The sequence below is a fragment of the Ostrinia furnacalis genome, unplaced genomic scaffold (assembly GCF_004193835.3).
Source record: "Ostrinia furnacalis isolate ACB-3 unplaced genomic scaffold, ASM419383v2 OfSCF0534, whole genome shotgun sequence".
Classification (NCBI taxonomy): domain Eukaryota; kingdom Metazoa; phylum Arthropoda; class Insecta; order Lepidoptera; family Crambidae; genus Ostrinia; species Ostrinia furnacalis.
The window spans coordinates 6,757-78,845 of NW_021130773.1; the positions used below are offsets into that span (position 1 = coordinate 6,757).

At 36.5% G+C, this 72,089-nt stretch overlaps 1 protein-coding gene across 1 annotated transcript; it reads right to left on the minus strand.

Annotated features, from left to right (window-relative positions):
- Window positions 1-3,817: 3,817 nt before the first annotated feature.
- On the minus strand, window positions 3,818-32,562 carry LOC114366096 (alpha-tocopherol transfer protein). The gene is made up of 6 exons (XM_028322884.1): window positions 32,486-32,562; window positions 11,518-11,760; window positions 10,596-10,733; window positions 5,856-5,979; window positions 4,822-5,050; window positions 3,818-4,311 (listed from the first exon to the last, which is right to left on the minus strand). Exons 2-6 carry the CDS (start codon window positions 11,751-11,753, stop codon window positions 4,046-4,048), a joined length of 993 nt encoding a protein of 330 aa, XP_028178685.1. The 5' UTR covers window positions 11,754-11,760; window positions 32,486-32,562; the 3' UTR covers window positions 3,818-4,045.
- Window positions 32,563-72,089: the final 39,527 nt, after the last annotated feature.

A 72,089-nucleotide genomic window follows, 5' to 3' on the forward strand; every position in this document is an offset into this window, starting at 1 on the left:
CTGTGGCGGATTTGTTGGGGCATTTACACTGTACGATTGTGTTAACGAGGATTAACCGCATTATGACTATAGTCATGAATTAAAAAATAACTTGTTTTTATTTGGTTTAAATATTGTAGTAGGTACTCCTTTTAACTTCTTCTTCATCATCACCATTTTCAGCCATAGGACGCCCACTGCTGAACTGAGGCCTCCCCCAATGATTTCCACAATGGCCGGTTGGTGGGCAGCCTGCATCCAGCGCCTTCCTGCTACATTTATGAGGTCGTCGTTAACTTCTTCAGCTTAGCTAAATGCTTGTAGTAGAGTGTGTTGACGGAGTTCTTCTTACAAGCAACCTCTCTAATAGGGAGGGATTGGGGACCTGATTGCCCATCAGGAATCTGATGATAAAATATTTTGTCTATTTTCGCCTCTGTAATCAGGTAGGCTGAGTTGAGGCTGAGAGCATGAGTGGCGACCACGGGCTGGAAGACGTAGCGTGGGCTGGCCTCCTACTAGGCGGACCGACGATCTGGTAAAGGTCGCGGGAAGAGCCTGGATGCGGGCAGCGCAGGATCGTGCATTGTGGAAAACCTTGGAGGAGGCCTTTGTCCAGCAGTGGACGTCATTTGGCTGAAACGAACGAACGAACGAATCAGGTAGGAACTTGAAAAACCACCAAACAATAAAATGTCCAAGATAGAACTGCTTAAAAACGTTACTTCAATGTAGCCTATTCGTTTTTAGAAGCTTAGAAACCGTAATCTTAAACTTATTGAGCCTTTTATGACAGAAAAACTTAGCAGAAATCGTACTGTGTAAATGCCTCTTTGGTTTTGTTTTCTTCGTGCACTTAGCTCTATCCTTTCACTGAGACGAGTGCAATTTGGCGTCTATCTCCTGATGCATCTGACTTGATCTGACTGGCCAGTGTGGCGTGATTATTGATTTAGTGCTTACATTTTATGTAATTTTGTTTTTTGTTTATTGGAAGTTGTAGGGACTTTTTTGGTTTTCAATCATTGGATATAAATTCTACTTTTAAATTAAAATATAGTAGATAGATACACTTTATTGAACACTAACTATTGTAAGAAACACAAAAAGTAAAAACAACTCTAGGTATTTTAGTGAAACTATTGTTGTAAAGAGATACTTTTCAGACGTCTAGGGAAGAGGATAGTTTTTTAATATAGAAAGGTAAAAATAATTAAGCCTTATGTAAGTTAATACAATACTATGCATTAGGTTACTTGTTTGTGCTGAAAAACGCATCTAACTTTGCAGATTCGTAAATACCTAACTGATAACTTCGTAAGCTAGGTATCAGTATTGACACACCATAGCTGTATACAGTGGCGGCGTAGCATGGGTTGGCACCCGGGGCGATCCACCAGGATTTTTGGGGTTACCTCGCGATTCGAAGATTGAAAGACAATCGCACCCCCCACCCCCCTCGTATCATGACATAGACGGCAGATTTGCCATGCAGATGTGCCAGTGAGTACTAATCTGCGCGACTTGTGTGACCCCCTGATGCTTGGCACCCGGGGCGGACCGCCCCCACCGTCCCCCCCCTTACGCCGCTACTGGCTGTATAGAAAAATATCAGAAGAGAGTAATGTAACTGTAATTCTCTAATCAATGTTTGTTTAATTGATTATTTATTTATTTATTTAAATAAATAAATAAATAGATAGATAGATAGATAGATAAAACGTTTATTTGCATAACAGAAACACACATTACAAACAGAAAGTACCAAAAGTAGGACAAAATAGTACCCTAATAAATAATCAATTAAACATCGTACCGTGTAAATACCCGCTACTTATTATGCTCTACGAGCACTTAGCTTCAGCCTTTCACTGTGAGCGCCATTTGGCGTGGGCTCTATCCCGAAATGCATATAACTGCAAATGTGGTTTATATTATTGCATTTTATTGTTCGTTAACTTTTTTTACCAGTCGTCCATGTATAACTGATGTTTATTCAAGATATTGTATGTGGACCTAGATTTTACTACAGACTGGCATTTAATAATAACTCTTAGTTTAATTAAAAGCCCATAGCTATCAGTTACATATGAGCTTTAGATAAGTAACCTTATTGGCACATTACTGCTACAGAAAATAGCTGGCTTGGCTACATACCATTTTAAATCTTATGCGGATTTAAGGATCAAGACCAAAAAAAGCAAGCTGCCAAGTAACCTATTAAGAAAGTAGAATTATTATGGGGTGTTTTTTTTTTACTTTTTTGGTGTCAAATGCCCAATTTAAATTTAAATTAAGTACATCGTGCAGTGTAAATGCGTCGACACGTACGAGTACTAAATCATTTCGTGCTCTCAGAGGCAGACACTCGAAGCCTTTCACTGCTGCATTCGGCCAAATTGCACTGCGATTTTATACTTTATGTCTAGTTAGGTTTGGTGCACGAAATAAGCATAGAAATACACGATTCTGAATAATATTGCATGACTATCGGGTCTATTCCCACCACTGCAAATCTCCTGTGTAGCCAGCTTATCCAGCTTGACCTACATGTTTGTATGGGAGAAAGGAAAAACTCTCATTGGGTTTTTATCAAGCTGTGGACCCTGGCTACACAGGAGTTGCAGCGGTGGGAATTTCATTGAACTCTCAACAAATAATCTTATCTCTATCTTCACAAGAAAGAAAAGTGTAGTGTGACAATTATTTTTTATGGATCCAGCAACTGGGACCGCGGTCCTAGTTAATTGCGGTCCCAGTAGCCGGAAACCTCCGATAACGATACTGATGTCTAAAAATACCTACTTTTATTACTACGGTGAGAAATTAGAAATGAAAATTATTAATTTTTTGTAACTTAATTCAAACAGCAGGCAGACTCTACATATTTAACTAGAAACTAGGTCCTATAAATTGTTGCGACGGTTAATTGCTATTGTTATTCCTCTATGCTTCAAGCTTTATCTGCTGAAAGCCTACTTACGACTATTTATAGGTAAAACCGGCAGACAGTGGTGACTGAGTTTGTTGCGGCGCTTCTTCTCAGCACTTGCCAAATGTTTGTCTCGAAGCGCTGGTAGGGCAAAAAAAGAATGAGACATGTATAGGCTCCTTAAGAGCATTTGACGATTTGCAAGAACTAATTTAATTAGTCTAAACAAATAAAGATAATTTTGATTTTGATTTGATTTGATTTTGATTTTGGTACAGCTCTTTATTTTACTGCTATTTTAAGTATCTGAAGACTTTTGTTTTTGTTATAGAACTATTAGAGACTTGGAAGTGTTTTAAAAAATGGTTAAATAACAAAACTTTAATTTTATGAATAATTTAATTTGTACAATTTGGATGAGATTCTAACAAATACAAAATTAGGTACAGTAGAGGTTATTGTATTATATCAAACAATCTCATAGTCATAAAAAATGGGCACTCTTTATCTTGTCATGGTATTGGCAAGATGGAAAAAGATAAACCAACTGTGCACTTGTATTGTAAAGAAAACTTTCCTCAATATACCAGGCAGTTTCTTTGAAGAACGAAAAAGCATTTTAACAAACACTCCTACGTCTGTACGTTTATATAACACTCACTTTGTTACCAAGATGCTTTTGCTCGTGAAATAATAGAAGGCACTTACTATTATTTTTTTGTCTCAATTGAGTAGGTATTATTGCAAAGCTCTGCATTTAGGATGGCATACTCCATTTCACTTCTTATTTAGGTATCCCATCGCTACAACTGTCTAGAATTTCCTCCAAGGTGTCTGTATTAAGACACTGTCCTTTATCGTCTATTCCAAGACCTTCATAAATATGTCTATAATCTTCCTCACTTATACGTAGCAGGGTGTCTGTTCCAAAATCTGCAAAATATGTGGGCGAGATCATATTGGGTCAGTTACTCGCGCCAAAACACTGCAAAATCCACCTTCTGGTTCTTCCTCATTCATAGATAGAAATCACTATCCAAAGTCCTATGCGCGCCGTACGTCCCATGTCATTGGATCAATCAGTAGGTAGTTCCCGCACAACTCAGCAAAAAACATCTTCTTGTTTTTCCTCACTTATACATAGAAATCACTATCAGAAGACACTTTTAAAGTCCTGTAAGCGCCGTACGTTCCTTCATCAAAGTCATCATGCCTATGTAAAGATCTACACGAGTGCGTGCGTGTGATCATGTCATAAGAACCGTTGCTTGCTCGCAGGCGCACGGCGCTGCGGTGTCGAGACCGAGTGTCTAGTTCTGGTTTCAGTTCTGTGTCGTAGAATTTGCGTTCTTCTGATTCCAGCCACTTTGAGTTGGAGAGGAGCTTCTTTGTCCATTCGTCTGTGAAAGAGATATGGTTTTTGATTTAGAATTATTGGTGAAATTGAGCTAGTTTAGAGCACCAGTCATGAAAATCGCAACAGATACAGAGACGTATGTAGCAATTCTGCTACTTATTTGAGACACACATTTCAGAAGTACAGAACAGTAAACAAGCAGTTGAGAAAACAAACGATATATTTAAATTAATCCACAGTCTTTAAGGTACTATTTCATCACATGTGTTTTATTTTTCAGAAGTAACTAACTAGTCCTTCTTAGAATAAAATAGCTAACTGTTTCTTATTTGCCCCTTTTTATTTTTTCCAGGTGCTTCATTGTATAGGCACAATGACATAACTATAGCTTTTAGCCCCTGTTTTCTCGTGGTGCCAGAATTTTGTCCCAGAATGGAATGGGAACAACGAGAGATAACAATTTCTCGTAAGCTTCTAGCTTTTAGCAGTCAGTTATTTGATGCTATGTCAATGCCATCGTCCACCACCAGAGCTCATCAAAACCAAGACTTACCATTGAGATCCTTCATAGCACCAGCCTTCCCCCCATACTCATGTGGCAGGCTCTCCGGTGGAAAGTAATCAAACCCCATGGCCTGGTTAATCTCCTCAGCCTTGGAGTGGATGTGCAGGACCTTACGCTTCCAGGGATGGAGACCGATGTGTAAAAGCAGGAGAGACATGGTCTTCAAGCGCTGAGTGTTGATGACGTGGATCTCCGTGAAGCGGAGCGGGTATGCTGTCTGGAATGGAAACATGTGGGATTACTGATCAGTATTTGGAACTGACATGCTTTCGATCTGGGAGCTTATCGCCTTTTGACACTAGTTTTCTGCAAAATAAGTTCCCCTTTCCTTGTCTAAGAAATCACAATGAAAAGATAGAATGCCAAAATTGTGCCTGTCCACCTAGTCAAATAACATCTGAGTGTTATGACTGCCATTTTTTGCGATGTGCAAGCAATAACGAGTATGATGTACGATATCAAAACATTTTTCATATTCTTTATTTCTTAGAGTAGGCGCACACCGTTGATTTTTCGTCGGCCGATAGTTTAGTCGGGCAGTTGATCAGTATGGGCATGTATGGGAGTACATGTACGTACGGAGTACGCACACTACGCCGATTCGATTTGGTCGATTCTTCATACAAATTAAAAACGGGCACAACTATCGGGCAACTAAAAATCAACGGTGTGCGCCTACTCTTAGAGGTTTATTTATTTTTCTGAGTTTACCTACATGCACCAATTGGAACTTTTCATAAGCAAGCAGCCATAATTTTTGCTTATGATGAGAAGTGACGCATGAAAATGATTCACTTTTATCACAGGAAAATTACAACTTAAATTGATTGTGACAAATGCGAGAAACGTTAGGAAACTAAGTAAGTTTTCATGGATGATAAATCGATAGTTGAGTATGAAGCAAAGCCGTAGCCCTTCAAGTACCAGCGAATCGAGACACAATCGAAATTAATTGTTACCGCGGACTCATGCGACCACGGATCTTCTATTGAATTGGCTCAGTGAAAGTTATTTTATTTTACCTTCATGCACCAAACGAAGTCCTTCCAATATGTGCCCCTGAAGTGGTTCTTCACATGTGACGGCTGGAGATCGCTAACGTCTATGAACACCACCTCCTCACCAGGAGTTGGATCTTCGCGTAACCTGGAAATAGTAGACACCAATTTATTGATCGTTTCATCCACGAAGACGCGCCCCACCAATTTTTGGTCGAGGGAAGTACGGGGTGCGGACTTTGATCTGAGCAATCCGAGCGTCATTAGTTGATAAGAGCGTAATGACTCATTACCTATTGTAGGGTGCGTGTGCACTCATAGAATAATATTTAGCGTGTACCGATAACACTCAAACATTAGCGAAAGAATGGTAGGGCGCGTCTTCGTGGATGTAACGATCAACGAATAATAACAATAATGTTCGTACTATCGTTATTTAGGGGAAACAATTGAAGTACAAAATCAGATGTCAGGCATTATTTTATTTATTGGTTTGGGCACCATCCACAAATTTTATTAACCCTTGAACAAACACCAAACCATGCAGCATGAAAACTTGATTATTTTAGAGTCGAGCTTGAGTGAGTATTTAATGTGTATTTTTTGTGATTTGATATTAACCCTATACTTGGCAACAACGGTTTTGGTTAATATTTGTGATTTACACTATAAATATTGGATTTATGACGAGTAAAAATCATGTGAAAAATACGAAAAAAAATCTTAGGTATGTACTTTTGGAAATATAGTATGTATCTTTAAGTGCACATTGCCAGCTTTGAAGTAAATTAAAACATGGTTTATTTGTTAGTAGAAATTAGTTATTTAAATGAAAATTACTACAAAACCTTAAGCTAATCCTTATTTGAAAAATAAAAAATAAATATCTTTTACAAAAAACTGAAAACAAAGTAAAAAAAACACTTCAAAGTCTGTAACGCCTTGTAAGTATAGCTGCATTTGGATGCATGAGAACCACTCCATCAGCGTCGTTGGAATACCTCCTGAAACTCAGACCCCTCTTACCATCCAGGAGAAGCAAACGCAGATAGAACACATGAGAATCTTGCAAGACCATTAAAGAAATACGAGGTGTATTGATGCCAACTGGTACCGAACTGTGTTCACGTCTTTGATTGAAGATAATTAGATATCCAACTTACAGTCGAAACGCAAGATAGCTGAAATGGATCTCTGGAACTCTCAGGGAAACTATGCAGCAGTCGAACTGGCTAAAATTCTTCAATCACCAGCTTTATAACCAGAAGCATGCAGCAGCCTGGACAGGCTGCTCGCTTTTTGTGGTGATTTGGGTTGGTTGGAGTAGGAAGATAACCACCCAAGAGAACCAGGAGACTAAGTGCGGCTTCTAATTCATCAGCTGAAGTGTCACCGCTACTGACTTTCGACCTGGTTCGAGATTTTGGAACCATAACCAGAATTTTGCGCGCCTGATTTTGTTGCTGCAGCACTTAGTTGTCCAAAAAACAACAATTCTTTAGTAAATGAATTAAAACTCATATCAGTATATTATAATTTACAGCTTTGAATATTACTAACTTATAACATATCACTTTTTATGCGATAAAATCTATGAAAAAATCATAAAATAAAGTCAACGAGAACCTGGCAATGTGTCTTTAAAGATACATTCAAAATTGAAAGTAAATTATTACGTATCTGACAATGTGCATTTAGAGATACATTCGGACAATCCGCATCGTACAAGAATAATTATACAAGTTTTGGGATGAAAAAAAAGCACTATCATCAAGAAACATTTATTTACTGTCCATATTACTACAAATAATCACCAATATTCTTTAAAAAAAACACCGAAAATAATAAAAATCATCAGCCGGTGCGTAGACGCCTGTCAATGGTCTGACATTTTGCATATTACTGTTAAATCTGTGCAGCCTGTAGCGATTCTATACTGTGTAACACAATCTGTAGTATTTGGGCTAACGTTATTTTAAAAAAACATTTGAAAATAGTCTTTGGTTTCTCCCCCATATTTTTGTTTTGGTCAACGTATCTTTAAATGCACAATGCCAAGAAAAGGGTTAAAATCTGTAAGTCGAGAAAGCCTGGAGAAACCCGATAAAAAAGATATAACATTGAGATCAAGACAGTCTATTTTTAGGAAAGTTTAAATAATGATTTAGTACGAATTTCATAAAGAAAGAAGAATCAAATAAACAGTAAGTAAATTAATACTGATGAACGCGGTGTTTCCAAAGCCCTTTGTCTCCAATTTCTCAGTAAAATTTCGTGTAACTGGATAGAAATGGTCTGCAAATAAGAGACAAAAGATCTATTGTCGCTTTTGTCTGACAAATCTGTTTGTTTCATTGTGACAATTTGATTAGAGGAATTGGATACGTTGTCAAATGATAGTGAGAAAACTATTGTCTTTTGATTCAGATTATTAACATGATTCCCATTAGGTAATAATTTAAACAGGGACTCTATGACCCTTTTTTATGGTCATGACTAGCATAAATAAATGGGACTGAAGGTTTAATTAATGTATCCTCAGAACCAATAAATCCTTATGTTTTCTATAAATCTCTAAGATGCAATAGATTTTGCCATTAATTTGGTTCATTGGTTGAATTGTGGAGACAAAAGAAACTGAAGGGAATCATATCCTGTAAATCTATGACTTACTGTTACCTAATAAAACTAATAATCTTATAGTTCCAAAATACTGGACTGTCCTGTCGATGACATTGACAGTGGGGCGCCACCGTCAATACCGGATCGCTGGTTCAGATTTTTGCCATGTTGGAAACCATATAGATGAACGATGGTAGCGCCCCCCTGTCATTGAGTTTGGCGGGACAGTTCAGCGTGGGTCATCTATAGCATTGGTTGATATTAGTGTCCGACCGAATGTTCGGTTTCGGTTTCGTTTTCGGTTGAGTTTCGTTAAAAACACGAGTTTCGGTTTAGTTTCGTTTTCGGCAGCAAACTTGCCGATACTACGACCGAAACCGAATGTGCATTACGATCATAGTTTATACTTAATTTATAGTATTATACAATGTGTCCGGGCATGTAGTGATCGATATTTAAGGGAGTGATCTATGGTCAATTTTATCGATGAAAATACTTCAAAGGGGCTTGACCCATTTCTCAAAAAATTACAAGGTTTTAAGTTTTTAATTTTTAAAATTCACCTCTTCCTTCAAAAACAAGTGACTGCGTGGGCACCTTAACACTAATGAGCAAATATTTTATGTCATGCGATAGCTAATATAATGATCTATTAGTAAAATAGAAAACAGACACAAGTTTCATACATTTTAAGGGAGTAGGAATGGATTTAAGTAGAAAAAAACATGACTTTTTTCACTTCTTTTTCAGTTATTTTCCAACACAAGAAAAACCAGGTCGTTAAAGTATGTTTAATTTGCATTGTATTATTAGTATTTGAGCTATTCTACAAAACGAATGTAAATTCCAGTTCCATAGCGTAGCTAGTCATGTAGTCGGAGTAGGTTGTGCGATTCTTTCAGGCAGTGCATTTTCGCATTTCTTTATTTTTCCCTCAAAATATGAGCCTTGTAAGGAAGTTTCGGTTTCGGTTTCGGTTTCGGCCGAAATAGACACCGTTGCCGAAATTCGTTTTCGGTTTCGGTTTCGGTCGTAAAACTAGTTTCGGTCGGACACTAATGTAGATATATAGTTGAAATAATTCGATGAACCTATTCCTAACGCATTTATGTACACAGTATGATTTCCTGGAGAAGTGCTTGACTCTTGAGACAAGCTAAATTACACCATATTGTTAATGACATTGAGCATACATTTTTTTAAATACCTTCGCGAAGTAAAACTTCTGTACGTAGTACTTATTATTATTCTGTGGTGTAGGTAAGATCATTCTAAGAATACAAGTTCGCCCATTTGCCCCTAAGTGAGCTACTTTTTTTTAATCGATATTTTTGTTTTAATTTATTTTTTCCGAAATTTGACCTGAAAGCTGCTTAAATTTTTTTGTCACGTGTTTTCAACCAATTTTTTTTATTTGATATTAATATTGAATATGTCTTTAGTTAGATAAAATAAATTTCAGATCCAGATAGAGATTGGATAACTAGTTACGAGCCGCCAAAGTTGAACAAATATTCTACTTAGAATTTGATTAAAAAAAAATGAATGGTGATATCGGATTGCCAATGATCTTGAAAACATTTCTAGCTTCTTTTCTTTCCAATGATATATCACACGTAGTAGTTAGATATTGAAATTCGTCAAAAATTCAAAGTTTAGGGAAGAAAATGGAAAATAATACAGAAATAATAACGTTTTCTTTATTTTTCCCTCAAAATATGAGCCTTGTAAGGAAGTTTCGGTTTCGGTTTCGGCCGAAATAGACACCGTTGCCGAAATTCGTTTTCGGTTTCGGTTTCGGTCGCAAAACTAGTTTCGGTCGGACACTAGTTGATATCACAGATCACAGAAACTAAAGGGAGATGTGAAAAGGGGGCGGGGCCGGTGTCGCAGCAATATGCCCAAAAATAGAACGCATTACTTCGCGAAGTATTGTTTTTATTTTGATCACTTTGTGTGTGTGAATTTCTAACGTGACGTGACACTTGGCTTGGATCTCAGCGCATTAGTTGGCATCTCTCTAGATGTCTATGGTTGGTATACACGTGGAGAGCGAAGGCCAAATATTTCATTTCATTTTGTCTCCGGTAAATAAGAGTCATGCTCCTACAGTGGAGACTAAAAGACCTGATGATGACTTACCGTATATCTAAAATCATAAGCCACCTAGAGAGCAGCGCCTTCGCTGACAGTGGCCTGTCCATGGCCATCGGAGCTGGAAGCCTGACGAGGGTCATCCTCCGTCCTCCTACACTCCTGGCGCGAAGAGGGACGATGTAACTGGAAAAATACGAAAGAAAACATTACGATTTTACAGTTACCACGAATTATCTCTTAATCTATTGATTTTGAACCTAACAGTAAAGAATTAGAGTTCGACATCCATTGGGGCTTGTGGTTGATGGTAAGTACATATGTTGATGTGCTATTGACTGTTTAAACTAGCTAATTAATAATCAATTATGAAGTAACACAATTTGAGTGTTTCGTAAACATTTCCACGTGTTCACGTGTTCAATTAACACACATTAGTTTGGCGTGTGTTGGAACTTTTTACAAACGAATATGCCATAACTTGTGTAGTGTATGTATATCGATTTAGGTACTAACTACGGGAGCTAATTGATAACACGGTGGTCCGCGACTGACTGGTTTATTTAGAAAAGAAACGCAGCGCGTCGACACTCGATACAATATAGATGCGTAGGTATAGCTATAGCATGAATACATCACAACTTGGAAAATTTTCACGACTTTCTGGAAACTGGTGTTGAACATTGATTTGATTTTCTAAGCTACTCACGTTTTTTGTCATCCGTACAAAAAATTGCATTATCTGATATATATCTGATAAACCTACGTTAATCCTATTTATATTTATGTATTTATTAAGTAAGTATTGTCCCCACCAACAAGCTTTCATATTTTCGATGTCCCTAATAATTTCAGTAAACTTGAAACCTTAAGACAATTCGTCTCTGTACCACATCCTTCAGGATTCCCACATCAGACAACTCAGTCCCATAATTACATTAGGTAGTTCTTTAAATCAAAAGATACTTACGCATCCTGGCAACTGGACAAAATATCCTCGTCATCAGGGTATCTCTTATGCCATAGTTCTGTCAGTCCTCCAGGTCCTCTAGCCTTGTAGTATCTCCGGGCTCTCTTGGCAGCTTCAACCTCGTCTCCATCGCAGGTGATGGGAAACAGGTTGAGGACTGTGAGCTCGTCTTCTGTGGGGGGTCTGGTCAAGTTGTCCTGGGCCCATCGTTGCGCGAACGACGCTGCGCGTGACATCTTGGTACTGGAATTCAATACATTGTCATTTTGATGGTTGGAATTTTAGGCTCGGTTTAACTAAAGTGGAGAGGAAAGTAGATTTTCGAGTAGAAGCTGAGTGGAGAGGAGATGTGGAAGTAACGAAATCTGGTCGGTTATTCAAACTTCTTCTCTTCGCTTTCGTGGACACCGAGCCTTACACCCGTGTTCACAAACGATGCTTGAATAAGTGAAGCAGCAAATCAAACGCACAGCGTTGAATGAACTCGCGTTATTGGTTCGTGTGTGACCCTGTGCGTCCACGCGCACTGTAAGACCTCATAGTAATGTTTGTGAATACGGGCGTTCTTCTGGTCCCAAATTAAGTAAAGCTTATTGGCTAGTAAAATAACGAAAAGAAAATAAGTATAACACAGAAAATATTTATTTTAAGATGTTTCAACGAGAATATAAGAAAATTCTTCCTGTAATAGCAAATTGTTTTTAAGTTATGTAAAAAAGTAATTAGTAAAAGGCGAAAATGATTTCTTAGAACACAATTGGCCTTCGTTTTTTGTGTAATAAAAAGTATTGTTGCCTTTCTAAATCTATTTTCAAACTATTACATTATTGCTTTTACTTTATCTAACCTAGAGCGCTTTACTCATTTTAATAGATTTTAAACACGCCATCGAGACGATTATTATCAACTTTATTCAGTTCTAATAAGTGCTATTTTATAATAAAAATATTTTCTGAATAGTATGCAGTGACTGTACAAGCCACACTTAAAACTATTGCATTTAAGTTGACAAAAGTAATTTATTGTTTACAAATAGACTGAGTTGCACCATCTTACTTTAATTTTGACAAACGACAAAAATGTGTCAAACTCCATACAAAAAGCACCGTATAATTTTATTGTTACCGTTAAAAAAAAGGTCTCCTACTCTAAACGTCAAGTTGCAATCAACCTTAGGTTTTAAAAAAACACTAACTCGTCCCAGTACATATATGTTATATGTTAACCCTACTATTGCTTCAGGCGGGATAATAAATAATCCAGTGTCGAAAAAACGCAGCGCGAAAAATCATTGTGATTTTGAAACAAAATGTCATGTAGAGGCGACTGTACTTATATTTTTCCTACTGATTTATGACCCAGCCCATTATCTTATTATGATGTCATGGGGAATATAACACAAATTATATCGTGATGAGCGAATTAAAATGCATTTAATATGTACAGACAAGGTAACAATACAGGTAAAAACTTTAGGAGTTTACGTACTTGTAAATTGGAATTTACGTACCAGTTGTAAATAAGTCCTATTTTTGCAACAACTAGTCTGATTGAAGCCTGTACAATGACGTGATCTTTTGAAGTCTTTTTTTTTTTATTGTGTTAGTTGTGGGTGTGACAACTTAGGTCACGACGTGTCACGAGTCACGACCTTGGTGTCAGATGCTATGTGACATCCGGCTTTTAGAGTAAAATGTCCGGCCAAATGAAGCACAGAGTCCGGCTTTTGTGTTTTTGGGCCTGGCAACCCTAGTCCTAACCAAACTTTGAACAAACACTAGTGACTGACGCCCGTATTCGCAAACATTACTGTGAGGTGCAGTGTGAGGCACATTGCGCGTGGACGCACAGGGTGACAAATTAATCAATCACAGTGCTCTATTCAAGGCTGCGCTGTGCGTTCTATTTGCCGCTTTTATTAAGCATTCTTCGTTTGTAAATACGGGCGTAAGTTTCTTGCGCTGCTTCTTCTTAGCCAGTACTGAGAAGAATGGGCCAGTGCCCATTTATTGCCCCGAAGCAGTGGTAGGGTTAAATACTGGGACGGCTGAAAGCGCTTTTTAAAAGCTTAACTTCTTTAAAGAAAAAGGTATTAATGACTTTTTTATTCTCTGGTCAGTCCCAACTGGGATTCAAACTCAAAACCTCTAAGTTGAAAGGAGCCAACACTCTAACCACTGGACTAAGAAAGGCCTTAGTTGTCTACTAGAGTGAATGAGTCAATGTCCTTTCGCTTTTACACAATATCGGAATACATTGTGAAAATTGCATGTTTCCGTGAATGTGTAACACAGCATTTTGTTATGGATGTATTGAGAAACGCACGATTTCGAGTTCCTTGGTCATAGCTTCTCAAACTATGCGAGCGAGAACGAAAAACTGTTTAAGAGGACGTCATTAAAAATTGAGAAATTCTTGAATCTGAACGCATAAGTATAAAAAGTGATAATAGTATGTATTGGCTTAGTAGTTTCCCCTAGCATGGCCTCAAAAGACCTAAAAAAATCTCATGAGACATACCTAAAAGCGTCTTTCGATCAATTTCAAATGAAACTTAGAAACAAAATAACTACTAGGTAGGTACTTAAAAAATCTGGATTGCACCCTCTTACTCTATAACAGACATCAAGTCTGTCAAACTCCATACAAAAAACACCGGTAGTTATAAAGCTCGCAGATCTTTACGAGTTTCTAAATACTATCTATTTATTTATTTAATCATTTATTTATTTATTTAATTAAAATGCAAGTGAGCTATACCTATACCGCTTCAAGTTAATGTTAAAGTAAGGTATTGCTACTTAGCCTTAATAATTTGTGCGAGCTAGAATGTCACAGATAAACATTCTAAATTAACACCTCTTTTTTCATCAGGCGCCAATAAAAGTTTGGGAATCTTTGCTTTAAATAATGACAGATTGTACACAGTATCAAGTGATGTCCTGGTGTTATGTAATTGCGGTTTGCGGAATGTGCCTTCCCGCTAGAAATTGGAAACCTTTGCGAATCAAATTACCAAAGTATAGGATAAATCAATGGATTTCCTCCAATTGTATACGAGATTTTCCAACTTTAGGTAGATTCACATTGGCGCATCTAGGGTTATTTTTCAGTGCAATTTTATTAGTAGATATTGACTCATGGGTGAGTACTATCAACTTATCATCTTCGAATCGCGTAGCCCAACATCCTGGCGAAATCCATGGATTTTCATCAATTTTATGTCTTTAGATTTTCTGTCTCTACATACCTACTAAATATTAACTGATCATCAAAAGTTTGTAAGGTTAGATAGAGTATAGATGCCCTTTCACGAATATCTACCTACTTGATTGATTCTGATGAGTCTTTACAGCATGAAAGCTTAAACACATGAGCTTAGGACTCGCTTATACTTATAACAGCATTTAAAAGCATTATGAAACTCACGATGAAGAATTAATATGATTTAATTCTCACAAAACACTCATTGAACTTTTGTGAAGTTTAAAATCCTATGTTGTCAACTGTACTTTAGGTACTAATAATCATCAACCAAGTTAACCGTAACTCATTATGGTCAGAAATCGTGTAAAACACGCTTAGTCATTTGTCTTTTCTTGTCATTATTATGTAGATCGGCGATGTCCGGTGTTTCACCGTTAGTGCGTATGACAGAGACGTGAAATGACAGTAAGGTTGAGGTCACTGGCCTTTTGAAAACACGGGGAAAATTGGACGGATTTATGTAAAAGTACGAGAGATACGGTCCGGAGACTTTTCCCGTAAAAGATCAATGGTTTCGTTGCTTGTGTGGCACGTAGCGCCGTCTTGTTGAAAGTAAGGCTACCGAGGACATAGGGCACTAGGGCAGTCAGTTTGCGATTAGTTTTTTTAAATTTCATGAAAAGGATAAATGGTCCTGTAAGCGTGGACGTGGTAGTAATTTGCCTGATTTTATTAACGGCATACCTTCCTCTTTGTAATAAAATAAACAATTAAATTAACATCAGGTGCGATTGTGGTCAAATACCTGCCTTGTTATGCATAAAAAAAAACATCCGATCATTTATATTTAAAAAATGAATTTTTCTTTCAATATCAAAATAACATCTCTTATTGGAAAACCCTGTAGTTGGTCCAATTTTGTAATGTAGGTTTTAGGATAAAAGCGGTAGCTATGTCACCGTAAAATTGTGAACTCTGTCAGTATATAATATAACGCGTTAGATTGTAAACTAACAGTGGGTTAGGTTAGGTTAGATTGTAATTTAACTACGTCAGATTATAATCTGACGGAATTCACAATTTTACGGTGACAGCTACATACCTAGGTATTTCAATATCACCATCTAACCCGCCCACTCTAATCTAAATATTCATGCCAAATCTGCACAAATTCAAACAGGATCTGCTAAACAATGCCTCGTCAAATACCATCGTATCCTATCACGAGTTGCCTTGACATTACACGTTGTATTCTCCACTTTCAATGGGCACAAAGGTTGGATGTTGGGTAATATTAAGTAGACATCTATAGATCTATTTGTACATAAAATACTTTTTGGGATTCCAAACGCGACTATCTAGCGCTTAAACTGTCACTGCCTGAGGTATGCGAGTGGCACTGGATGCTGTTTTTGTGACCTTCAAATGTCAGCTAGACTTCAAATCTCCTAGATGTATACTCTGTCATTCCATAATACTCATGTCAATGTACTTCCCGTGCCGCCCCCTTACCTCAGGCACTGACTTAGTTAAGCCATATACCTACAATCCGCAAGCTTTTTTACCCGATTATGCCAGAAGGAGTGTTTTTATGTATAAAGTTATTAGTAAAAGACCAGCAACCTCGCTAGACCTGAAGGATATTGTTCTTGTCAATCATTTAACTTTAGACCAAGATCAGCAAGCTAAGTTGACGCAGATTTTCCATAGTTGTGTGTGGAAACTATACAAACAAATTTCTTTCTCCACAGGACAGGCAATGCCTAGTGTGGAGGTGTTTCCTTTTTTTGTTTCTGTACCAATTGATCTGGCACTTTTTTTTTTCATTTTCATTATCAAATGCTATGGGAAACTGCGTAAGCTATGTGAGCTAAGCTAAACTAAATCAAGTTACACTGTGGCATTTAATATTAGTATGGGGTACAAATACTTTATTTATAGCCTGATAAGAACTGTCGACAACAATAGAATCATACATTTTTATTGCAAAATAATCTACGAATAATCATATTAATGGGACACTGACTGAATGTGACTTTGCGATATCAATCAATTAGTTTCATAGAATTCGGAAAGTTGTTTCATTTCTTAATAGTTTTATATTAAGTATTTTTGGCTCCATGATTTTAATTACTCGTAGGTAGATAAATATAGCATCAACTTTAATGATAATGGGCAGGCGTATGACTAAACAGCACAATATACCAGTTTGTTCAAAAAAGAGATAATTTAAATACAAATAAACAAGGCATTTTTACCGTTTCATGTTTTGTATAAATCATTGTACAGTCAGTGTCAAAAAGTTCGTAACACCCAAAGTGGCCAAAAAGTTGACAACAACCGTATCCCAATAATTGTAAAAAAGAAGTGTTGCGAACTTATTGGCTTTCTTTGGTGTCACAAACGAATTAACGCTGACTATGTACTGCCTACCCTAGAACAATACCATAACAATACTAACGCACTTCACTGCTAATAATATAACTGACATTAAGTAGTTACATTGTCCTGACACTACAATCCGAGCAACAAAGTGACCGGTTGCAAGTGGATGGAAGCTGATCAGTATTAAGTGGGATTAAACTGTTAGTTTAAGTGGGTTAAGTGTTGCATCAGACAGGTCAACGGGATGCTCATCAGCATGGTAATTCTTATTGTTATAAAAATGAGGTCTAATTCTTGTGGTTCCTTTTTAGGTTTTGTTATTCAATAGCCATGTTAAGAGTGTCATCCATCATCAGGTAATTTAATCTCTATTGCAGGAGCAAATTACTTTCTTTAGCAGCAGCCCATAGATGATTTTGCTCAGACTTTCCATGCTGACAAGACGGGATGGGGAACGATCTTTTAAGAGTTTAAATTAAAATTAAATCATTTGTTTTATAAACGTCGTGGGTTGTGTTGACTCATCATAACCGAGTAAAGATGCGAAGATATTTTAATATAAAATATCATAATACGGAACTATTCTCACCTCTCGTTCCCACCGCTACAACTGCTGTGTAGCCAGGATCTACAGCTTGACCGCCAATAAAACCCAACCTGTGAAGGTCAAGTTTATCCCGGGGGAAAGTTAAACTGTCATTGGACCCGCAACGAAATTAATCAGAAGAACATAGGAGGAGTTCGAAGTGAAGGTTCTAATGCGTAGTATTAAAACGCTTAGTGTGACTAATACTATGTCAAATAGGTAGGTACTTACTTACTCCCACGGCTTGTATCAAAACCCACAAAAACTCAACACCTTGAGAAATCACGACCATTAGGAAAAACTAACAACACTAAGCGGAAAGTTTTTGTGTTATCTTTAAATGATATGATCTTATTCTCATTGTAATGATCGCTTTTTACATGTTCATTGATATGAATTGAAGGCAAAAACGATGTATAAAACCGATATTATGAATTGTTCGATGAATCAACTAAGTATAACTACTTTTTGTAGAGGGCCTACGTTTCAATCTTAAAAACTTCCACATGGTATATTAATTATCTTGCTTTTAGATCAAATCATTTTGACCATAATATTTCATAGGTAAAGTTTGTGTGTTTGTATATTTGTTAAATTGTAAGGGGTAATTTCGGGATCTACTGAACCGATTTTAAAAATTGTTTCACCAATAGAAAGCCACATTATTGCTGAGGGTCATAGGTAACTATATAAAAACCTAAAAATTCCACGCGGGCGAAGCCCCGGGCGGCCGCTAGTCTATAATATAAAAATTTATCGCAAAATGTGTTGGTAAGCGCATAACTCAACAACGCCTGGACCAATTTTACCAATTATTTTTTTAATGTTCGTTGAAGTCCAAGGATGGTTTTTACGGCAAGAAAAATTCGAATAATTTCCGGGAAAACCTCTGGCGAAGCTGCGGNTAAAGAATTCTGTGCGCTGCCCTGTCAAGGTTTAAAAATATACAAATTAAGCAACAGTATAAACCAATAGTCATCATTATAGCTTGCAATTTTTTTTGTCATAAAACCGATTTTGAAATTCGCAACCTTGGTGATTTTGAGCCTAAAACGTCCCAGTACCTATATGCTTTAATTCTACTATTGCTTCGGACGGCATATTTTGATCCAGGGTCGAAAAAAAGCAGCGCAAAAAAATCATTGTGATTTTGACGCATTCACAAAGTACAAACGATGCTTGCTTAAGTGAAGCAGTAAATCGAACGCACAGCGTTGAATAGAGCGCTGTGATTGGTTTGTGTGTCACCCTATGCGCCCACGCGCACTGTGAGACCTCATAGTAAAGTTTTTGAATATGGGCATGAAACAAAATGAGACGTAAAGACGACTGTACATATTTTTTCCTGACTGATTTATGACCCAGCCCATATTATCTTAATGATGTCATGGGGAATATAACACATAATTATCTACTCTTGATGAGCGAATTAAAATGCATTTAATATGTACAGACAAGGTAACAATAAAGGTAACAAACTTTGCGATTTTACGTAGTTGTAAATAAGTCCTAATTTTGCAGCAAAAAATTATAATCTGTAGACTGTACCATGGCGTGATCTTTTGAATTCTAGTTTTTTTTTGTATTGTGTTAGTTGTGGGTGTGACAACTTAGGTCACGACGTGTCACGAGTCACCTTGGTGTCAGATGCAATGTGACATCACAGACGTCTGACAAGCCTCGATTGAGCCTTTAAACTGCTCTTCACGTTACCAAACTGGGTTTTTTTTTTATACATTACATAGTAGACAACCGGTCTGGCTGGCCAGCGTGTGGGGTGTATGCCAAATCTTGCATTTGCCTGTGGTAAATTAGAGGGTCGTGCTTATTCTGCAGTGGATACTAAATGACCTGATGATTAAACATAGTATATAGCTTGTTATTGAAATGATTGTATAATTCAGCCTGAAAAGTCCTAACCAAACTGAACGAACACCACTGAGTTTCTTGCGCTGCTTTTTCTCAGCACCGGCTCATTTATTGTCCCGAAGCAGTGGTAGGGTTAAATACTGGGACGTGTAAAAGCGCTTTAAAAGTCTACTTTAAAAAAAAGAGGTTTTAATGACTTTTTTATTCTCTGGTCTGTCCCAACTGGGACTTAAACTCAAAACCTCTGAGTTGCAAGGAGACAACACTCTAACAACTGGACTAAGAAAGGCCTTAGTTGTCTACTAGAGTGAATGAGTCAATGTCCTTTCGCTTTTACACAATATCGGAATACATTGTGAATGTGTAACACAGCATTTTGTTATGGATGCATTGAGAAACGCACGATTTCGAGTTCCTTGGTCATAGCTTCTCAAACTATGCGAGCGAGAACAAAAAACTGTTTAAGAGGGCGTCATTAAAAATTGAGAAATCCTTGCATCTGTGTGCTTACCATGAGTTTACGTTAGGTGAGCTCGCTAGCGAATACGTCAAAAAATTCTATGAAGATTTTATTTTTTGAAAGTAGCCGCTAGAGGCGCTGCACAATATGTCATACATTTAAATGTCATTTTTTTACGCAGTCGCTAGCGAGCACACCTAACGTAAACTCATGGTAAGCACACTGAACGCATAAGTATAAAAAGTGATAATAGTATGTATTGGCTTAGTAGTTTCCTCAAGCATGGCCTCAAAAGACCTAAAAAAAATCCCCTGAGTGACCCAAAAGCGTCTCTCGATCAATTTCAAATGTGACTTAGAAACAAAATAACTACTTCTTAAAAAGTCTCGATTGCACCCTCTTACTCTATAACAGACGTCTAGTCTGACAAAATTCATACAAAAAACACCGGTGGTTATAAAGCTCGTAGATCTTTACGGGTTTCTATTTAGAGAGTATTTACTCTCTATTTATTTATTTACCTAATTAAAATGCAAGTGAGCTATACCTATACCGCTTCAAGTCAATGTTAAAGTAAGGTATTGCTACTTAGCCTTAATAATTTGTGCGAGCTAGAATGTCACAGATAAACATTCTAAATTAACACCTCTTTTTTCATCAGGCGCCAATAAAAGTTTGGGAATCTCTGCTTTAAATAATGACTGATTGTACACAGTATCAAGTGATGTCCTGCTGTTATGTAATTGCGGTTTGCGGAATGTTTCTTCCCGCTAGAAACAGGAAACCTTTGCGAATCAAATTACTTGTGTAGGAAAATCAATGGATTTCCTTCAATTGTATACGAGTATCTTTAAATTCACACACTCATTGAACTTTTGTGAATTAGGGAATAAAGTTTAAAATCCTATGTTGTCAACTGTACTTTAGGTACTAATAATCATCTACCAAGTTAACCGTAACTCATTATGGTCAGAAATCGTGTAAAACACGCTTAGTCATTTGTCTTTTCTTGTCATTATTATGTAGATCGGCGATGTCCGGTGTTTAACCGTTAGTGCGTATGACAGAAACGTAAATGACAGTAAGGTTGAGGTCACTGGCCTTTAGAAAACACGGGGAAAATCGGACGGATATGTAAAAGTCAAGTGACCTTATTAAGATTATGGGACTATTCCCACCTCTCGTTCCCACCACTGCAACTCCTGTGTAGCCAGGATCTACAGCTTATCAAGATTAGCATTTTACTGACTAAGAGAAAATAGTGTCTTTAAAATTGGAGAAATGGACAAAGTTCACATTAATTCTGCAACATTATGACTCGACGAGTGTTTCATTTGCAAGTATGTACCTAATATAGAGTGCTAGTAAATAGTTCGTGACACCCAAAGTGCCCAAAAAGTAGACAACACAACCTTATTCCAACAAAGACCTGTTGCGAACTTTTTGGCAACATCAGTTGTCACGAATTATTGGACGATGACGTTCTTAGTAATTTTCGTAGTACGTAAATCATCATCATTTCAGCCATAGGGCGTCCACTGCTGAACATAGGCCTCCCCCAATGCTTTCCATGTTGATCGATTGGTAGCGGTTGCGTCCAGCGCTTCCCTGCTACCTTTATGATGTCGTCGGGTAATTCGTAAATACTGGGGATTGAACTCGCAACCTCTCATCTGGCTTTAGTGGCTACCAAAACATTACGCCACATTTATTATTCTTACTAAAATATGCCGTATTTATTGGTTTTTCCTGACTAGCTACCTACTAAAAGTGCCTATTTCAATACATATCGTAATCTAACCCGCCCACTCTAATCTAAATATTCATGCCAATCTGCACAAATTCAACCAGGATCTGCTAAACAATGCCTCGACAAATACCATCGTATCCTATCACGAGTTGCCTTGGCATTACACGTTGTATTCTCCACTTTCAATAGGCACAAAGGTTGGATGTTGGGTAATATTAAGTAGACATAGATCTATTTGTACATAAAATACTTTTTGGGATTCCAAACGCGACTATCTAGCGCTTAAACTGAGTCACTGCCTGAGGTATGCGAGTGGCACTGGAGGATGTTTTTGTGACGGTCAAATGCTCAAAATGTCAGCGAGACTTCAGATTTGTATGCTCTGCTACGTCATAATATGTCAATGTCATCCCTCCCGTGCCGCCCCCTTACCTCAGGCGTTAAGCCCTATGCCTACAATCCACAAGCTTTTTTACCCGATTGCGCCAGAAGGAGGGTTATTATGTATAGAGTTATTTGTAAAAAAACCAGCAACCTCACTAGACCTGAAGGACATTGTTCTTGTCAATCATTTAACTTTAGACCAAGATTGTTCTTGTCAATCATTTAACTTTAGACCAAGATCAGCAAGCTAAGTTGACGCAGTTTTTCCATAGTTGTGTGTGGAAACTATACAAACAAATTTATTCCTCCACAGGACAGGCAATGCCTAGTGTGGAGGTCTTTCTTTTTTTTTGTTTTTGTACTAGTTGATCTGGCAATAAATAGGTATTTTTTTATTTTCATTTTCAAATGCTATGGGAAACTACGTAAGCTATGTGAGCTAAGCTAAACCACAGAATAATAATAAGTACTGCTAAACTAACTTATGCAAGTTACATTGTGGCATTTAATGTAGTATGGGAACAAATATTTTATTTATATGAGTAGTTGATAAGAACTGTCGACAACAATAGAATCATACATTTTTATTGCAAAATAATCTACAAATAATTTTAATGGGACACTGACTGAATGTGACTTTGCGATATTAATCAATTAGTTTGATTGAATTTTGAATGTTGATACATTTCTTAATAGTATTTTTGGCTTCGTCCATGATCTTAATTAGGTAGATAAATATAGCATCAACTTTAATGATAATGGGCAGGCGTATGACTAAACAGCACAATATACCAGTTTGTTCAAAAAAGAGATAATTTAAATACAAATAAACAAGGCATTTTTACCGTTTCATGTTTTGTACAAATCATTGTACAGTCAGTGTCAAAAAGTTCGTAACACCCAAAATGGCCAAAAAGTTGATCAACAACTGTATTCCAATTGTAACAAAGAAGTGTTGCGAACTTATTGGCTTCTTTGGGTGTCACGTGTCACGAACGAATCAACGCTGACTATCTACTGCCTACCCTAGAACCTAGAACATTTTTTTATCGTCAGGAAAATACATTAATTTGTATACCCACCAGCCGCGGGGGCAGCTAGTGGGTTATGTGGGGTTCTCCCTGCCAGAAGGGCAGGGCCTACCCACTAAAAACCTGACGTTGCCCTCGATAGCCATATGAGTCGGGAACGCGGGACATCACTATCGGCGTTTTGCCTCAAGCATTCGTCCGCGTTCCCTGCTCGGCATTCGGCTCGCTTAGTGCGCAGCTCCAAAACAAGGAAGGTGTCTTTACGCCTTCAACCTCCTGCCAGCGGCACGCAGGACACGTGCTGCGCCGTACCCTAGAACCTAGAACAATACTAACGCATTTCACTGCTAATACAAACTGACATTAAGTAGTTACATTGTCCTGACACCAGCAACAAAGTGACCGGTTGCAAGTGGATGGAAGCTGATCAGTATTAAGTGGGATTAAACTGTTAGTTTAAGTGGGTTAAGTGTTGCATCAGACAGGTCAACGGGATGCCTGCATCAGCATTGTAATTCTTAGTGTTATAAAATTAAGGTTTAATTTTTGTGGTTCCTTTTTAGGCTTTTGTTATTCAATAGCCATGTTAAGAGTGTCATCCATCATCAGGTAATTTGTTTAGACTTCCCATGCTGACCAGACGGGATGGGGAACGGTTGGTTAGGAGTTTAAATTAAATCATTTATTTTATTAACGTCTTGGGTTGGTTGACTCATCATGACCGAGAAATGATGCGAAGATATTTTAATATAAAATATCATAATACGGAACTATTCCCACCTCTCGTTCCCACCGCTACAACTCCTGTGTAGCCAGGATCTACAGCTTGACCGCCAATAAAACCCAACCTGTGAAGGTCAAGTTTATCCCGGGGGAAAGTTAAACTGTCATTGGACCCGCAACTAAATTAATCAGAAGAACATAGGAGGAGTTCGAAGTAAAGGTTCTAATGCGTAGTATTAAAACGCTTAGTGTGACTAATACTATGTCAAATAGGTAGGTACTTACTAACTCCCACGGCTTGTATCAAAACCCACAAAAACTCAACACCTTGAGAAATCACGACCATCAGTAAAAACTAACAACACTAAGCGGAAAGTTTTTGTGTTATCTTTAAATGATATGATCTTATTCTCATTGTAATGATCGCTTTTTACATGTTCATTGATATGAATTGAAGGCAAAAACGGTGTATAAAAACCGAATATATTATGAATTGTTCGATGTATCAACTAGGTACGTACAATAACTTTTTGTAGAGGCTCTACGTTGAAAACTTCCACATAGCACATTTATTCTTGTGTTTAGATCAAATCATTTTGACCATAATATTTTATAGTTCCGGCAAAGAAGAATATGATCAGTCCTACTCTTTCCAATGTTCCAATAATTAATATCAGTATACTTAACTAACGTAAACTACGTTAGTTGTGCTCGCTAGCGAGTGCATCAAAAATATCTATTAGTATGAAGATTTTAGTTCTTGAAAGTAGCCGCTGGAGGTGATGTACAATCTGTCATATATTTTTAATGTATTTTTATTTACGTTATGTAAACTTATCTAATGTAAACTCATGGTAAGCTCTCTGGCCTCTCTTTGGCCTCCGCAACACAAGGACTTTCCAAAATTCATCTCCTAAGCAAATGAAACGGGTGCAACGTTTAACGAAGCTGCGGGAAAAGTTAGTACATAATATATGAGAAGAAGTGATGACATAGGTACAACGATAGCAGCCCGACGCGAAGTACCGTATTTGTGGTGACAAGCCCTAGAAGGGGGAGAATTGACTATGAGAAGGGACATGGATCAGATAAATTTGTAGGGAGTCAAGCAAAGCGCCCGGGGAAAAGAGCCCAGAGCAAGTACCCGCGCGCTCTCCCGAGATTCGGTTCGTACGCCGTGAGGCAGGAAGAACCATGGGTGGTGGTGGGTTTGAGTACATAATCTATACTAATATTATAAAGAGGTAAAGTTTGTGTGTTTGTATATTTGTTAAATTGTAAGGGGTAATTTCGGGATCTACTGAACCGATTTTAAAATTCTTTCACCAATAGAAAGCCACATTATTGCTGATTGTCATAGGACCGAAAAATTCCACACGGGCGAAGCCGCGGGCGGAAAAATAGTCTATATTATAAAAATGAATTGCAAAATGTGTTGGTAAGCGCATAACTCAACAACGCCTGGACCAATTTTACCAATTATTTTTTTAATGTTCCTTGAAGTCCAAGGATGGTTTTTACGGCAAGAAAAATTCGAATAATTTCCGGGAAAACCTCGGGCGAAGCTGCGGGCGGAAAGCTAGTATATAATACAAATAAATAAGTCGTAGCATTGTTTATTTAAATTCGCGATAGCATCGGCACCATTTGAATACGACCTCCGAGTTCAGACGAGGTGAGCTGTATGTTGTATGTTATTGATTGTATGTGATTGTACGAGTTCCGCGTTCATTGACTGATATACATATACTATTTTTATTAATGTTTATAATAGACAATGGGTTGCATATTCTAGGCATGTCGTAACGAGGAAATAAGAGATGTGCCAATCCAAGGATTCGTCTACGAATCATTCAGTCAAGATAAATACTGTTGTCTTTGGTGTGAAATGAATTAAGTCTGGTTTGGAGTCTTAATTGATCTATAAAAAACATCTACCTACTTGGAATTAACTTGCTAATCTCATCTCGACACACAATAACATAATGTGGCGCCCAATAACTATGTCAAAATAACACGATTGTGCTTGCTTGTGGCATTCATTCCACGCATTACAATATTAATACCTACTTGAATGAATGGACACTTGCGAGTATCACGCATGCGGGACAAACCGTGATAAAATCCGCATAATTAAAAACATCCTTATAATAGTGTAAAATTGTTCAACATTTCATGTACACAAAGGGCTACTTTTCTGCTAATTCAATTAGCAGTCAAATTTTGTCACTGTGAGTTACCTTTAAACAATCGAATAATTTTATACACGAATCGTTTTAATTAGTCAGGGGCAAGACCGCCAAATATAGACCAATATTGTGTACTACATTATGAAGATTTAACTTTAACTTCATCAACATCAAACTGATCTAAATTCCAAAATACATGCATCTAACAGCGTCTATTTCCTTCTCAATTATCCGCCATAAGATTTACAAATCCCGCGATTTGTTTACAAAATTCTATCGCACATATCCACATATCCATCACAAATCGGATCATTATCCAATAATCATAGAATATTGCAAGCTTATTAATAAACTATAAACACCCAACTGCATTTCAAAAGCAGCTACTATAGTCAGAGAAGGCCGAACCAAGGTTACTTCCCGCATCAGGCGTAGTGATGTGCGGGCATCGATTAAAATGTATCGATAACGTGGTAGCAGTTGTTTTGCGCGTGGGCTGACGTTGGTAGAGGTCAGAGGCGAGACATTTCCTTAAGTAATACGTAGTGAACTTATTTCTTCGATAAACTTAGTGATGCGCTTGTTATTGTGTTATAGAGGTGACCTGCACTATTATGACACGTTTTAGAGTAATCGGGGATTTGTCATCATTATGAGCCGCGCCAATAAAAACTCCTAATCTTGCAAACAAGTAAAGCTGAATTAGATTGGCACCGAGCTGTATAATTATGACTCTAATGATTTAAGAAAACTTTTATTTTATTTTACGACATTGAGCGATTCCAACTCTTGTTTTAAAGTAATTAGGTGACAAAATTACCGGATTCAATCGGTGGTAAGATTGTTGATAAATTCCATCTATTGTTATAAGAAAACATTATGAAACGGTAGTACTTAAGCCTGTAAATTGAATATTTTTTTAGAAAATATTCTTGACTGTTAAAAAAAAATAGGTAAATTCTTAGAACTAGGTAGGTACATATTATTTATCTTCGAATGGATTTATTTGCTTTACGAAGAAAATTAAGTTTGTAGTTTTGTGAAAAGTAAGCACAGAAACAGATAAGGTATCCATCAAGAATGCGGCTTATATGGCTTATACTGAGCAGATGCCATTTTGGTGCATGTACTTTAGTGTTTGGTTTTGTTATATCTATTTGTTATTTTATTTTGTACTAGCATCGAATAAATACTTTTCTTTCTTTCTTTCTTTTCTTTCTTTCAAAGTAATTTCTCCGAATCATCTTCAATTAAAGGCGATCTGAATGGGGTTAATTAAGCCAAAAAGCTCTTTATTAATGATCCTGGTCATCTTGAAAACTGTTGCCAATCCAGTTTTATATAAGGACAAGGTCCGACCCATCGTGACCTATAAAACTGTTTTGACCATAGCAGTCTACCCTGAGGATAAAATTGGGCTTTGCTTACAATTTATAGTACAGTCAGCCTCAAATAGTTCGTGACACCCAAAGTAGCCAAAAAGTTCTCAACGCGTCTTTGTTACAGTCAGGTTAAGTAGTTCGTGACACCCAAAGTAGCCAAAAAGTTCGCAACACGTCTTTGTTATTTGGAATATGGTTGTGTTGTCCACTTTTTGGCCACTTTGGGTGTCACGAACTATTTGATGCTGACTGTACTAAGTATGATATTGTTTGTATAATTTTCTTCCATATAGTTTTGTGATTGCCATTATCCTATTTTACCCGACTGCGCCAGAAGGCGGGTTATGTTTTCTCCGGTATTATTTTAGATACAGTGGCACTTACACGTGACAACCTATTAGACATTATTTTTTACACTAAATACAACACCAAGGGCTTTCAAAACCACTGAGTAAAGTTCTGAGTGAGTAATTACTTCCTGATTAACGCCCGTATTCACAAACATTACTATAAGGCCTCACAGTACGCGTGGACGCAATTTTACGTTGCTACTCGTGACTTTAACCTTTAACTGGTGACATGGTTTTTGTGTAACGTAACTGGTGACGTGCGGTCTGAGAGGCCGCTACCGTATCAAGACTGTAGCATAGAAAGTAGGTAAGGTAAGCATACCTAAATCTTTAAAAACAGATTATTAGCATATAGAACAATTAAATTAAAATAAATTAACAAACTCTAGATATCATTTTTAATGCAGAACTTGCTATTAAATTATATGTAGTAATAAAAATCAAAAAACTAGAGATGAGATCGATAATCGCAAAAAAAGAAATTTGAATGAACAAATTATAACAAAAATAGTATTTTTTATTATAGTTAAAATATTAATCAATTTAAAAAAAACCTATCACACGTAGGTAACCTATAATTTTAGAAAACTGGCAGTGGTTAAACTTTTGTTTTTTTTTTTATTGGCTGTCAGGGCATTCATTGTTCGGCATAAAGGTGGACCGTCATTTTCACTTTCTGACTGATTTTCATCAATTGGTCCTTCATCTTCAAAAACACTTTCTTTGGCTTTCTAATCATGGTCACTTTGCTCCAGAACGATGTTTTCAGGAACATAAATTCAGCTTCCGACCCACTTGAGTCTTCCTTTTCCAGATATTTTTCAACTGGCAAATTTTCAAGTCGTTTCATGAAGTATGGCACTATATTCCCAACAAATGATCTTACGCTTCTTTTTTGGAGTTATTTAAATATCAATTGCAAGTAAAAACTGTAAAAATACCAAAAAATTGTATGAAAAAAATGTTACGTAACTGGTGACATGCGGTCTGAGAGACCGCTGCTGAACTTTACATCGATGTAACTTGCCGATTTGGAGCTAAATTATGCAAATATCCTTATCTACGGCGTAGACACAACTAAACTTGAAGCTACTGAAGCGGTGAAATATAGGAAGAACGGGGAAGGGGGTGAAACGATGTTTCACTGATGCCGCCCGGCCTGTGAGACCGCTTGTCACCAGTTAAAGGTTAAGCAACAAGTACAGCAGCGTCAAATAGTTCGTGACACCCAAAGTGGCCAAAAAGATGACAACACAACCTTATTCCAATTTTATTGTAACAAAGACGGCTTGCGAACTTTTTGGCCACTTTGGGTGTCACGAACTATTTTATGCTGACTGTACCTTGCCCGTTTGACTCTTTACTCGGAGAATGAGATGGTGAACGAGGCCCCAAGTGTTAAAAAAAAAAATACTCACTTATAAACAATCAGAGTAGGCGCACACCGTTGATTTTTCGTCGGCCGATAGTTTAGTCGGGCAGTTGATCAAATCCCACCACCACCCATGGCCATACCAACCTCGCGGTTATTGTGGCCGAATCTTGAGAGATGCGCGCGGAATTGCGGCTGCCTACGGCAGATTGCACTCCACCGGGCGCAATTCTTGACTCTCTACAAGTTCTTTAATCTTTGTCCATTTGTCCCTTGCCACTCTCCCCCTTCTGGGGCATGGACTCCACTATCACGTTGGCACCATCCGGTGCCTGGCCGCTAGGCGTCTGTCCGTTCCGCCTTCTGTGCCACGCGTGCGCGAAACCTCGCAGCCGCGCGAAGTTCGCCTCCGAGCTGACTAGATCGGGGTACCACGCAGGACCGTAGCCCTCCGAGAGCGCTATCCCACTCAGCATCTCACACCGCAGGTCTTCATACAGGGGACAGTACCACAGAACGTGGTGCCTGTCCTCCTCACTCTCGCCGCACTCACACATACTCCCCTCTCGCAGTTTCATGTCGGGCAGTTGATCAGTATGGACATGTATGGGAGTGCGCACACTACGCCGATTCGATTTGGCCGATTCTTCATACAAATTAAAATCGGGCACAACTATCGGCCAACTAACAATTAACTTTTTAAAAAAATAAAACCGACTTCAAATGCGTGAACACGAAAAAAAACTAAAAATTAAAAATATTGCGTATAAAAAAGTTCATCCCCAATTTTCCACCCTTGGGGGTGAAATATTTTCTTCAAATTCGCATGAAACCACCTTTTTGATAATACCTATTCAACAAAAAAATAATCGTTCAAATTGATTTATAATCGGCGGAGATATTGAGTATAAAAAAGTTCATCCCCAATTTTCCACCCTTGGGGGTTATTTTTTCTATTATTAAATTTAAATGGGACCACCCTTGAGGTATTACCTATACGCCGAAAAAAGATTTGTTCAAATCGGTTCATAATTGGCGGAGTTATCGCGTAACAAACATAGAAAAAAAAAACATACGGGTCGAATTGAGAACCTCCTCCTTTTTTGAAGTCGGTTGAAAAAAAATCAATGGTGTGCGCCTACTCTTATAAACAATCAATCGTCAATTTTGGCATCAAACAGAAACAAAAGAAAATCTGAAGCCCATGAAAACAAACGAACATCAATGCTGTTTAAAATGTTACACGAGTCGTATGGTCGGTCAAGTTGATAGTATTGTTTATATTTTTCTAGATTTTACGTTAGATACCTTCTAATTAAAAGCTAGATCTGATTCAGACGTTTATCAAAAAGGTAAAATGAAAGAACAAAAGATTAATTAGATAGTGGCTAACTAAGTAATTAGATAATTTGTAGTTTAGTGCATTATCACAAAAAAAATCAAAATAATGCATTCTGTGGGAAACCTCACCGCGGGTCAAGTTAAGAGTGGGCCCATTCGACGTAAGAGTCTGATTTTCACAGTTATTTTTTTTTATAGGAGTGTCAGCATACCAAGTGCAATCATCATCATCATCATCTCAGCCATAGGACGTCAACTGCTGAACATAGTAGGCCTTCCCCAATGCTTTCCATGTTACCCGGTTGGTAGCGGCCTGCCTTTAGCGCTTTCCTGCTACTTTTATGATCTCGTCGGTCCACTGAGTGTAATGATTTGGTGCAATTTTCGGCATAACACGGCGTTATCTATCTCTACATCAGATACCAAGATATAAGACGCCTCACAGCTATGGTAAACAAACAACGAATACTCATTATGAACCAGATCCAAATAAAGCAAAGGTTGGCTCGCTGGTGATTAGGTACACAATTCACACGTTTTTGGTCTTCTTTTGTACGGTCTCAGGGTCTCTAGACAATGTAATATTTGTAATCGATTTCGATTCTGATGCATCTACCATTTAGGGACGTAGCGAAGCGATTGATCGATTCAGAAAGATACAAAGATACTTATGCCCGTTTTCACCATCAATCCCTATTTTTTTAGTGACCCGTATGGTAACACATAACATTAATTTTGTTTTCATAGGGGTCACTTAAAAATTAGGGATTGATGGTGAAAACGGGCATTAGTCCCATGCAAAATGGGAACCGCCATTAGAAAATTGTTGTTTACTGATTGTGTCTTATTTAATTTTATGAATCGAAGCCCAACTACAGCGTAGAAAATGCATGGGAACAACCTAATGAAAAATTAAGTAATCAAACTTTTATTTAAACAAATAATAATTCGAGAGTTGAACTAAAAATATTATTTCAATTTGAAAATGTTAATACTTAAGAACAATATGATTTTTCTGTCTAAAAGTGTCCAACCAAAACATTATTTTATCCATGACCATAATTATACGCCGTCCATTTGTATATCTACGCATTTGGTGTTCCATACAAGGCGCTACTTAATAAACTAAACAGTTGTAAAACTGGTGCTTCCAAGATATTAATAATTATGTAGAAACCACTTCAAATAAAATACCATAATTTATACCATACCACTACCGTATTGGAATATTATACGGTTAAATATCACAATCTAGAATGCTTAAGGAAGTTATTTTTCTTGATATAGGTACATAAGTATGTAACTTAGGTGAAAACATATTATTTATTGACCTTGAAGACAAGAAAATAACAATTTATCCTTTAATTGAACAACGGTGTAGATTGACTCAAGTGTTTTTACAATTTATAACTGTAAATAAGTATTTCTTCAGTCAAACGCATGTAGGTACTCAGTTGATCACATAATTAAATGTAACATTACAATACTGTAGGGTGTAGGTATCACATATTAAAACTTTTTAATATGTTAGTTTAAAAACTACAATATCACAAAACAAAAATGAACCGATCAATAAATAATCCACATAAATTAGAACATTATAAACAGAGCGAAAGGGATGGGCATGGCCCTTCTGTACATTTCCAAAAAGTTATTTTCTGATGGTAGAAAAAATGATGGGTATCACTTAAAAAAAACAATGTAACTCCGACCGAAAGCTCTGACCAAAAAAATTTAATATGAGGAAAAACTTTACGCATTGTTGAACACTTGAGCTTTTAAAATTTGTCATAACACGAAAAAAACTATCGATATTAAAAACAAAAACTTCACCAAAACACATCAAAAAACTCAAACACAGTCAAATACTTAGCATTTTTTAACTTAAACATACTTTTAATACGATCGATAATCGAAAGAAATAAGGAAGTTTTCATACCCGCACCCGCGTGGCGTAGAGCCGTGTGTCTGCGCCTAACTGACTCACGAGAGGCGCGCGCGCAGCGATCTGTCTCGGGCTCGTGGCCACAACTAATTTGTGATGCAGTAAGCTCTATCATCATGAAGATTGGCCTCTAGATTGATTACTAACCCTATACAGGGTGTTAGGTAAATGGGTATATGAGCCGACACTAGCCCATGTTAGCATGGGCATATAAATGGTATGGTGAAGTCAGAAAATTGATATCTTCATTTTAATTATTTGAATTTCCATACAAATCGGAATTTATAAAATTTATTTTGTATGAAAATAAAAAAATAATAAAATGATGATATCAAATTTCTGACTTCACCATACCATTATGCCCATGTTAACATGGGCTAGTGTCGGCTCATATACCCATTTACCTAACACCCTGTATAGGCTAAATATCCATACGGGACTTATCGCATCATACTTTCCCACCACTGCAACTCCTGTATGCCCAGGATATACAGCTTAGCCTCCAACGAAACCCAACCAGTGAAGGTCTGGCTATCCAAAGTAGTAGGTTGTCGTTAAAAAGTTGTATCTTTTAGTCATGTTTCAGACTAGGTATTGATATTTAATGAAGGTTTTCGCGATTGAAAAATCCGCCAGATTGCGGGACGCGGACGTGGGGTCCGACCGCTGCGTGATTGGTGGATTTTGACATATCTGTCAATGTCATGTCAAAAATAACCAATCACGCAGCATCTGGACCCCGCGTCCACGTATCGCCATCTGGCGGATCCTTCAATCGCGAAAACCCTCATTGTAATAGACTACGACTCTACCCAAAAAAGTGGTTACTTAAAGTTCCAAAAATTATTGTTTATCCATAACGGAGAAGCTCTTGGCTTACATCTTAAGGACGGAAAATTATAGGCCACTTTTTTGTGTAAGCAATAATTCAATGTAGATTCCCTTTTTTCTGTTTTTCCAAACACTCACTACTTGAAAGTTTCAAGTGTAAAGTTAGTCCTACATCATATTTATTAGTCTAACAAGCTTCCCCTGAAATATATCAGCTAGAACAAAATAATTTTTCAATTTGAGCGCCATTCAGGACTTGCAAATCACTAGACTAGAGGTATCGCGTAGAGTATATTTTTTCTTTTTTTTATCCACAACGAGGAAGCTCTTGGCTTGTATCTCACCTCATGGTAAGTGTAAGTTCCCATTATTCAAACAGAGCGAGCATTCTCCATCTCCTTGTCTTACGACGAGCGAATTGTCTTGGGCTTCGCCTTGACCTTTCCGGGGTTAGGACAGCCCAGTTTTTGTGCGAATGGGTTTCGGTACTTGACTGTACACTGTTTTACATTTTACGCAGGTAATATGACAAATTGTGTTGTCTTAAATTCATTCTAAGCGGATGTCATGAGGCGACTAAGGGACGTGCGAACTTCAGGCCTCCACCACCCGTCTAACCAGTAAAGAATGTAGGCCAGATTTTTTTTTTCATTTCAACTTCAGGACGTCCACTACTTAACATAAGCCTTCCCAAATGGTTTCCATGTTGACCTTATAAACCAACCAGTAATTTATTATGGAAATTCTGCATAGTCTGTGTTAAATTAAAGTGTCGATCTTCTTCTTCTTGTCGTGTCGACAATAAACCTATACAGTGTCAGCCCAAAACTCCGCTACAAAAGTGGCGTTGTCAGTAGCATTCATTAAATCTTCCTACGTGCCGTTGATTGGGCAGGTAAACGTTGTTAAGGTATCGTTTTTGCAGATTGATTGACTATACTTTGTTATGAGTGTCGTGCTTGATGTTCGTCAAAACATTGCTCGAGTTTTTTATCATGTTGAAAAATGATCGTTTCTTAGTTTGGTTGCAAATGTCGGATTTATTCTAAGATTGAGATTTTATTATAAGATTCTGGGCATCAAGTATGTCTGTCACGAACCTCTCATACAAGTCAGCCTGTGCCATTCTGGCTATGATCCATAANCTCGTGCGTTGTGGTCATAGTTCTAACCTAACCTAAACCAATAATTATGAATAGGACCGATTCGATTCTGGAACTTGACTGAATGACTGGAGCGGGACTCTGGCTTCGCTCGCTCGGCTCGTGCGTTGTGGTCACAGTTCTAACCTAACCTTAACCAATAATTATGAATAGGACCGATTCATTTCTGGAACTTAACTGAATGACTGGAGCGGGACACAAGTATACGTGCTAAAGCCAACAAACTTGAACTTTAATATATCGTCAAAGAAAGAAATCTAAACAAAAAAGATATGACTTTGAATAATAGTGTAAAATATAGTTATGTTTAGAAAATCTAGGAGAACAAATAAAAGTATACTAGATGTTTATTGCTAATGACATTATGAAGTTGAATGATTCGGAATTATGAACATTAGAGACAGAGTAGTTAGGAATTGTGATTGTTAGGATGAAAAATTTTAGGAAGAACATTTTCGGACTTCCAATTTTCGGAGTTGAAAATTTAGCTGACTACCTAAAATTCCAAACTTTCTTTGTCCATAACGGAAAAGTTGTTAGCTTACATCTCAAGGATGGAACATTATAGTTAAACTCTGTTACAGGCCACTTTTTTGTGTAAGCAATAATTCAATGTAGAGTAGATTGCCAATTTCCTGACTGTTTTTCCAAAAACTCTCTACTTGAAAGTTTCAAGTGTAAAAGTTAGTCCTCCATCATAATTTACCTAGTAGTGCTTCTTGCCCGCCCTGGAATAAAACAGCTAGTTTCAAAAAGTAATTTTTCAATTTGTGTCCCATTCAGAAATTGTACCTTGAACATGCAGATCATTAGAGGCATCGTGTAGAGTGAGCATTCTCCATCTCCTTGTCTTACGACGAGCGAATTGTCTTGGGCTTCGCCTTGACCTTTCCGGGGTTAGGACAGCCCAGTTTTTGTGCGAATGGGTTTCGGTACTTGACTGTACACTGTTTTACATTTTACGCAGGTAATATGACAAATTGTATTGTAGATTCATTCTTATGCGGATGTCGTGAAGCGATTAAAAGACGTGTGAACGTCGGACCTCCACCACCCGTCTGGTCAGTAGGGAGTGTAGGCCAGATTCTGTTTTTTTTTTCATTTTAACTTCAGGACCCCACTCCTGAATAAGGCAAAAATGTCCATCAAATTGATCTCATAAAGACAGTAGGAAGGTACTAGATACACGCCGCATCGAACTGGCCAATATGGAAATTCTGTATTTGTCTAGTAAATCAAAGTGTCGTTCTTCTTCTTGTCGTGTCGACAATAAACCTTATACAGTGTCAGCCCAAAACTCCGATACAATAGTGGCGTAACATTTATTAAATCTTCCTGCGTGCCGTTGTTTGGGCAGGTAAACGTTGTTGAGGTATCGTTATTGCAGATTGATTGACTATGAATGATTAATTCATAGCATACTTTGTTATGAGTGTCGTGCTTGATGTTCGTCAAAACATTGCTCGAGTTTTTCATCATGTTGAAAAATGATGGTTTCTTAGTTTGGTTGCAAATGTCGGATTTATTCTAAGATTGAGATTTTATTATAAGATTCTGGGCATCAAGTATGTCTGTCACGATCGTCTCATACAAGTCAGCCTGTGCCATTCTGGCTATGATCCATAACTGAGTAGGTACAACCTTAATAGGCCGGTAAAGTCGTGAGGCATTTGCAAATACCTAGTTAGTAGTTATTATTCTTCTGCCATGTGGATTGATTTTTTTCACTAGTACCATCTCACAACAAGGAAGCTCTTGGCCTGCATTGCACCTAATGGAAAATGATAATGAAGGTGGAAGCAAGCTTCTCCCGGAGTCCTCGACCACAGAGGAATTAGCTGTCTTTTTTCCTACTCCTGAAACACAGGAATGCTGTTGACATTGTTGATATGGCGACAGATTCAGGTAAAATGGTGGTAGAGTCAGGAATAGTCCAGAAAAAATTACCCCCAATGGAAATCGAACCCTGGGTTTCTGGTCTGATATATGGACTACTAGACCACAGAAACTACTTGGTCACAACTACAACTTCGCGGGTTTGATCCCGCGATCTCTAGCATTAGTAGTCTGTATGTGAAACAGAAGACCAGACCACCGTCTATGGTTTTAAATGTTTTTACCAGATGTAAATTCCAAAAAGTCTATAGGTATACGAGTAAAGTTTAATAGTAGTAAAGAGTAAAGTAATTCATCATTTGTTTTAGTAGATGCCTCTTTTAAGAAAGCAGTTAGTAAAAATGACAGCACAATACGACATAATGACCATCGTTATCTATGTATAACTGTTTACTGTAGTAGAGCAAAGACCTCCATTATTGGAATTACCCATCTCATACAAGATGTCTGCCGAATGCGGGCGTGTATGGGCCCATACAAACGAGAGTTTTAGGAAAATCGTCACGAATTTCAACTTAATCACCTAGGTCGTAAAATATAACGAGCGTTTTATGGTGTCAGAGTTGATCAAATAAGCCTAAGCGCAGACCAGCGACTTTTAGTTGGCCGATAGTTGGGTCGGGCTGTTAATCAGTATGGAGATGTATGAAAGTGCGCACATTACACCGATTTCGTATCGGCCGATTCTTCAAACAAATTAAAATCGGGCCCAACTATCGGCCAACTAAAAGGCGATGGTCTGCGCCTAGGCTAATATTGTTACTTGTAATATCTATGTCCATCCCAATAAAATTTGCCTGTGAAGGCACAGTCGACAACAAATTAATTTTTTGTCTTACAAAAGTATACTCTACGATCAAGATAAAAACCTTTTTCATCATCATCATCATCATTTCAGCCATAGGACCACCACTGCTGAACATAAGCCTCCCCTAATGATTTCCACAATGACCCGGTGGTTGCTGCCTGCATCTAGCGCTTTCCTGCTTTACGACCTTTATGAGATCGTCGGTCTACCTTGTAGGTGGATGAAAACCTTTTTACATCAACTTATAAGTTGCATTATACCGGTATCGAAACCACAGAACTGCGTTGTAGCATATGAAAATGAATAATATAATGATGTACCGTTACCATTTTACGTTCGAACGGATTTATGGAATGTTTTCTAGTTCTCACTCAGCGGTCGCGGGTTCAAATCCCGCAAGGTGCAATTGATGCAAATGTCTTTGTTATGAACACTGACTGTGCTGAGTCATGGTCACTCAGAAATCAGAAATCAGAAATATTTATTTGCTTTTACATGGTTTTACAAGATAAGTTAGTTCTATTACCTATTATATTAGTTTCCAGGTTCGATTCTTAACTATTTCAAACCAACGCGACAACTGTGGGAGATTTACATGGCCAGTAAATTGTAATGCCTCATAAATACTTTATAGTAAACAATGAGGTAATTATACCTCAAATTAATAACTTACTTCATATTAGATTTATGTCTGAAGACCCGTATTATCAAACTGAACTAACATTTTTCAAAAAAATATTTCTATAGGCCATTACTTTAACTTTGTAGGTATTTGACAAGGAAATAAATGAAATTATATGTTTTAATTAGCTCATTAGCATCATTGATTTATGTTTACATTGATGACTCGTATTTATTATTGTCCGAGATTTTTATATTCTAACTTTATTGTTTTAACAAAATAAGTAATTCCAAAAACAGCAAGTTTTTAAGGCATCATTGACACAAGCTTAATTAGTTATAGACCTTTTAGTATAGAATTTAAAGCTACTGTGCTTTCACGGTAATAAAAATCATTCTTACCTAAGTAGGTCTCATACATATTCTGATGCCTCTCGTGGATCCCTCAAGGCTGATTGATGATCCTCAAGAGAGTACGAGCCCAAGGTTAGAAAACATTGTCTTAAATAAAAACCAAGACAGAGTAATGTTTAGTAATACAGGCCTCGTGTTTGAAAAGCTTTTCGTACAGTGACAGCACATAAAGGTAAACATAGTGGCATCTTATACCGTTGTAATAAAGACGGTTTTTCAATAAATATGTACAGTCTGGTGTGATAGCGTATATCAGATAAGGGCTTTAAATCTCCAGGGTCTATTCTTGTTTGTACGGGATAATCTTGATATGGATTTGTTAACGATTAAAGTGAGCACACTTTGGACTGTATTATGAAGTCATCGTAGTACGTCTGCTGGATAAAGATTTCGGATCTGGGGGCACGGCAGTGCCCCCGCCAAGTCGAGCGCGAAGCAAACACTGCCGTACCATCTTTACTGGAACCATTTCGCCGCATTTTCAGGCCTCTATTTGAGAACCTCTGGATAAGACCAGAACGCAGAAATTTTTGTCATCTAGTAAGCTATAATCACATACTTAAAATCCAAAATTTCAAGTTTGTAGGTCATTTAGTTCCGAAGTTAAGCAAAAGCAAAGTTTCGCATTTACGACACTCACTCACTCACTCACTGATGATCATCAAAATAGAACTAGTACTTCCCATTAACTCAGAGAGCTGAAATTTGGTACAGAGTTAGGNCTGTATTATGAAGTCATCGTAGTACGTCTGCTGGTCATAAAGATTTCGGATTCATATTTACAAGTAGGTAGAGTTATCGTGTAAGTACTTTCAGTCAGCGTCAACTAGTTCGTGACACCCAATATTGTCAAAAAGTTGAACAACCTTATTCCAATTTTATTGTAACAAACTTTTCTGATGAGAACTTTTTGATTGCCTTTTTGCTTGCGACTGTACCTGATTATGATAAAAATGTACCTTTACTTACGAAAATATTTGTGGAAATTGAAGTGGAACTTAGGTCCATAATTAATTTGTCAGGTCTCAAGTAGGTAATGAGCTCTGGTCAATTTTTTAATATTTTTTGTGAGAAGCAGCGCAAGACGATTGTGTACATCTTTTGAGATTTAACAGTAATAAATATTTTGACTGATGCAAACTATACATCACTTATAACTTATACTATTACTTTATAATCGGCCTTTTCCAGTAAAGTACTTTTATTAGAGTTATGTGATTTTATAATCAGCAGGTCTTTAATAAGTTTGTGATCTTTGGACATGCAATAAAACCGTCTTATTAAGATGTCTGTGCTGTGACCGTATCTAATACTTGCTTAAAATTATTATCTCTTGCACGTACAACGTTTTATGTCATTATTCTGTTGTTAGCTTATTATACGATTTTTTGTGCCTTCCTAACATCACTTAGTTCTTAGAAATGATTTTGAGAAATTCAAAATTTAGGACTGGAACAAGGAAAATTATTGCGATGTATGTACTTAATTTAAATACATCATATTCTACTAACATTATAAACTAGCAGGCGCCCGCGACTTCGGACGCGTGGATCCCGTTTTACAGCCTCTTGGGTGGAGTTTCGTAAAATCCGTTCTTAATGAGCACCTATGTTCTAAAAGGAATCCCCATGCAAAATTTGAGACCCCTAGCACGTATAGTTTCTGAGATTTCGTGATGAGTGAGTTAGTCAGTGACCTATCGCTTTTATATACAGAGTGTTAGGTAAATGGGTATATTATTATGAGCCGACACTAGCCCTTGTTAACATGTGCAAATTTTCATACAAAATAAAATTTATAAAATCAGATTTGTATGAAAATTTAAATAATTAAAATGATGATATCAATTTTCTGACTTCACCATACCATTTATATGTATAATATGTTAACATGGGCTAGTGTCCGCTCATATACCATTTACCTAACACCCTGTAGATAGAAGATGTAAATATTTATGAGGATGAATGGATGGATGTTACTTTCACGTTTAAGCCACTGAACCAATTCAGATGAGGTATACTTATGTAGAGACAGTTTGAGATCCAGGAATATCATGGGATAGTTTTTATCTCGGATTTTGGAAGGGGACCGGATACCTACGCACGCGTCAAAGAATTTCTGTGACAGAAAGGAATAACTTCTCATGGGGAAAAAGCTTGAGTTTTTCAACACTACGAGTATAAAGTATTAGTTAAAATTTTAAATAGGTTTTGAAGCAAATTACTGCCTCTAAAATCTTAAATTAGTCTGATTAAAATGTAAATCGATTGTCTAGCGTGTACACTCATCCATCTAGTCCCTAAATAAACCAAATCAAACCATTCTAAACCATGAACATCCTAAACACACAATAAAGGTTTCCCCATTTGCCTAAAAGATCCATTATTATTTATTTCTGTCCTATTTTGGCCCAGCCGATCTGTAATATAGCTCCCATTTGAGTCCGATCAATAGAACACTGACAAAAGTATCAACTGGCGCGAACTGGGCATTTTTTGGCGCATGCGTGAGCTGTGTTGCCAAGTTGGAGCGCTGAAAATGTTACAGGGAGTGTAATTTTGTGAGTGAATGGAAAAAGGACTTGTTTTTAAAAGACGATTTTTTTTATTTGGGGCTTTATTAGTTACTGAGGTAAAACAGTGCAGGCTGAATTCAAAACGTGATCTTGCTTTATTCTTTTTTTATTAAAGTAATGTAATTTCTTTATTAAAAATCTACTTTTGTTTCATGTGTATTTAGTTCTGCATATAATGTACACTATGTTTATTTTAAAACCAATTGCTTGCTATTAAGGAGGTTCGTTCGAGCGATACAGATATTTTTCAACTAAATAAAAAAAAAACTTAAAACTTACATACAACATTGCTTATTTACTTAAATATACTTCGACGTTTAATTTAATACGTTTAAGGTATAGTGTATTTAAAAAATCTAAATAATCAACAAGTTACAAATACAGTCCAATTTCAAAATCAAATGCTGACAACATTCAGTCGAAACGTCAAAACCATGAATCTGGAGCGAATATTCCGCGTAAATAATCGAATTTCCTTAAAATTATGAATGAAACCCTCAAAATTAAATGGAAAATAACATCTTAAATAATAGTTCTATGATCGTTCCAGATAAAACATCAGCTTTAGTCATGTTAACGTGTTGGATTATGAAAAAATAATGTGTTCTGCACACTCGTTTAGCAAAGTAAAAATACATGTGTTTTATGAAATACTGATTTTGATATTGTTGTATTAGGTGTTAGATTGTTACTGAATTTAGTCTTCCTTGTAGTTTCACATATCGTTGGCTAGTTGTTTTTATCAAATAGTTGTGTAAAGGTTGTGCTATATAAAATTGAAGAAATAACATTTACGTTGAAAGGTATGTTGTAGTTGATAAAGTTGTAAATATCGAACATTAAAATAATTGTTAATATGCATGCATTTTCACTATACGATTACAAAAATCACAAACAACCGGACTCTAAAATTCACTTTATAATTTTAGTATTTAAGTTTTGTGGGGCTTCATACATTGGGAAATGTAGCTTCATTTCAATAATTTGCTATCAAACAGTGAGAATAAAATATTAATTTAAAACATCCTGGAAAATCTTAAAACGAAATACAAGTCGATAAGGCCGCGAGCACGTTAGCTTTTAAAATAAAAATATCCAAAATTTTGTAGTAGTAAACAAACAAGCAGGTATTTCATCATCATCATTTCAGCCATAGAACGTCCACTTCTAAACAAAGCCCTACCTCAAGAAAACGTTAAAACTTCTCAAATATTCAAAGCTCTATAAATAGGGTATCAAATTGGAAACTTAAGCCCTCTAACAACCCTTCCAAACTTTGTTATTTCAGCCGTTTTCAGGCAAGCTTCTTTAATTACTTAGTTAAACCTTAAAATATTAAATTGATCTGCAATTTCAGAATACCCATTTCAGTTCATTAATTTTGAGAAAGCCCAAGTTTCAGAATCTGGCGAATTTTTAATACCTTCTTCACTAACGCGGGTAGACGGAGGCCTTCGTTTCCATGGCAACACTTAGTTATTATCCTTTGAAATACGGCACCAATTATTTTGGGACATAAAATACGATACGCATATCCAAGGACACGTTAAGATTGTATGTTTATAGCGTGGCCGTGGGGTCACGTTTTAGATCTGGAATATTTGGCGTACATATTCCAAGTCGAATACGAAATTGAGCGTAAACATATTTCTTAAAAATAATTTATTCTCAGAGAGTTGGCAAAGAGGTCTATAGGTCCCAACATTTCCTTTTTAGTATCACTCTACCAATGCTTCAAAACAATAATGTAGCGCAATGCTGTGGTGAAGCAGCGCAAGAAACTGACACTGATAAGCTTATTTTTTTTAAAATACACGAAAAGTGTACATCAAGATAGTCAATCCTTGATAGCCTTTGTCCAGCATTGGACGTCATTTAGCCGCAATTACGAACGAACTAGGGGCTTAGTGTGAGTTTACATCAAATGTCTTCTCTAGCGACTGCGTAAAAAAAAATTAAATGTAGGTATGATTGTACAAATGTACAGCGTCCCTAGCGGATACTTTTAAGAACTAAAATCTTCATAGATTTTTTTGACGCACTCGCTAGCGACGATGTTCAATGCAAACTCGCACTAAGCACACTGATAGGCCCCAAAAATACCAACCGAGTAAAGGTTCATAAAGGCTACCTTTTGGCTAGTCTGGACAGCGCGACCTAGGTAGTGGGTGTTAGTATTAATTATTTAGCTAATAATTACAAGTAATCAGTAGGTATGTAAATAATTAAGATTTTATGCAGAGCAAATAGTAGTATTAGAGGTGGAGGGTTGGCAACCTGAGATACAGAATCTTTCCTAGTTCAGGTGTCAACCCGCCATAATCGGTAAAATGTTCCTTTTAATCAGTCTTATGTAGGTACCTTATTTGTAAGATTATGGTGAGAATAAAGATATTAACTATTTATTTTTTTATTTGATCTTCATTGCCTTGATAAATTAGAGAGGATCGAAGAGAACTAAGTGACCTGATGATGATTATTGTTTATTTTAAATGTTTTTGTTACAGAATACATAATGAGGTACAAGAGACGCACCTCCCAAGCGACGAGGGGATCACGGCACTCCGACAAGAAGTACACCATCCGTAAGTTTACAAGTTTTATTTTTTGTGTTATAAGTTCTAAAATTAATGTTACAAATACATTTGCTCTATATACCTATACTACTGTGTCGGTAATACTTTTAACCCAACATAAATTCGAAGGTGCAACTTAACTTTTAAAGCTCTACAATCTGTTTTCTTTTCAATCAACTGTATAACACTGAAATTTTAAATTGTTTGCAAATTAAATGTAGTTAATCGAAGGTTCCATTACGATAGAAAATCTGTTTGAGAAAGTGTTTTAACAGCACATCAGATCCCATTTAAAGATAAGTTTATTACTATGAACTATACAGGGTGTTTGGTAAATGAGTATATGAGCCGACACTAGCCCATGTTAACATGGGCATATAAATGGTATGGTGAAGTCAGAAAATTGATATCTTAAATTTAATTATTTTAATTTTCATACAAATCGGATTTTATAAAATTTATTTTGTATGAAAATTTTNAAAATATTTTGACTGATGCAAGCTATACAATCACTTTATAACTTATACTATTATTTTATAATCGCCCTTTTTCAGTAAAATACTTTTAAGGCACTTTTGTGATTTTATAATAAAGGTCTGCAATAAGTTTGTGATCTTTGGACAAGCAATAAAACCTTCTTATTAAAAGATGTCTGTGACCGTATCTAATAAACTTGCTTAACCCTTAACCACTGACGTACGTACGTGGTACGTCGGTCAAACGGTTTTTCGTTCAAAACTTCATTTTGTGCGGGAATTTTTGCGTGTCCTTTTTGGTAGTTTCCTAGTGGCCAGAGATGCGTGTGCGACGGGAAAAAATAGATGGGTAGCACGTCCCTAAGTAGGAGAGCTAGACCACCCGATGTATGTGGTACGTAACGTCAGTGTTAGTGTAACTTTTTCAACATTGCTTTTGTATGTTGGTCCATAGATAAAATTAATTGTTAGCAGTCTCAGTTATTTACTTGGCCGTCTATATATAAAAAAACCTTATTTACGTCAAAAATTATTACAAATGACGAAGAAATTAGCAAAAAATCCGGTGGATGAAAATTTTTATACTAGTTGCGGTTTTGGAAGACAATCATCATGATGGTGAAGGAGCTTTAGTTCGTGGCTTTGGATTTGACTACTTCTGAAGATCGTATACCATATTCTCAAATTTCCTAGCTAGTTTGAAGCACGGCAAACTGGTGACCAGGTCATCAAACAAAGAAAGACTATAGAAAATAGCCTTCCTAAATGAACTGTATTAAAAAGTGACTTAATTTGTGAATTATTGCTATTGTGATTTTTTCCTGATTAAAACTGTTATTAATCTTTAATATGGCCAAAATAGAAGTTCCTAGTGTTATCGAATATTTTTGTGTTGATTTTTAAAAAATGCCTGTCTAACTTTTATTACATCTGGAGGATTTCACCAATATCATACTATTCTATTAATGTTACTATATTTTTTTTTTCTATCTCTGTTTAATATAAATATGAGTAAATAATTTAAATTCAAATTTCACCAAAGTTACTCTCTTTTGATACATCAGGAGGTCTTCAAGTTCCGTACGTATGCCGTACGTAAGTACGTCAGTGTTAGTGTAACAAAATGACACGTCAGTGGTTAAGGGTTAAAATTATTATTTCTTGCACGTACAACGTTATATGTCATTATTCTGTTGTTAGCTTATTATACGATTTTTTGTGCCTCCCTAACATCACTTAGTTCTTAGAAACGCTGGGTTTTGAGAAATTCAAAATTTTGGACTGACACAAGGAAAATATTGCGGTGTACCTACTTAATTTAAACTTTTAAATACTTACATCCTATTCCACTAATATTAAAAATGTGAATTGAAGTAATGAAGATGAATGGATGAATGTTACTCTCACGCTTAAACACTGAACCAATTTAGTTAAAATTTGATTTAAAGATACTTAGTTTGAGATCCAGGAATATCATGGGATAGTGTTTATCCCGGTTTTTGGAAGGAAAGGAACTCTGACAAAAGCGTCAAAGAATTTCTGTGACAGAAAGAAATTCTCACGGTGTTGAGCTTGTGTTTTCAGCACATGAAATTTGGTATAGAGACAGTTTGAGACCCAGGAATACTGTGATGTGATGTGAATGGGATAGTTTTTATCCCAGTTTTTGGAATGGGGACACGCACGTGATAAAGAATTTCTGTGGCATAAAGAAATTCTCACGGGGAAAAAGCTTGTGTTTTCAACACTAAAACTAAGTATTAGTAAAAAAATTTCGGTTTCGAAGCAAATTACTGCCTCCAAAATCTTTAATTAGTTTGATTAAAATACATACAAATCGATTGTCTAGCGTTTACACTCATCCATCTAGTCCCTAAATAAACCATTCTAAACCATGAACATCCTAAACACACAATAAAGGTTTCCCCATTTGCCTAAAAGATCCGTTATTATTTATTGCTGTCCTATTTTGGCCCAGCCGATCTGTAATAGGTAATATAGCTCCCATTTGAGTCCGATCAATAGAACACTGACAAAAGTATCAACTGGCGCGAACTGGGCATTTTTTGGCGCATGCGTGAGCTGTGTTGCCATGTTGGAGCGTTGAAAATGTTACAGGGAGTGTAGTTTTGTAAGAGAATGGAAAAAGGACTTGTTTTTGAAAAGACATTTTTTTATTTGGGGCTTATTAGTTACTGAAGTAAAACAGTGCAGGCTGAATTCAAAACGTGATCTTGCTTTATTCTTTTGTTATTAAAGTAATGTAATTTCTTTATTAAAAATCTACTTTTGTTTCATGTGTATTTAGTTCTGCATATAATGTACACTATGTTTATTTTAAAACCAATTGCTTGCTATTAAGGAGGTTCGTTCGAGCGATACAGATATTTTTCAACTAAATAAAAAAAAAACTTAAAACTTACATACAACATTGCTTATTTACTTAAATATACTTCGACGTTTAATTTAATACGTTTAAGGTAAAGTGTATTTAAAAAATCTAAATAATCAACAAGTTACTAATACAGTCCAATTTCGAAACCAAATGCTGACAACATTCAGTCGAAACGTCAAAACCATGAATCTGGAGCGAATATTCCGCGTAAATAATCGAATTTCCTTAAAATTATGAATGAAACCCTCAAAATTAAATGGAAAATAACATCTTAAATAATAGTTCTATGATCGTTCCAGAAAAAACATCAGCTTTAGTCATGTTAACGTGTTAGATTATGAAAAAATAATGTGTTCTGCACACTCGTTTAGCAAAATAAAAATACATGTGTTTTATGAAATACTGATTTTGATATTGTTGTATTAGGTGTTAGATTGTTACTGACTTTAGTCTTCCGTGTAGTTTCACATATCGTTGGCTAGTTGTCTTATCAAATAGTTGTGTAAAGGTTGTGGTATATAAAATTGAAGAATTAACACTTACGTTAAAAGGTATGTGGTAGTTGATAAAGTTGTAAATATCGAACATTAAAATAATTACTAATATGCATGCATTTTTACTATACGATGACACAAAACCGGGCTCTACATTTTTAAACTACAAAAATTACATTATTTATGTAACACTTTAAAATACTAATCTGTAATTAATCAAAAGTATCAAAACTTATTTTATAATTTTGGGATACAAGTTTATTATTGGGCTTCATACTGCTAAATGTATCTTCATTTCAATAATTTGCTATCAAACAGTGAGAATAAAATATTAATTTAAAACATCCTGGAAAATCTTAAAACGAAATACAAGTCGATAAGGCCGCGAGCACGTTAGCTTTTAAAATAAAAATATCCAAAATGTTTGTAGTAGTAAACAAACAAGCAGGTATTTCATCATCATCATTTCAGCCATAGAACGTCCACTTCTAAACAAAGCCCTACCTCAAGAAAACGTTAAAACTTCTCAAATATTCAAAGCTCTATAAATAGGGTATCAAATTGGAAACTTAAGCCCTCTAACAACCCTTCCAAACTTTGTTATTTCAGCCGTTTTCAGGCAAGCTTCTTTAATTACTTAGTTAAAGCTTGAAATATTAAATTGATCTGCAATTTCAGAATACCCATTTCAGTTCATTAATTTTGAGAAAGCCCAAGTTTCAGAATCTGGCGAATTTTTAATACCTTCTTCACTAACGAGGGTAGACGGAGGCCTTCGTTGCCATGGCAACACTTAGTTATTATCCTTTGAAATACGGCACCAATTATTTTGGGACATAAAATACGATACGCATATCCAAGGACACGTTAAGATTGTATGTTTATAGCGTGGCCCGTGGGGTCACATTTTAGATCTGGAATATTTGGCGTACAAATTTCAAGTCGAATACGAAATTGCACGTAAAAATATTTCATAAAATAATTTATTCTCAGAGAGTTGGCAAAGAGGCCTATAGGTCCCAACATTTCTTTTTTAGCATCACTCTACCAATGCTTCAAAACAATAATGTAGCGCAACGCTGAAGTGAAGCAGCGCAAGAAACTGACACTGATAAGCTTATTTTTTTTAAATACACGAAAAACGTACACCAAAGCAATCCTTGATAGCCTTTGTCCAGCGGTGGACGTCATTTAGCTGAAATGAACGAACTGATATGCCCTAAAAGATATAACGATACGTGTAAAAAGCCAGCCTGCCAGGGGCTACCTTTTTTGGCTGGTCTGGACAGCGCGACCTCGAGAACGTAGGCCAAATCCTCCTTCATCATTAAATCAATCCTAACTATTGCCGTTTTTGTTGTAAAAATCATGCAGCGCTACTGGCGGAGATTATTGGAAAGAAAACGCTATGTAGGCTCTATGATACTGAAGCCGCTTAATCATCATCAAGGCCGGTTGGCGGCCTCATTGCCTCTGGTAAATTAGAGAGGGTCGAAGAGAACAATAGTCAATAGTCCAAGAACTAAGTGATCTGGTGATTATTATTTATTTTAAATGTTTTTGTTACAGAATACATCATGAGGTACAAGAGACGCACCTCCCAAGCGACGAGGGGATCACGGCACTCCGACAAGAAGTACACCATCCGTAAGTCTACAAGTTTTTGACTTTTTAATTAAACAACTTGAAAAAATCGAACTGCCTAAGGCGGAAATTGACCCTACGACCTTTCGCTTGTCGGGCGACTGCTCTTCCGAGCTACTTGGATAAACCGTCGAAATTTTTCAAGTGTAATATGCCGCTGTTACGGCCTGTAATGTTTTATTTTTTGTTTAAAATTACTGCCATAATGTAACTGCGATAAAGATGACTTTGAAAAATCTCCTGAAAATGGTTATGGTTTCTCCATAATTGGTATTTACCTGCAAACTTCTTTTGTTTACTAAGCTTACCTACTATCTAAACATTTATATCGTTAACTTAACATTTGAAAGTGCACTTTCTCTAGTTTAAGTTGATTGAAAAGAAAACGAATTGTAGAGATTCGTTTTCTGTATTAATGAATAATTTTAAAATTCCATTGCGATAGAAAATCCTGTAAAATAGGTCCTACCTGTACCATTTAAAGACAAGTTTATTACTATGAACTATTTAATGCTTTATATTGAAGTAAATCGAATTACTTTATCCCTTCTAAACAACCTTATTTGTGTACGACATTGCTTAAGTCACCAAGTTGGAATATTACATTTCTGTGTGGGCTGCTAAGTTAGTTCATAGCTGTGCCAAATTGAAATTGGTTCAGCCTTTGCGATTCCCGACAAACACAATTTGAATTAATAGCATTAGTTGTAGTTCCAGACTAGTTAGGCATGATAGAGGCAACAGAATCTAGCTCGAAATTTATTAAAATTCACAGTGATTTACTTAAAACTTAATTGATTTAAAATTGTTGTGAATTTTCATATTTTATGTGAATAGAACGCGCGCGGCTTAGACAATGTCAATACGATAAGCCCATCTAATAATAGTAAAGTCCTCTGTAACCTCTACAAACTACACTCTAAAGTTTAAATAAATTCATGAAGGATTAGGAGACAGCCTATTTTTGCTTTCTATTAGTAAGTATAGACAATATCATCACGTTTTTTTTTCGTTTTTTAATTTTATTGTTATGGTGTTTTTTGTTTGCTTACTCTTTTATGTTTACCTTGTTTTTCTTCTTCTCTTCCTGTAACATTGCACCCCCCTGCTGACAACAGAGGGCCCCCGCTGAAAATCAGTTTCGAGACAAGCCCTGGCGCGGTCTTGATGTATGCTGAGCGGGTGCCTTTTTGTCAGAGGGGCACAAGCAGCTATCTTTCCATTTGTGTATCTCTTTCATTATGTATCTATGTCTTGCCTGCTTGTATGTCTTTCTTTCAAATAAAAACTATTTTATTCTATTCTATTAACGTGATCGCGAAACTAAATTATACCTACTAACACTCAGGTTATGTAATATGAACTATAATATTGCCAAATAAATAATTTAATCATCCACGAGTAGTTCCAATTTAATAGAGACTTGAGTCAGAAACCTTAAGTAGTTATTATTGATATTGTATGTAAGATTATACTCCGTATTACGATTTCTCTCATCAAATATCAATATTGGTAATATAATAATCATTCAGCTATGTATACTTAATCTACAACAATAGAGTTTGGCAACCAATAAGGCAGATTATCATCAAAGCCATAATTTTTATCTTAGTAATTTGATTTATTACTAGCGGCCGCCCGCGACTTCGTACGCGTGGATCCCGTTTTAACCCCTTTATCTATCTTACGCGGTTTAGACTTTTTCATACAAATTTTTTTTCCCGCTAACTCCCGTTCCCGTGGGAATTTTGCAATATCCTGTTGTAACTAAGCTTTAAGTTTACTAAGGTACCTGCATGCCAAATTTCAAGCGTCTAACTTAAGCGGTCTAGATTTTTCATACAAAAGGATTTTCTCGCTAATTCCCGTTCCCGCAGGTTATCAAATTCATAGTCAAAGCCATAATTTTTACCTTATTAATTTGATTTAGGATAATTCGCGGTTTTTGTAGATATTGTTTTGGATCTGGCCACGAGACTTGTCCCAGAAGAATAGAAAACAGTTTTAATACCACACAAAATTTGACAATCATAATATTTTATGAGGTTACAACAGTTGGAAATCCGATCCAAGATCATTATCTATACTAATCTATACCTACTTAATATTATAAAGCTGAAGAGTTTGTTTGTTTGTTTACTTGAACGCGCTAATCTCCGGAACTACTAGTCAGATTTGAAAAATTCATTCAGTGTTAGATAGCCCATTTATCAAGGAAGGCTATAGGCTATACAACATCACGCTACGATCAATAGGAGCACAGCAACAATGAAAAATATTGCGAAAACGGGTTTTCACGCATACGAAGTCGCGGGCACAGCTAGTTCATTATAAAAACCATTTATAACCATAAGATCTTGAAGCCACAAGTGAACAGGCATCTCCTAGGTAAGCTTGCTCCACCATAGATCGCATCTGCACCACCCAGGGTGAGATTGTAATAAAAAGCATAGCATGGGCATGCCCATGCATCAAAAAAATTGTAATTTACAGATCGTCTCACTTCCTGGCCAAATGTTTGTATGCCCAAGATCCCTGGCAAACTTTAAGACATCTGGGCCATGTGCCAAACCCTTTATAGCGTCTATGGGATTAAGTAGTCTATGGTTTGCAATAAACAACATTTATGTTCAAAAGCATGGCGTCGGAATGGCGGGAGGACACTGGACGGTGAGCGGTCAAGCAGAAATCATGGGCCATATAACTTGATGGTGTCTTTGTGTTGCCATTGGCGGGCTGTTATTTTTAAAAGCATACTAGTAGTATTTCTTTAAAAAGGTTGAATTTATGTAGCGGTAGGCTCAAAATACTGATTTGATGCTGAAATTTTAAAAGTTGCTGGCACGATGGACTTCATACCGTCTATATGCAGAAATAATGTACAATTTTTGTAGGGTTGAGTTTCTCGGCTGACAAGCGGGGTGAAGGGCTCCAAATAACAACACCGCGTTGATGCAAAAATGGGAACTTTTATTGCAAAGTACTGGTAGTAGGTACAAAAATGGAGATGCGGGCGTCTCCCGTCCGTTGTAGTTTTGAAGATAATTTCTAAACGACATGCATAGACGTATAGGTACTGCGATCACTGATCTAACTTCTTGATTTGTATATTTCGACGTTACACAGTGCACTCTGTCTTCCGCGATCACTGATCTAACTTGTTTTATAATTCTTCTACTGCTAATTTATTCTAATTAATTATTTGTCACTTTTCTTATTACAATCCTCAATCCATAAATAATTTCTTCTTTCTACCCTGTTCGTACTACTGTCCTCGTAAAATCATCGTAACCGATTGTTGTAATCGGATTACATGAACATCACTCGACCATGTATGTCCATTTGGACATATCGGAATGGCACGCTTTGACGAGCAACTTGCTGTATCTACTCTAATCCATATCTGTGTTGTTACAAAATTCCAATGGTGAAAGAATTTTTACAATTGGTCCAGTAGTTACAGTGCGCGTGGACGCACAGAGTGACATACTAACTAATCACAGAGCTCTATTCAACGCAGTGCGTTCGATTTGCTACTTCAATTAAGCAAGCATCGTTTGTGAATATGGGCGTTTTACTTGGCATAATGCCAACACTAGAATGAAGTGGGCATTTGTTATTATTATTATTACGGATTGGCAAAATACCTAGGCGTTTTACAAGCACTTAAAGTAAACCACAACTAATTTATTACCTATTTCAGTCACTAAAGCCCTTGTCACAAAAACCACCACCTTATTGTTATAGTTTAAAATAATGTAACTCATAAACTCATAATTTACATGGAAATATCTACGTAATTATTACCTAATATGTATGTTTTGTGTGATAGGTATGTATTCAATGCATAGGTACAATACAACGTTACTAAAAATGCACCGAACTTTACCTACTTACAAATTACAATCCACGAGCAGATTCTGTGCCCATATTTCATTGAATTCAAAGAATTAGGTTTGTATTTCCTTCAGCCGTAACGTACTGTGTTATAATAACCCTCAAGCTTCAACCAAACCAACGCATGTAAATCGCAATCGCCGACGCGATCAGTACCTCTAGTACGAAAAACTTTCGAGTTCGTTTCGTTGCGTATTCAAAGTGTCATCGAAAAATTTTGTATGAAAAATTAAACAGCGCCCCCTAGGGCGGCTATAATATAGGGGGCGCTGTTTAATTTTTCATACAAAATTTTTCGATGACACTTTGAATACGCAACGAAACGAACTCGAAAGTTTTTCCTACTAGAGGTACAGGCGACAGGACGCGCGATCAATGACAGGTCGCCTACATTGGCCTATGATCGCGTCGGCGATGGCGATCTGCACACATTGGTTTGGTTGAAGCTTTATGTTTAAAAAGACTAATTATTTCAGGAGAGTAGATAAAATTCGGCCGTTTGGTGTAGTNCATACATACATACATACATACATACATACATAGCCTGTCAAAATCATAACCCTCCTTTGGCTTTGTTTGGCTTTGCCGTAGTCGGGTAAAAACGGAAATGGATAGTTAATACTATGGCCGTGTGTACTTATTTCACTAACTTATTTTTTACTTGTTTAACATCTCTTTAAAAAATTACATAATTTTACCCCGAAAATGGGGGTGTCACACGGCGCTAGTAACACTAAAGGGGGTAGAGGGGCGCGGGAGGGGAAGTATTTTGGACACAAGTTGCCGCGTAGAAATGTTATCGAACACTCCTTCTGGTTTGTTCTGTATTCTGAGGATAGGACCTTTACTTGTTTACAAAAGTAACGTTCCAAAACTTGGAAGTTATTTATCGTCACGACACAGATTTTCACGCCGAGAACTTTTAATTTAGAAGAAAGCTTTGTGCTTGTTACTCGAAACTTTGTTCATCTGAACTTTATGATTTTGACGAAAACAATTTTTATCAAATAACACGCTATTTTTTCCTAATAATCTTATATTTAGGACTAAAGATTTAGGGAGATTTCCCTTCGCGAAGAAAACCTTCTGTACGTGTAGTACTTATTATTATTCTGTGGTTCTACTATCATCCCCCACGAACTGTATAAAGTACTAAACAGCAACTAAAAGTATAGGTACAATACTATCAATCAAACAATAATGAACAATACAATCAACTATCAACAATACTAAATGAATTCCCTTACATAAAAAGTTACACACTCGTTGAAAACACTTCCTTACTAAACGTCACTTTAAAGTTAAACTAGTGTGTTCAACGAGCGTGTAACTTTTATCAGTAAACGGGGTTACAATAATATTTATGTGAGGTTTTGATCCGTTAACTTGGCTTCAAAGGATTGAAGAAGCAGCAATTAAGAAGAATACCGCGTTAAATCTTACAATTTTAAAGCAAAATACCTCGGCATTAAACTGGGATGTAAAAGGTAGCCCATTTGTTTTCCGGATTAGTAGAAGCTTTTCCCTGAGACCTTTAAGTCCATAATGCATTATAAAATATACGACTATTACTAACTTGTGAACAAAACAAAGGAGTTTTACTGCTGTTTATAATGTTTGTTTTTTCTCTTTTTAGGAAGTTCGCTATTTCGCTTGCTTCGCTATAATCCGAGAAAAAATACTTTTTGTAACATATTCTTTGTGTGTATGAAATGAAGTTAGCACGTAGTAATCTATACTTATTTATTGTAGTATCCATTTAGTTTTTCAAATAATTCAAATTCAAATAATTTATTTGTGAAACACAGGTAGGTACCTAAGGAGTATGATGTTACAAACAAAAGATGTGTTCAAGCCGTGATCAGCCTTGTCGGCATACAAATTAATGTTAAAGCGTGATTAAAAGTATATTATGTTAAAAGAAAAGTAATATAATGAGCAAATTAAATGTCAAAATCATAAATGTCAGTTAAATAAATTGTAAGATCAATTTAAATTAATGCAGGGCAGTCAATCGGATATTAGAGTCAATATTAGATTAAATCAAAGTAGTGTAGAACATATTAAACATGCTAGGATTGTAAAGTTACCTACACCAAATTCATTTCAGTTCACAAAACTAAACCCTTTAACCTCTGCAAAACCGCTAGCGGCGCACAAAATGCCAAACATTCGGTTCATTCGATCTATTCGACCTTTGTAAATGTACTTTTACAACGACACTCCGTGATATCTGGATTGGATCGGATCCAAATATTTCCAGTCTGCACGGCGCCTGGGGATGTGAAATGGCAATAACGCGGGAGTTTGTTAGTCACTCTGCGTTTTTGCAGGCGTTCTGCTGTGTTGACTATTTTTAAACTTGTGCAAATAACTGGTAACGATATTTAATAACGATTATCGACTTTAGTTTGCTTTTACTCACGTAGTTGTGCCAGATTTTAAGAGTTTTTTTTTTTGCAAACATATTATTTGGATAACTTTGTAGACTGCGTGGCGCCTGGGAACATGTCATAGCAATGACATTGAAGTATGTTAGTCACTTTAGGTTTTTGTGTAAGTTTTGCTGCATGGAAAGTTTGTGCCAACAACGAATATTGCGATAAATATTGACACTTTTATGTTGGAAAACTCAAAATTATTACCTTCTTATTTATACCACTAAATGATAACTTTTTATACCACTTTTTTGTACTTAAACTAAAAGCATTGACTTAAGAGATTAAGGACTTTTACTAAAATTATGATAATAGACAGAAAATAATTTGTCTTCAAAAAATAATATTGAAATCCTATCGTCAAAATTCCAAAAATCAACACGAATTACTTAATTAAGTATCTACCTTACTCTTTTCTTCCCAAGTCAGGCAGACTTAGGCCATTATTGGAAACGACTTCAAGTTTAAGACGATGTCGCGGTGCTATATTGCTATCTTAACGGTTAAGCGATATAAATGCGCCGTCTAAGAAGCGCCTACAGACATGACAAGGCAACATCATTGAAGCGACATTGCTATTATAATTTTGTAGTTAGGCACTCTTACGTTGAAGTGCTGTTTCGTGTTTTGGGAAACGAATTCGTTCGTGAAACTCTTGTTTTACATTTACGAGATATTATTATCTACACTTAATACCAATACATTCTGAATTTTTATGTATTACCATAGTCATATAATTAGACTATGTAACTTTCTATAGATTTAGTAGTTGTAGAGTTACTTGAGTCACATTAAACTAATGTATAACATTAGAGTAGATTTTTGAGGAACTAACAAATTTTATTCTTGATAACAGCTTTGTTACAAATAATACTATTACTCGTACATAAACCTTTCATATTTGTAAAACCAATAATTCTACGAAAGCAGTATTAGGTATTAAGAGGTAGTTTTAGCAAATAAATCGACTAGTAACTAGGCAGTATTTCTCACGAATCTTATAAATAGGTACTTAAAACCTCTTTAGAGTGGTAGAATTTCATATTTCTATAGCAAAACATCAAAGAGGAACATATCAAAGTAGGGTAGTTAATATAAAAATCTCTTCAAGATAAGGAATAAGGAAAATGTCAAAAGATATACTTTTGAACATACTGATCTATACAAATACCTTATAGCAAAATCATTTCTGTTTCTGTCTGTTTCGTTTCCACGCCTCAATCACTGAATGAAATATTTAATGAAGTTTGGTAGAGAAATACATAATCTTCTTGGTAAATCTTTAAATAATTAATGAATCTTTAAGAACCTAGCTACGTTTAAAAAACACGTTTTCTTTGTGGCTTCGCACGCTTTCAGTTTGGTCTATTTAGGATAAATAACTCATAATTACATAAATAAGAACGGAACAATTAAGGCGGTCTAATCTAAATAATATTTGAGAAAGCTAAAAATGATAACTAATACTTATTCGCTTTAAAGAAAAAAAGTCAAAAAAAGACTTGCAATGCTGAATCTCTTCAGTAAGCTCAATTTTTTAGTAATTGTGCAGGCATTACTTAATAAATTATCGTTTTCTTTTTTAATGCAAGAACAAGGCAGGTGTTTGAGCACAATCACACCTGATTTTATGTGAGATGCATTGGATGTCCTTATTTTTTATGTTTTCCTGTATTAATCTGTCTGTCAAGTAATTTTATTCAAAGAATTTTCCGTATCACGGTACGTAATCGCTATCTCACTCTGCAGAGATTGTTTTCTCTAATACAAAACAGTTTTCTAAGAAAACACGGCCCATTTGCTGTACTTTGTATTAAAACTTCCCCTGCCTACGGCGAGCAACTTAAAATACAAGTAGAGTTTGTTATTTTTCACTCGATTAAGTATCCTTTTTCTTTTAACTTGAAAGAGGGCTCAAGAAACTGGGGTCTGACAGAATAAAGGGTGTAAGTAATGCATTACAAAGCCTGAACACATCAACGGAGTTAGCGTGGGAAGAATACAGGGTGTAAAACTTATAAAACTTGAAACTATATTTTATACAACGGAGTTGAGTGGGAAAATCACTAATTAGACAAACAGTGGTGACAGAGTTTTTGATTTTGCTTAAAAACGCTTTAAAACAGTGTTCTGATTCAGTTCAATAATGAATTTAATTGGGGAATTAATGCCCGTTTTCACCATCAATCTCTAATTTTTAAGTGATAACACATAAAAGGCATTTTGTTTTCATAGGCGTCACTTAACAATTAGGGATTGATGGTTAAAACGGGCATTTGGGATTTATTTTCTTGGGGCTCTATCCTGACCGTATAGACCGTAATGTAAATAATGCCTTTCAACCATGTTCCGCTTCCAAGCATTAGAATAAAGGGCCTTATTTTCTTAGGAGTAAGGTCTACTTAACTGCATATCCTGAATTCCTGAGAAATGTAGACAATGCCTCCAACCACAGCTCCTCGTCCATGCAATATGTTTCCAAGTGCTTCCTTGTGCCTACAAATTCCTAAAATATGAAAATATCTACCCTGTTTGAGCATAATGCGAAATCCTATTCCAAGCAAGAATGTGTACAGACAACAGCATAAGTTGTTTCTTATGTAGTTGCAAATAGGGGATATTTTACATTAAAACGTATACTGGTATACTGTACCACAGAAAGCCAAAAGCAATTTCGGAAAGTGCGCACCGATTCTCGCTCAAAATTGAAATTTCTTGCGGGCATTTAGAGCCAAAGCTCACGATGCGTTGCAGCGCCGCGCCGCAATGATTTCGCCGTATCGCGTTGACGTCGCACCGCTCTTGTGCCCGCTACAGATATTTATATGTAAGACCACAGAATAATAATAAGTACTACGTACAGAAGTTTTACTTCGTGAAGGTATTTAAAAAAATGTATGCTCAATGTCATTAACAATATGGTGTAATTTAGCCTGTCTCAAGAGTCAAGCACCATTTTGTTGACAAACGTCGGTGATCGGCACTGCGCCGAAGCTATAGGGCTGACTTCGGTAAAATGATGTGACGTGAGGTGCCAAACTGCGGGAAATGGCGGAGGAAATACATAATTTAACATGAATTATGATGAATAATATTAACTACTTATTTACCTCTCAGTGTCTTGAGGCAACTTAAAAAGTACATTCTGTGTTTTTATTATTATTTAGGCAGTTAAATACTGCACAGTATTTAGTACACCATTTTCTTTATTTTCTTCCATTATACACAAGAATACGCATGCGTGAGCCAATGTTCGCTCGTATGTGAGGCCTTGTCGAATAGTATCCTGTAGGTGGGCCATCGTACGTGTTTTGTTTTCGATGTAAACTCGCGGAGATGAACAGGCCTGGTAAGACGATGACGACGCAGCTACGCCGCTCCGGCGTCGCACCGTCGAAACGCATCGTGTGCTTTGGCCTTTATTTGGCACGAAAAATTCTTTTTTTTCACGAAACAACTGTTTTCCCGTTAGCCATTTCACGAGCATAACTGCTTTTGATGTTTGTGAAAGAAAATCTCGAAAATTCTCTGTGGAACAAGTTTAGCACGGCTCTGTTTTATACGAATTTAATTACGGAAAAGTCAGAGAGCATGCACGACGGCACATTTTGGTAAATATTTTGGCATCGTGATTATGCTTCAAAAATACAAAAAATCTAATATGATGCTACAATAGAATAGAACCAGTAGCCCTCTTGTGGATGTCTTAAGAAGGCGACTACAAATATTATGCGATCAGGCATTCCTAATCCGTCTGGCCAGTGTGGGTAGTGTAGACCAAATCCTTCATTTGCTTCTGGTAAATTAGAGAGGGTGTGTTCCTGTAGTAGAGACCAAATGAACTGAATTCATATGGCATTAAAAATTAAATAAATAAATTATGAATGAGCTGGCACTTAGCAACTATTAATAAGAGACATAGGTAGTACGCTGATGTACTGATAGAGCTGACGTAATGTTGACTGTCTTAGGACTACGCTCTACGGGACTACGTCTCGTTCCCACCACTGCAACTCCTGTGTAGCCAGGATCTACTCTGACTCGTTTGACTTCGGTCAAGTTTGTCCCGGGGGAAAGTTAAACTGTCATTGGACCTGCAACGAAATTAATCAGAAGAACATAGGAGGAGTTCGAAATTAAGGTTCGACTACGCTCTACTGGCTACTTCGACGAAATGTAAATTTCTTACAAGGAGGCTTACCTCATTATTATACAGGGTGTTAGGTAAATGGGTATATGAGCCGACACTAGCCCATGTTAACATGGGCATATAAATGGTATGGTGAAGTCAGAAATTTGATATCATCATTTAATTTTTTTTAATTTTCATACAAAATAAATTTTATAAAATCCGATTTGTATAAAAAATAAAATAATTAAAATGAAGATATCAATTTTCTGATTTCACCATACTATTTATACAGTGTGAGTCACGTTAAAGTGTACATATGAAAATAGATGAAACTAGACCTATTTTTATCGACAAAAAAGAGGTCAAAAATTTTTTGAGATTTTTTTTAATTTTTTTATAGAAATTTTTTTCTTCAAATTACTTATTGTAAAGAAAACGTAATAACTTTTAAACTAAGCGGTATATCCTGATAAAATAAAAACAGTAATAATGCTAAATAACAGGCAATACTAAAAAAATACATAAAATACACAAAAAATTCCAACAAATAATAAAAAAATATACTTTTTGAAAAAAATCTGCTTATAAATTCGTATTTTTTTTGTTATTTGATAAATTTCTCCAAAAAATGCCCCTACAACAGGTAGTTTTTATTACTTTGTATTATTCTCTATCGTATTATCTTTGTAAAACCAAAAATCGCATGTCTCTATCCCTATCACAACATTTGCTATGATCGTTTGAACAAAGGCCTGCCACAACATTATTCTCCGCTACAGGTAGAGACAATTTTAATTTTAACTAAAATGCTTATTTTACTTCGAAATTTTTTGTTTTTATTTGAAATCTAACTTGTCTTTATCAAAATTACAAATCTAGAGCCATTTTCAGTTTCTTTGTTAACGAAGCGTTGGATGGCGCGCACGGAGAGGCTTCGTTCAAATGATCATTGCAAACGTTGTGATAGGGATAGAGACATGCGATTTTTGGTTTTACGGAGGTAATACGATAGAGAATAATAAAAAGTAATAAAAACTACCGGTTATAGGGGCATTTTTTGGAGAAATTTATCAAATAACCAAAAAAACACGAATTTAAAAGCAGATTTTTTTCGAAAAGTAACATTTTTTATTATTTGTTGGCCTTTTTTGTGTATTTCATGTATCTTATTAGTATCGCCTGTTATTTAGCATTATTACTGTTTTTATTTTATCAGGATATACCGCTTAGTTTAAAAGTTATTACGTTTTCTTTACAATAAGTAATTTGAAGAAAAAAAATTCCATAAAAAATTAAAAAAAAATCTCAAAAATTTTTTGACCTCTTTTTTGTCGATAAAAATCGGTCTAGTTTCATCTATTTTCATATGTACACTTTAACGTGACTCACACTGTATTACTATGTTAACATAGGCTAGTGTCGGCTCATATACCCATTTACCTAACACCCTGTAGAGTTATCATTCATGCAAAACAAAACAAAGATCGGTCTTGTTAAAAGGCTACATTCTCTGAAAACGCTGAAATCTTTGAAGTTATAATTTGATGTATTTAAATTTTGCTTGACACAACTTAATATTGTCACTAACTTGATATTCCTGGAACTTCCAGAAGTTGCTACTTTAAACAAAAGCATTTGTCGGGCGCCCTCTGGCGACATTGGTAGAGTTACTCGTTCATTAAAAGTTGGTTCAATGAACTCGCCCTTACCACGGCAAAAATTAGCTGGTTTTTATTCAAATTCAAATTCAAATAATTTATTTGTGATACACAGGTAAGGAGTATGATGTACAAACAAAATATGTGTTCAAGCCGTGATCAGCCTTGTCGGCATACAAATGTTAAAGTGTGATTTTAAGTATAATATTATGTTAAAAGAAAAGTAATAAATTAAATGTTAAAATTATAAATGTCACTTAAATAAATTGCAAGATTAAAATAAATTAATGCAGGACAGTCAATCGGATATTAGAGTCAATTCAAGTCAACAAGTTTAAGAAATAGAGAAAGAAAAAAGTTAGACTCAAAAAATAAAAAAATTATAAAAGAAGATCGAACTTGACACATGACACTTAGCGAGCTATGGAATGGTCGACCCTGGGTTAGGGTTTGCCGATACCCCGTCCTTTTCAGGGCGTCGGGAGTCCCACACACCACCCTGTCCCCCTGCAGTGGTAACGGTGCGCAAAGCATTTCTTCCGCGACAAAAAAAACACAAAGTTCAAGAAATAAAGAGAACTCCAAATTAGTGAAAGTAGTCCCAAACTGTAGCAATCTACTTTGGTACCTAGTGAATAGTTCATATTATCTAACTTATCACAGAAAGGTGAAGATAAGTTGACCGGTTCAGGAGAGAAGACCATGTCTTAACTATCGTACTGTAGGACGATCTCTAATTGATGGACCTATAAGAAGATAGTTGACACAATCTGGATCAATCAGCAGGCTCGTAGGTGGTGTACCCTCGTATGTTCAGAAGCAATTAAAATGTAGAATACCATGGACATAAAGATAATAGACAAGATTATACTCGTACATCCTAACAATTGTTTTTAACTGTTTGACTGAAATACTGACTGAAATAGGTACTTCGTCACACCCAAAGTGTCCAAAAAGTTAACAACACCTTTATATTCCAATTGTCAAAGACGTGGTGTAAACGTCTTGGCTACTATGGGTGTCACGAACTACTTATTTGAAGCTGATTGCACTATCGGTCTCTGAAACGTGCCGATTTATCGACCACCGCTAATTTATTAAACGCGTGGTAGAGGCAGCGCGATATTTCGCCCGCCATTGCTTGTTATCGAAATTTCGAACTTGCCACTCGCCATTTTGCAAAGTTGCAAAAGTGACAAGAACCACTTTTAATAACTTCGTAGGGGCAACTTTGTAAACAATCGGGTATAAGTATACAAGTATACATTTTGTGAAAGCAAAAGTTGGTTTTTGTTGAAGTCTGAACGCTTTGTTCGTCCATAGTTGAAACTTGAGACGTGTCTGATTTGGAAGAGTGGTTTTATTAATTTTACAGTCAAAAACTTTGAAGAGTTTGAACGATGTTAGTTGCTTAGAAAATACGATCAATTAATAGTATTCTCTTTAGTTTTTTTGTGATCAACCTCAGGCAATGTTCAGCGGTTAGGTATGTATTTTCAATAAAAAAAAACCAAATAAATGGTAATAGTGACGGAGTTTTTTTTAAGCTGTGTACTTCTCTATCTAAATAGTTACTCGTAAGTCGTAAAAAACATCAAAATATTTTCATAAAGTTAGCGATTGAAATCTGAAAATTATGTTAACCGAGTCTCTTTTATTTTATTGCTCTTGACACAAAAGATTAATACCAACCTATAAAATAAAGCAAAACTAATCATAAAATACAACCCAACTTTAAAACAAACTGCTCAAACACACATTAAAACTATTTATGGTATAAGTTTTAAAATATTTGAAAAGTTGAACCTTAAATCACTGAAGTTTCCGATATTATTTCAGATTTACACCCTTATTATGATATAGGATGGATTTGGCATATATTTCGTAGGCTAGATTAATATTATAATCCTATTTATAATTGATCCAATCAATATTTTATGACTATATATTTTAAAGACTGGAAACCCTTGAAAAGGAGGCTGACAATAGTAACTGAGTTTCTTGCGCTGCTTCTTCTCAGCACTGGCCCATTTTTGTCCTGAAGCAGTGGTAGGGTTTAATACTGGGACCTGTAAAAGTGCTTTTTAAAAGCCTATTTGCTAAAGTAAATAACTCATCATACGTGATCGTTTTCTATACATATAGGTATATCGACGTTATGAACGACCACGGACTGTTCGTTTTAACCGCAACGATAAACGAAATAAATAAATAACTACATAGAAGAAAGACAAAAGTAACAGAAAAGCTACATTCAGATTTTCAGTCTTTGCAGGAAAAATCACAAGGACATTTTACTTTGCAATTTTTCAAATGAATTTACTGCAGTCGCATTTAAAATTTAGCTCTTCGTGTTCCGTAGATTCCGTAATTTAAAATTTAAATCATGATTTATTCATAATGAATGTTGCCGTTATTGTCGTATGCTGAAAAGCAGTGTCTTATTATCATTATTTTTATAACAATTAAGTCGGTTTTAGCCTCAATAAATAAAAAAGAGGTGAAAAAAAAAAACTGTAATTGAAGACTGCCAAAAATATGTTTCACTAGCTGACCCGGTGAACTTCGTATCGTTTATTGGAAATAATGTAAGATTTGATAGGATCTAATGGTTAAAATAGTATAGATCGTTTCATCCACGAAGACGCGCCCCACCAATTTTGGTCAAGGGAAGCGCGGGTTGCGGGGAGTTCGATCCGAGCAATCACAGCGTCATTATTATAGTGTGCGTGTGCACTAGGGCTTCCAATCCCGCAATACCGAGATCTCGGTTTTCCGGGATCCCGCATCATTTTTNATAAATTATATGCGGGATCCCGCCAATACCGGGATCCCGCGGGATTTGATTTCCAACTCCCGCCAATACCGGGATCGAGCATGGGGTGCGGGATTGGAAGCCCTAGTGTGCACTCATGGATAATATAGCGTGTACGGATAACACTCAAACATTAGAGGAAGAATGGTGGGGCGCGTCTTCGTGGATGAAATGATCTATTCGGAGCCTATTTTTAATACAAACAAACAAATAACCAGTCAAATCTTTCCTCTTCATAATATTAATGTAGATTGACGTGACCAAAGCTTTTACATTAATTGAAAAGACATTAAGGAAAGTCATGTCCTTTTTTGTCTGCGTCCCATTTCCCAGGACAAAAACCTTAAGTCATGCTGGCTAAGGGACAGGAGGCGGTCCCAGTTGAGTCATAAACTACCTCAAGACCACATAATGGACGCAAAAAATCTGATTTGAGAATTACCTACAAACGTGATTCAGGAATCTTTTTTTTTAAGTAATTTGTATTGCACAAATTACTATTACACTCGACATCAAATAAATCGCACCTCCCGCGACAAGCACTTTCAAACGTTTGCATCCCCACTTCCCACCTATATTGGCACCATTTAAAAGCCTACTTCTAAACTTCATTTCATTAAAGGAAAGGTTTTTACCCCAAAAATGTGTCTTTAGAAGGATCCAGAGTCACTTCTTCAAAAAATAGGTAGTTATAACGCTTGAGCCAACTTTTATGGCTATAAAACTGTTAAGTTGAGATTAATCGCTATCCATCTGTTAAAGAGGACACGTGTGATCATATTTAATTTGGTTTTATAACCATAAAATTTGGTCTAATTGATCCCAGAGGTGAGCCCAAAGTGAGGTCTTTTTTCAAGTCACATTTATGGTATAATGCTAATCATTTATTAAGAAATTAAATGTGTTTTTCTTTAAGGATATTTATTGGGCTTTCAACTAACACCAATATTGTTGGGGCACCATGATTGTGTCAGAAGAAAATATTTAAAGTTCGCGTCGCGGAAGGTGCGGTTTATTTGATGTTGAGTATAGTTAACCCCTCGAGCTCTGTTAAATATTGGTATGCTTGTGTAACAAATGGTTCTTTACAAAATTGCCCAGCGGCAGAGTTTGAACCAGCTGCAGCGTTTCTGGGATCTCGAGTCGCAGTTACGCTATTATCGCCTTATCATCAGTGGTCCACTACTCTTCTATTGTTTTTTTTTAATTCGTATTACGTTTAATAACGTAAATCAGACGTGATCACCAAAACTAATCTGTCATGTATGTTACTTTGTCTAGAAGAGGCTTTAACCCCACTAGACAAAACATTCGTTTTGCATTCGCTCGAAAAGCGAAGTTCACGCACAAAAAGTCGAGCGAAGAGATTTACGCCCGTATTTACAAACATTACTGTGAGGTCTCACAGTGCACGTGGACGCACAGGGTTACACACGAACCAATCACAGAGCTCTATTCAACGCTGTGCGTTCGATTTGCTGCTTCACTTAAGCAATCATCGTTTGTGAATAAGAGTGTAAATATAGAGGATAGTCCCGAAATAAGGCCTTATTTATTTTTCTCGCCAAAGATAGATTCACGCATCATAATAATATAATGTATTTAGACATAGATAAGATTAATGGATTTCATTACACTGAAGACGTTGGGCTATTAACATAGCCGGCGCGGGCGAGCGAGCTAATTGTCACTTAGCGCGCACTACGCGGCGTAATTGGACCCGCATTGCTCTCTTATAGTGCACGTAAGGGGCTTATCTTGTGGATGTTCTGTGGCTTTTAACGTTAGGTGCCATGGGTTCTTGAAAAATTTACGTAAGTTGTTGTTGCCCATTTATGGATAAAAAGCTAGAAAATGGGCTATTTTAAAATGGAGTTCCTATTAGAACATACATTTTTTTTACTTATTGGGATTCAGCACTGGGTCACCTTATTTTCCCAAAGAAGTGACACAATTTTACGAGAAATGAGACATACCTACACAAATTAATGACGTGTTTCGTGTAATGTAAAGAATCCTAGAGCCTAAAAGTTTTCAAATTGCAAGAACTTTTACTGTGACTACTGCAAAAGAACGGTCTAATTTTTATTTCCTGCAAGAGATAGTCTTTAATCACCCCGTATATTGTACGATGTCCCACATTTAAGTCGCTAACGCGGACGAGCGAGCACTAATTGTCACTTAGCGCGCACTACGTGGCGTAATTGGACCCGCACTGCACTTTTATGCGCACGTACGGGCAATTATCATTTTGTGGCTCCCTCCGAGCGGACGTCAAAGGGTTAACTAGAAACTTTGGTTTAATGGCACACGTGTATGTTTTGGATGTGCTTAAATGGGCTAATTAAGGCAGTAAGTGAAGGCTTATTGCCTGAATAGGTTTAGTTTATCCTAAAATAATTAGTTCTGCGAATTTACTTTAGGTGCTTACGTTGGGGCAGAAAAGTTCTCGAGTGATGACCAAAGACATAATTAACTGTATTATCACACTGTAACACCTATATTACCTACTATGTATTATGGAAGCAATAAACATATTGAGTATTGAGTATTGAGCTCATAGTAGACTTATCAACTTGGAAAGGAATTAACACCGTATCGCCTTTCGCGAGCTATCGTAGTCTTTTGCGCGCTGTCAACTGCGAGGCGAGGCGTTTACGTTACGATGCGGTTAAGTGTTCGTTGCAGTACGGAGTTTCATACAAAGAAAACTGACCGCCTCGAGTTGATACGGTTAAGATCTCTTTCCAGGTTGATAAATGTGCTACGTCCAAAGACGTAGTGTGGGCTCTCAGTAAGTGGACCGATGATCTGATGAAGATCGCAGAAAGACCGGTCGTTGTGGGAATCCTTGGTGCCCATTTGTCCAGCAGTGGACGTCATTTGGCTGAAACGAACGAACTATGTATAAAGATAAATCTCACCACTCTTCTTCCGATGAAATACAGTTCCTTTTCTCACACCAAAAAGATAAATGTGCTCAATAAATATGTTTTCCTTGTAATATCTATGTTTTAGATATCACGCATCTATCCTGTCAGTACCTATCAGAGATGAGAGCGTTGTTCAAGCCAAATTACATGAATAAGAATGTTGCCAGGAAAAAATACGAAATGAGGTGAAACGAAATTGGTACGTGATGGAATAGCACGTTATTTCTGTTTGCCTGGTTTTTGCTTCAATTAGAAATATAGGTCGATGGAATGGACTTGTTTATTCGCATAAATTAGGTTTTTATTGGTATTATTATTCGAAGTGTGCCTTCAAAGGTTATTTTTAAAATTACCCCGTTTGATGAATGTTAATGAGGGCTATCGTATTTGGTATTTCTTTTCACTAGTTGGCGTCACTAGCGAGTGACAGGACTTTACCATACCTTACTCTACAATGGCGCCATCGTAGTGAACCCAAACGACACACTTCTTATTATTACAGGGTTCAACAGTTGTTGCCACTGTCTTAGCCACTCAATATCATCATCATCATCTCAGCCACAGGACATCCACTGCTGAACATAGGCCTCCCCCAATGCTTTCCATGTTACCCGGTTGACAGCGGCCTGCGTCCAGCACTTTTCTGCTACCTTTATGATGTCGTCGGTCCACCTTGTGGGAGTTGTGGGTGGACGTCCCACGCTGCGTTTGCCGGTACACGGCCTCCACTCCAGAACCTTGCTGCCCCATCGGCCGTCAGTTCTACGTACTATGTGCCCTGCCCATTGCCACTTCAGCTTGCCAATCCGTCGGCTTAGCCACTAAGCTAACACTAATATGTATGTACTAGTGACAATACCTTTACTCTACAGTAGTGCCAACCGGTAACCGAAATCACATAGAATTATTATCATACTATCCTAAATCCTAATATATCTTCGGGGCCAATATAAATTGTAGACCTAATTTAGACTAGACCCGAAGACGGCCCTCAGGTCGTAAAAGGCGGCTGAGCCAGCGTTTCCCAACAACACGGTGCCCCACAGGCTAACAAGGCCGCTGTAATCAGCCCGTTAATTAAAGGCCTGACAGGCCGCCCTCTATAACCTCTTTCAGCGAGATAAGCTACAGCTGACGTGGGTTTAGGGATCCGTGGGGTCTACAGAATTAATAAACCAACTAGGTGATGTGTATAATAATTTGATTCTTATTATTATAATTAATTAGACAATAATTAGATTCGTGAATATTTTATGATTGTTACGATTTTCATAATGATTAATTTAATTTTTAAATTATACTTTATTTTCTGATCCATCCTGCATGTATATTGCAGAAAAACCTTAAAAATACATCGCCAGTTTTAACTTAAAATCGTATAATAATATCTTTTTTGTAATAAAATAATAGTCCCGTTAACCCTTCGTCCTCGTCCCGGTAAGCTCACAGCTATTAACCAACCAAATGCTTGATATTTGAAAATTTTTTCCAGTAACATACTTTTTTCTAAATTCAAAAAAGTCTTGACCTTTCTTTGAGGTTCTATAGTCTTGTTTAGCTTTAGGAACCCAGTCATTAGTCAACAAAGCGTAGGCAGAACTCGACCCTCAAACAGCCAGGTCAGCGGTTCTAAAACCCTACATTAACAAGAGCGGTCTATAATCACGATAATTGAGGGCCAGCGGTCTGCCGCACCCGCCCGATAAAGTACGGGGACACTCATTGTTCTTTTCAGTCCCCTAGCATAAAATTTAGTCCCCTAGCTAGTAATGAAGAATAAAAGTATTTGAGAAAACTTTTTCTGTTTGATCATGGTGGTTTTTTGAAAAACTGGGTTAAAAAACTTGTACTACCATTGATTTCATTCGTTCGTTGATTTCAGCTAGATGAAATTAATAATAATAATAATAATAAAACCTTTATTACCAAAGATTACAATATACAGCTTACTAGTAGTCCCCAAACTAGGTAATCCTGTATCTTGGAAACTTGAGTTTAAGATTTGACTTATTTTAATATTATGATAACAGGTTTTGTTACAGTAAAAGTAAGGAAAAAAAACATAACAACAATGGCGCATAATGGTGTGTGTGTGTGTGTGTGTGTGTGTGTGTGTGTGTGTGTGTTTTGTATGTATCCTATGCCAGTTTCAGATAACTGAACTCACTAGTGATTCAGTTTCCGCATAATTAATTTTCAGAAGCCACTTTTTCACTTTCAACTTAGCCAAATTTGCGCTAAGGGTTTTGATGTCACATTTATTCACAATTCACTGCTGGACAATGGGGACACAGGGGAGGCCCTCAAGGATTTCCACAACCACTTTAAGAAATGAAAAGGACACAGTATTTACTGTTGTATTTGTACCTCACCAATAAAATAATAGAAAAGACAGGTTCCCAATTTTTAACAAAAAAGTATCATGTGCTTTGGACACAATCAACTTAGGAATAAATAACGTCTATCAATAAGACATATTTCCACAGTTATGCATTATTCTCTTCATCATTTATCATCAGGGATTATTTTTTGTAAAATCGATGTAAAAGTAAGTTTTGTTGATTGTTCAGTGTCACTAACTCAATAATAAATAAAATGTCAATAACTAACTCCGTAATCGAGAAATACGTTAAAAATATAACATAAAGACTTACGGAACATTACAATAAAGCCAAGTTTTAGCTTGACATTATTTTTCGGGCAGCAACGGATAAGTTAGCCTTAATTAACTGAGATACAGGATGCTGTGAGATACGGGCACCGGGTTTATATTTTTGGCGAGTAGCTTAATTACAGGTTTTTATCCAAAAGTATTAAAAATAGTGAAAATATGACTTTCTAGGCTTGGGTTATTGACTTTGCTACATACTTTTTACCCGACTGCGCCAGAAGGACTCTTATTATGTTTCTACAAGGTTCGTATTAGTCTGTCATAAATTGACAGTGTAACATAAAATTACATTTATTTTATACGGATCTAACATTAAACTTAATGCTATAATGTAAATATTTCTACGGCACAAGTGGCAGAAGGTGCTGAACCCGTTCTTATTTAATATCTTGTTACCACTTTCTAAGAAATAAATGTTTTTGATTTGATTTGATTTGATATGATTAAAATAGAATGATGATTAATAAAAGTCACCTTGCCTTAATTATTATGTGATATTTTACTGAGACCTCACGTATACAAACAATCCAACTCCCACTAATATTGTAAATTCGAAAGTGTGTGAGGATGTATGGAAGTATGTTTGTTACTCTTTCACGCAAAAACTAAAGAACAGATTTCGATAAAACTTAACAGTACCTATTATTGTTTATCATCAGAATAACATATTATTATTATAGGCCATAATGTATAAATGATCTGTGACACTGAATTTCACGCGCAGACGAAGCCGTGGCCCAAAGCTAGTGCTTCATAATCCACTATATTAAACGACCAACTTACTAAAAAATAAAAGAAAATCGCCAAACGTGACGTTTCATTTTCCCGCCAAGAAGTTTTTTTTTCATCATTATATTCATAGGCAATTTTATTTCCCGTCGTAAAAAGGTTTTAATGTTTTTTGCCCGACTTTCTGGTCAGCTACAATATTTCATTTCACGTTTTCAACGGTGCAGTCCTGTTGTCCCCCCTGCTTGGCCCCCCTAGGGGAGCCAACAGGACTAGATTTTTAATCAATGATTTGAGGACTGTTGTCCCCCCTGGCAAAAATTATTTAAAAGCCATAAAATTTTATAACATTTAAGAAGGACTGGAGTACCTGAATGAATGGCAAATTGCCAAACTGAATACCTAAACGTATGTCAAATAATATTAACATTTGGATAACGAAAAAAATATAAGTTCTTGGTACCGGTACTATTTCAGACTATTTCAAAATCTGCTTTACTTGCTTTTGACAAAATCGTTATTAAATTATCCACCGTGTTACTTTGCATTCTTGCCATATTCACAGAGATAAAAGTAGGGACCAATACCTGTTATTTAATATAAACAAGAGACTCCCATAAATAAAGTACACTGAGTTTTTAGTAAATTTGGTTTTGCAGTACAAATTGGNACATTCGCTCGAAAAGCGAAGTTCACGCACAAAAAGTCGAGCGAAGAGATTTACACCCGTATTCACAAACATTACTGTGAGGTCTCACAGTGCGCGTGGAAGCACAGGGTTATACACGAACCAATCACCGAGCTCTATTCAACGCTGTGCGTTCGATTTGCTGCTTCACTTAAGCAAGTATTGCATCGTTTGTGAATTCGGGTGTAAGTCTAGAGGGTAGTCCCGAAATAAGGCCTTATTTATTTTTCTCGCCAAAGATAGATTCACGCATCATAATAATATAATGTATTTAGACATAGATAAGATTAATGGATTTCATTACACTGAAGACGTTGGGCTATTAACGCAGCCGGCGCGGTAAGCGAGCACTACGTGGCGTAATTGGACCCGCATTGCTCTCTTATAGTGCACGTAAGGGGCTTATCTTGTGGATGTTCTGTGGCTTTTAACGTTAGGTGCCATGGGTTCTTGAAAAATGTACCTACGTTGTTGTTGCCCATATATGGGTAAAAAGCTAGAAAATGGGCTATTTTAAAATGGAGTTCCTATTAGAACATAAACATTTTTGGCTTATTAGGATTCAGCACTGGGTCACCTTATTTTCCCAAAGAAGTGACACAATTTTACGAGAAATGAGACATACCTACACAAATTAATGACTTGTTTCGTGTAATGTCAAGAATCCTAAACGTTTTCAAATTGCAAAAACTTTTACTGTGACTACTGCAAAAGAACGGTCTAATTTTTATTTCCTGCAAGAGATAGTCTTTAATCATCCCGTATACTGTACGATGTCCCACATTTAAGTCGCTAACGCGGACGAGCGAGCGCTAATTGTCACTTAGCGCGCACTACGTGGCGTAATTGGACCCGCACTGCACTTTTATGTGCACGTACGGGCAATTATCATTTTGTGGCTCCCTCCAAGCGGACGTCAAAGGGTTAACTAGAAACTTTGGTTTAATGGCACACGTGTATGTTTTGGATGTGCTTAAATGGGCTAATTAAGGCAGTAAGTGAAGGCTTATTGCCTGAATAGGTTTAGTTTATCCTAAAATAATTAGTTCTGCGAATTTACTTTAAGTGCTTACGTTGGGGCAGAAAAGTTCTCGAGTGATGACCAAAGACCGTAAAGTTCATAGTAGACTTATCAACTTGGAAAGGAATTAACACCGTATCGCCTTTCGCGAGCTATCGTAGTCTTTTGCGCGCTGTCAACTGGCGAGGCGAGGCGTTTACGTTACGATGCGGTTAAGTGTTCGTTGCAGTACGGAGTTTCATACAAAGAAAACTGACCGCCTCGAGTTGATACGGTTAAGATCTCTTTCCAGGTTGATAAATGTGCTACGTCCAAAGACATAGTGTGGGCTCTCAGTAAGTGGACCGACGATCTGATGAAGATCGTAGAAAGACCGGTCGTTGTGGGAATCCTTGGTGCCCATTTGTCCAGCAGTGGACGTCATTTGGCTGAAACGAACGAACTATGTATAAAGACTCTCTTCCGATGAAATACAGTTCCTTTTCTCACACCAAAAAGATAAATGTGCTCAATAAATATGTTTTCCTAGTAATATCTATGTTTTAGATATCACGCATCTATCCTGTCAGTACCTATCAGAGATGAGAGCGTTGTTCAAGCCAAATTACATGAATAAGAATGTTGCCAGGAAAAAATACGAAATGAGGTGAAACGAAATTGGTACGTGATGAAATAGCACGTTATTTCTGTTTGCCTGGTTTTTGCTTCAATTAGAAATATAGG

What these genes read in the sequence shown, in the direction of transcription:
- LOC114366096 (XM_028322884.1), bottom strand. Translation starts at nt 11,753, where the DNA reads ATGTCACGCGCAGCGTCGTTCGCGCAACGATGGGCCCAGGACAACTTG. An exon ending in CTTATGATTTTAGATATACG is followed by an intron (nt 5,980 to 10,595) that starts GTAAGTCATCAT and finishes TACTATTTCCAG; the next exon opens with GTTACGCGAAGATCCAACTC. An exon ending in TGCTATGAAGGATCTCAATG is followed by an intron (nt 4,312 to 4,821) that starts GTAAGTCTTGGT and finishes TCTCTTTCACAG; the next exon opens with ACGAATGGACAAAGAAGCTC.